Raw genomic sequence first — 72,089 nt, 5'->3', positions numbered from 1 at the left:
CCCTTTATATAGGCCCCCTAGGGGGTTGCGCCGGCCCTGGGAGATGGGATCTCCTAGGGGGGCGGCGGCCAAGGGGTGGAGTGCCCCCCAAGCCAGGTGGGGCGCCCCCCCACCCTAGGGTTCCCAACCCTAGGCGCATGGGGTGGGCCAAGGGGGGCGCACCAGCCCACTATGGGCTGGTTCCCCTCCCCACTTTGGACCATGGGGCCCTTCGGGATGGGTGGCCCCACCCGGTGGACCCCCGGGACCCTTCCGGTGGTCCCGGTACAATACCGGTGACCCCCGAAACTCTCCCGATGGCCGAAACTGCACTTCCTATATATAATTCCTCACCTCCGGACCATTCCGGAACTCCTCGTGACGTCCAGGATCTCATTCGGGACTCCGAACAACTTTTGGATTACTGCACATTCATATCTCTACAACCCTAGCGTCACCGAACCTTAAGTGTGTAGACCCTACGGGTTCGGGAGACATGTAGACATGACCGAGACGGCTCTCCGGTCAATAACCAACAGCGGGATCTGGATACCCATGTTGGCTCCCACAAGCTCCTCGATGATCTCATCGGATGAACCACGATGTCGAGGATTCAAGCAACCCGGTATACAATTCCCTTTGTCAATCGGTACGTTACTTGCCTGAGATTCGATCGTCGGTATCCCAATACCTCGTTCAATCTCGTTACCGGCAAGTCACTTTACTCGTACCGTAATGCATGATCCCGTGACCAGACACTTGGTCATTTTGAGCTCATTATGATGATGCATTACCGAGTGGGCCCAGAGATACCTCTCCGTCATACGGAGTGACAAATCCCACTCTTGATCCGTGTCAACCCAACAGACACTTTCGGAGATACCCGTAGTATACCTTTATAGTCACCCAGTTACGTTGTGACGTTTGGTATACCCAGAGCACTCCTACGGTATCCGGGAGTTACACGATCTCATGGTCTAAGGAAAAGATACTTGACATTGGAAAAACTCTAGCAAACGAACTATATGATCTTGTGCTATGTTTAGGATTGGGTCTTATCCATCACATCATTCTCCTAATGATGTGATCCCGTTATCAATGACATCCCCATGTCCATAGCCAGGAAACCATGACTATCTGTTGATCAACGAGCTAGTCAACTAGAGGCTCACTAGGGACACATTGTGGTCTATGTATTCACACATGTATTACGATTTCCGGATAATACAATTAAAGCATGAACAATAGACAATTATCATGAACAAGGAAATATAATAATCATTTTATTATTGCCTCTAGGGCATATTTCCAACAGTACCTTATCCTGGTTTACTGCAACCGTTGAGAGTGCCTTTTCAGCCGTGGGAAATGATGACAATGGACTTCATTGAAGGTTTACAGTTTCACGACACTACAGTTGCATATTGGTGGTCATTGATAAGCTAACTAAATATGGTCATTTCATTGCGCTCAAACATCCCTACACGATTGCCATAGTGGCTGAGTCCTTCCTAGATCGTGTGTATCATCTTCATGGCCTCCCTGTCTCATTGGTTTCAGATAGAGCTCCTATTTTCACCAGCATTTTCTGGAAGGAAGTGTGTAGCAGAATTGGTATTAAACTTTGCATGAGCTCTGGTCAACACCCGCACACTGACGGGCAAACCGAGCGTGTCAACCAGCAGGTGGAAGGGTATCTCCGCTGTTTCATCAGTGCTCATCCAAATAGTTGGTCCAGCTGGCTGCCTCTGTGTGAACTCTGGTATAATACAAACTAGCACTCATCGACGGGCCGAACTCCCTTTCAAGCTGGTATACGGGCATGCTCCTCGTTACTTTGGCATTTCGCCAATGGATGCCATTGGAAATTCTGATGTTCAACAATGGTTGAATGAGCGACCTGTTGTCATGGAATCAGTCAAGCAACATTCTCTATGGGCGCAACAATGAATGAAAGCTCAAGGTGACAAGCACAGTACAGAGAGATCCTTCGAATTGGGGGAGTCAGTTTTTTTGAAGATGCAGCCTTATATTCAGCCGTCGATTGCACCGCGAGCAAACCATAAACTGGCCTTCAAATATTTCGGTCCCTTCATGATCACGACCAAGGTTGGGGCAGTAGCATACAGACTGGAACTTCCGGAGAATTGTAGGGTACACCCAGTCTTTCATGTATCTCTACTCAAGCACCACGTCAACTCTGATCAGCAGGTATGTCAGTCACTTCCTTCTTCGGCAACTCAACTGCAGATTCTAGCTCGTTTCCTCGATCGTCGTCTGGTACCGCGAGGAGACAAGTTGATCGCTTAAGTTCTGGTCAAGTGGAGCCATTCTCCGGTGTCAATGGCGACCTGGGAGGACCAGGAGATGCTTAAGCAACAATTCCCTAGCGCTCCGGCTTGGGGGCAAGCCGTTTCTTCTCTAGGGGGGGATTGTTAGCAGTCCTACAGATGATCCAACGACAACACCTGATGCGCTACAGGGCGATACAGCAAAAGAGCAGCAGGCCAGGCCCAAGAGAAGCATTTGAGCTCCATCTCATCTACGCGGCCCAAAATGGGCCCGCTAACTAAACACTATTTAGCTGTACAAGTGGCATTGTAGCGTGTGGTGGTGGCGGCCTCGGCCGAGGATTGGATAGGGTAGATGGTGTGAGTGTTAGCTGGCTCCATTCCGTCCTCCTCTCATCCTCCAATTCGAATTCCCTGTAATATCTTGAGATATAAGCATATGAACTAAGATAGATCGATCGGAGTAATTCGTTGTTTACAAGCTTGGCCGACAGCCGACACACATGACATGGTGAGGAAGGCGACGACTCTGTGAACGCAAGAAGAACCTGCTTCTCGGTTGGGCGGCATAGACGGCCGGTGGAGGAGTGATACTGAATCTACCATGGAAGGAAAGTAGACATGGACAGGGAGGGAGGACCAGGGCACCGCCTTCTTGATGATGCCGGAATCATACTTGCAAGGGGAACGTAGGTCCAGTTAATCCCGGAGTGCCGCGGAGGCGAGCCTGATCAGCGGTCGGAGGAGCACATGGCGTGTAGATGGGATCCCAGTCGCTGCTCACTAAGGGAAAATAATTCTGAAGGAGGGATCAATTAGTTGCCGCTTGCTTAAGATGAGTAACGGCGGAGGGGAGAAAAGAAAGAAAATATGCGATCGGAAGGGGAGACGATTGCACTGGGCGTTAATATGATTGCATTCATAGCGGGTAGCGGTGCGCACGATTAGAGGGTGGGTGGATATTGTTAAGATTAATTAACTAAATGTTAATTAAGGTTAATCCCCACTGTTCCACTTTTGGAGACCGCACGACGGTTGCTCCTAGAGGGTTGTGTCTTCACCCAGAAGGCACCTTTTCACATGCTATATATGTAACCAATCTGATGGAATAAAGAGTTGGTTGAATCATTCGTTGTCTCTTTCGATTCTCTCTCGATTACTCTTCTAACACGTTATCAGCACGCTCCCCGCGGAGCGATTCTATCGGCGACAGCGTACAGCGAAAGAGAAGGGCCATGCCCGATACGGCAGTTACGCAAGCACAAAGGACGTGAACGAGAGAATGAAGAAGGGCATTGGCATCCGTCGATCCAAATTTCTCTTTATGGAACGTGAATCAACAAAAGGTACGATGCCTCACTTCATTACCATCTTCACTGGACTGGTGGTGGCGCTCATCGCCATCTTGCCATCAGAGCATCTCCAACAGCCGTGCAACGCGCCGCGCGCAAGAAAGGCATTTGCCGCGCGCCGTTCGCCTGGTTTGGCGCGGCCGGCAGCGGTGGCTCCAGCAGACGCGTCAAAATTGAGCGCGCGCGTAGCTCCAGCGGCTGCGTTAAAATGCAGCACGTGCTAAACAGTGTGTACATTTTTTTTAAATAAAATTCATAGATAGAAAAAATGATACATAGATATTTTACATAGTTCCATAGCATAGATAGATAAAAATTATTTAGATAGTGCAAGGACATAGATAAAAACTACTAGTGCAGCTACAGCCTACTCCAAGTCGTCGTCGTCATTGTCATCGTCGCCATCCTCGCTGGTCTGATCCGAGGTATCGAGCCACATGTCTGCCCAACGATTATCATCAGATGTAAAGATCGTCTCACCACCATTCTCAACTACATCACATTGGGATAGCGCCAGGGCCTTGCGCCGACGCCTGTCCAACCGCTCAGCGCGGCGCCTTTGCGTCTCCTCGTGGCGCCTTGCCCAGTAGGCTTGCTCGTAGGAGACGTCCTCCGGGTGTTGTTGGTGCCACTCCGCCATGACTCGCTCGTCCTCATGGGCGACGAGGAAGCGGTTCTGCCGCTCAGCGTGCTCCGCACGGTCTTGTGCCGTGCGAAGACAAGGCGGCGGGGCGATGTCCAGCGCCTGCTGCAGCGTGTGGACATCGTGGAAATTCATCTGCTGGCGCGGCCTGCCTAGGCGCCACGCCGCCGCGTCGTACGCACGGGCGGCATCGTGCGCCGTTTCGAAGGTGCCGAGGCCGAGCCGGAGTTGGCCGGACCGTATCTCCGAGTAGAACCCGCCGTTGGGGCGCTGGCGGACGCCGCGGTAGCCCGACACTCCTCGGCGGCGCGGCGGCATGGTGGCGGGGCACTAGATCGATGGCGCGGGTGGCAGCGGAAGCAACCGAGGAAGCGGTGGAGGGGCGTGTGGCAACGGAAGAGGAAGAGAAGCGTGTGCAATAGGCGTGTGGCGCGCGCCGCATTTTATAGGCACACCGGAAGCGATGCAGCCAAAAAAGCGCGCGACCTGCTGCCTTTTTCCCCGCGCGCGCAAACCGTTCCCCCCGCGCGATTTTCCCACCACCGCTGGAGCGCGCCGAAACGTCCCGCACGTCCAAAAGACTTGTTTACCCCACGCGCGCTTTTTAGCACGGCTATTGGAGATGCTCTCAGCGTCTGGCCTCGACCCCGCGCTGGACTAGGCGACCGGAACCACCGGCTTCGCCTCCCGCGACGGAAACGCACATCCGTGCTGATCAGCGGCGTCGGCTCTCTACAGGGTCGCCCTCCGGCATGCGCGTCATGAGCAGCTCCTCCGACGCCGCAGTCGTCGATGTTGATGCAGTCGCGCCAAGCGCCCCCGCCACCCGGCCGCGCCCGCGCCACACCCATGGCCGGGCCCCTGCGCCAAGTTGTGGCCAGCAGTGCCAGGCCGTGGCCTCGCGCGCGCCCACCCTGCGCCAGGCCTCACCCAGCCCGCACCGAGACGGCGCCCTCGCCGCACACAGGCACTCGCCGGCGCCTCCTGGCCTCTGCCTCCACAGCGTCGAGCAGCCGCAGCCCGCCGTCGACCAGCCACACTGCTCGCGAGAGAACTTGGGGCCCTGCGGCGCTGGGCCATGCCTGGCATCCGCCTCCCTGGCGACTCCTCTGACGAGGAATAGCGCGGTTGGAGTTCCTCCTGTAGCCCGTGATGCGGGCGACCTGCCGTAGGTGCCTCCGAGGAAGAGCGTGGCTGGAGTCCCTCCGGTCTTGGATTAAGGATCGAATCTACTCCTTTTGTGGATATCCCTGTCTGCTCTTCCTTATCCATTCTGTTGACCAGGCTGCACCTGGCTGGGCTGCCCTACGTGTCCTATTTGCATGCGGTTGAGCCACTAGGTGCTCATGCTAATTTGCAGTATTTTGCTTAATTTCTTGTATTTTTTGCTTTTTAACAGATTAGTTCTCCAACAACTATTGCTACTTATTAGCATTTGTCATGTTTAGGCCAGATCTGCATTTAAATCATCTTCTGTTGAACTTTAAAATTTCCAGAGATACATGGTTGTTAATGCCTGGCATGTTCTTTACCGATCCAACGACATTGTTTTACGACTGAGATTAAATTTTCGCGCACAACAATGTTGATCTGGGATTGATAAATTTTTCTCGCAAAACAATCTCATTGCGATTGAGATTAATTTTCTCTCGCAAAATATTAATTCACTTTGCTGAATTATCTTACTATTTGATACAAGAGCTTATTTTAATTTGACATCTACACAATTCAAGTTCTCACTTGAACATCAAGTTTAAAACATCATTACTATTCATTACATATTTCCGTTGAGTTCGATGTATTCCAAAATGTATGTATCTCCATGTTCGCTACATGTCGAGATTAATATGTCTATTTGCAATTGAGATTTTCAATTTCTTGCAAATACATATGCAAAATTCAAGGTGTCATCCTTAGCAATTTGAGATTCACACTAATGATTTCGAGCCATCTTCTTGAAATCTATTAATTTTGCAACATTAAGTGTATTTATATTACGCAGTCTGTAATATAAATAAATTACCGGTTTTTCACCGGGGATGATATGGTCTATGTGTTTACCACATTGACATTCTTCATGAACATGTCACAACGGTCGAGAATGATTTCTCCCGCACAACAAACTTGCAAATTTTTTACTATAACATCTCCCTCATTATATTAGGAAAACACAAGGTAATGAGTTGGATCTACTGCCCATCTGCAGACTATCTCTATTACTGTGAGATATGTATGATCTTCAATATGTTATGTTCCCACAATTGAGGTTGAGCATTTTCAAGTTATACACTTGAGTCAAAATTTTGCATTCTTATTACAAAACCATGATGGTTTTTAATTTACTTCTTGTAAATTAATTATCTCTGGCTTGCCCCTATAAGTAATCGATGGCTAACAATTTGAGGTTCTTACCCTCAATGGCCAGAACTTACTTAAGCGGGTCAAGGACATTAAGATCACTCTTGCATGCCATGGGATAGCGCATGCAACCCAAGCCACGCCACCGCGACGCAAAGGACCTTAAGGGTAATGGTTTGAAACTCACTTCAAATCCTCAACCTGACACCATCAAGCTGTCATGAGACCCTATGAGCATGGAGAGAATGATGGTTGAATATGCATCAACCGACATGTTTGGAGACTATACATTTAGTCCCTTAGTCTCCTTAGTGATCTATTTATTTATGCCCATTTATGATGTTCTAATAAGGACATGATTATTGTTGTCATCATATATTGTATATCACAATATATTGTATCAGCACTTTGATACAAATTCATTTGTATGTATTCTATATATCCGATAGTGATTTTCTTGAGAATCTTCATGTCTATATATAGATTTCTACGGGAGTCAATCCGATGAGAAATGATATGTGCCTTGTGGACATATGCACCATAAAATCTATACTCAGGGAAATCCAATGTTTCCAATCTCATTGAGAGAAAGGTGATATTTTAAAATCGCTAGATGCGATGAGGTATTTGTTGGCTCAACTCAAGTCATATTTACTATCCCTGTGGGTACTCGAGTAACATCGGGATGCTTCATTGCTTCCCAAGTTTAACTCGTACCCTACCAAGCTATAGAGATATTCGTCAAAATGGTTTCCATAGCGAAACTTATGCTGACAAGAAAGAGAAATGCATTCTCTTTACAATATGCAATGAATATGGCAAGCACATTCTCTATGTATCATCTGGATTGTACCACACATACTACAAAACCCGTAGCACATGTTGCGCCCAAGATAGTTTTCCAAACTTTCTTGTACATGAAAAACTTGGCATACTCGCCTTGGTCATCGAGACAGTTAAAACCGAAACTATCAACAATTCCAATAGTTTATGATTATTATGATGCTAAATTCTAACACCATTTGAATTTTATGTGCACTGCAAGTGACACAGGGGAGCTAATTTTAAGGCTCGCACACCTTAAAGACTACGCTGAACCACTCAGACTCCTTGAATGCATCAAGTTGAGGCAAGTGGCTCTTCCCATCCATTGACTAGACTATTCAGGTATTCCATGGTTCTAAAAGACATATCTACATGCTGGTGTTAAGTGTGTGCTTTACTCACACGAAACCATTGGCTCATTATCCTGACATCGATTTCAAGCAAATCAAATGGATAACATTGCAGAATTCTTCTTGAGTGCCTTCTCTATGGCCCTTGGATTGAAGTTTAGCAATTTTCCCTAATGTCTAGACTCAAAATGGTTTGGTAGAATCCTATCCAAAGAGTTAAGCTCATTACATTATCTTTACTTTGGAATTGCAACTTGCCAACTTTACGTTGGAGTCATGCGGTTTTACACGCTCATGATAGAACTGCATAATATTATTCCCCTCTATCTTTGATATGTGGATATCTACCAAGTATTTCCTATCTGCGGTAATTCGGTTGCATACCGATATCACCACCCGACATACATCATTGGCCCCTCAACATATAGTTGGGATCTATGTGAGGAATAACTGTATTTCCGTCAATACCTCAAGCCCCTCGCATGGGGAGTTATTTAAGGCCACTATGCTAATTCAATGAGGAACATTTCCAGGCATTAGGGGAGATTTCAAGTACCATAAAGAATGCCAGGAAATTAATGGAATGTTCAACACATTTCTGCCTCAAGTCCACGTACTCAAAGATCTAAACCATGCGTTCAGAAGATTTGCAACACATTGCAAATAACCTGCCAGATTCTTTTACTGACTATAAAGGTGTCATATAATCCTACTATCCTGAAAAATATGTCGGAAAGAGTGTAGGTACCAACTAAAACAACTCAACTCCCCGTTCAAATCAACAGGAGGAGAAGTACGACAATAGTACATCAGGATTCAGCTTCTCGCAAGCAAGGATATCAAGGCTTGTGAATCAGTAAATGCAAGTCAACTTCACGTTGACAGACACCTGATGGGTAGTATACACCCAGTGGATGGGAAACCTCCACCAACCCAGGTCATAGTGCACAAAATAACCAGGACATCGGAATACCCTACTCAATCGCATTGGGAAATCGCGAGCAGTCACTATGGGTAACGATATTTCCATCAACTATATATTGATATATAGATTCTGGTGAAATATATAACCGGAAGTCTACAATTGTCGACATACATTTCTCAACTAGATTGAAAAAACCTTTCAAGTGATTCAGATCCAAAGACCATGGCCATGGCAAAGTGTGAACAACATGTTGGGGAACGTAGCAGAAATTCAAAATTTTCCTACGTGTCACCAAGATCTATCCATGGAGAGACCAGCAACGAGGGGAAAGGAGAGTGCATCTACATACCCTTGTAGATCGCTAAGCGGAAGCGTTCAAGTGAACGGGGTTGATGGAGTCGTACTCGTCGTGATTCAAATCACCGATGACCAAAGTGCCGATCGGACGGCACCTCCGCGTTCAACACACGTACAGCCCGGTGACGTCTCCCAAGCCTTGATCCAGCAAGGAGAGAGGGAGAGGTTGAGGAAGACTCCATCCAGCAGAAGCACAACGGCGTGGTGGTGATGGAGGAGCGTGGCAATCCTGCAGGGCTTCACCAAGCACCACGGGATACGAGGAGAAAGAGAGGGAGGGGCTGCACCAAAGGCATAAGGGGTGTCTCAAGAGGCCCTCCTACCCTCACTATATATAGGGAGCCCAAGGGGGGGTGCGCCAGCCCTAGGAGATCCAATCTCCTAGGGGGCGGCGGCCAGGGGAGGTTTCCCTCCCCCCCAAGGCACCTAGGAGGTGCCTTCCCTCCTTGGGACTCTTCCTTAGGGTTCCCCCTTCACCCTAGGCGCATGGGCCATAAGGGAAGTGGCACCCCAGCCCACTTTGGGCTGGATCCCTTCCCACTTCAGCCCATGGGACCCTCCGGGATAGGTGGCCCCACCCGGTGGGCCCCCGGGACCCTTCCGGTGGTCCCGATACAATACCGATGACCACGAAACTTGTCCCGATGGCCGAAATAGGACTTCCTATATATAAATCTTTACCTCCGGACCATTCCGGAACTCCTCGTGATGTCCGGGATCTCATCCGGGACTCCGAACAACATTCGGTAACCACATACAAGCTTCCTTTATAACCCTAGCGTCATCGAACCTTAAGTGTGTAGACCCTACGGGTTCGGGAGACATGCAGACATGACCGAGACGTTCTCCGGTCAATAACTAACAGCGGGATCTGGATACCCATGTTGTCTCCCACATGTTCCACGATGATCTCATCGGATGAACCATGATGTCAAGGACTTAATTAATCCCGTATACATTTCCCTTTGTCTAGCGGTACGATACTTGCCCGAGATTCGATCGTCGGTATCCCGATACCTTGTTCAATCTCGTTACCGGAAAGTCTCTTTTACTCGTTCCGTAACACATCATCCCGTGATCAACTCCTTGATCACATTGTGCACATTATGATGATGTCCTACCGAGTGGGCCCAGAGACACCTCTCCGCTTACACGGAGTGACAAATCCCAGTCTCGATTCGTGCCAACCCAACAGACACTTTCGGAGATACCTGTAATGGACCTTTATAGCCACCCAGTTACGTTGTGACGTTTGGCACACCCAAAGCACTCCTACGGTATCCGGGAGTTGCACAATCTCATGGTCTAAGGAAATGATACTTGACATTAGAAAAGCTTTAGCATACGAACTATACGATCTTTGTGCTAGGCTTAGGATTGGGTCTTTTCCATCACATCATTCTCCTAATGATGTGATCCCGTTATCAATGACATCCAATGTCCATGGTCAGGAAACCGTAACCATCTATTGATCAACGAGCTAGTCAACTAGAGGCTTACTAGGGACATGGTGTTGTTTATGTATCCACACATGTATCTGAGTTTCCTATCAATACAATTCTAGCATGGATAATAAACGATTATCATGAACAAGGAAATATAATAATAACTAATTTATTATTGCCTCTAGGGCATATTTCCAACAGTCTCCCACTTGCACTAGAGTCAATAATCTAGTTCACATCGCCATGTGATTAACACTCATAGGTCACATCGCCATGTAACCAACATCCAAAGAGTTTACTAGAGTCAATAATCTAGTTCACATCACTATGTGATTAACACTCAATGAGTTCTGGGTTTGATCATGTTGCTTGTGAGAGAGGTTTTAGTCAACGGGTCTGAACCTTTCAGATCCGTGTGTTCTTTACAAATCTCTATGTCATCTCCTAGATGTAGCTACCACGCTCTATTTGGAGCTATTCCAAATATCTGTTCTACTATACGAATCCAGTTTACTACTCAGAATAATCTGGATTAGTGTCGAAGCTTGCATCGGCGTAACCCTTTACGACGAACTCTTTTACCACCTCCATAATCGAGAAAATTCCTTAGTCCACTAGTTACTAAGGATAACTTGGACCGCTGTCCTGTGATCCATTCTTGGATCACTTTTGTACCCCTTGACTGACTCATGGCAAGGCACACTTCAGGTGCGGTACACAGCATAGCATACTGTAGAGCCTATGTCTTAAGCATAGGGGACGACCTTCGTCCTTTCTCTCTATTCTGCCGTGGTCGAGCTTTAAGTCTTAACTTCGTACCTTACAACTCAGGCAAGAACTCCTTCTTTGACTGATCCATCTTGAACACCTTCAAGATCATGTTAAGGTATGTGCTCATTTGAAAGTACTATTAAGCGTTTTGATCTATCCTTATAGATCTTGATGCTCAATGTTCAAGTAGCTTAATCCAGGCTTTCCATTGAAAAAAAACTTACCAAATAACCCTATATGCTTTCCAGAAATTCTACATCATTTCTGATCAACAATATGTCAACATATATTTATCAGAAATTCTATAGTGCTCCCACTCACTTCTTTGGAAATACAAGTTTCTCATAAACTTTGTATACACCCAAAATCTTTTATCATCTCATCAAAGCATACATTCCAACTCCGAGATGCTTACTCCAGTCCTCAGAAGGATTGCTGGAGCTTTGCATACTTATTAGCATATTTCAGGATTGACAAAACCTTCCGGTTGTATCACATACAACCTTTCCTCAAAAATCATCGAGGAAACAATGTTTTGATATCCTATCTGCAAGATTTCATAAATGATGCAGTAATTGCTAATATAATTCCAACAGACTCTTAGCATCGCTACGAGTGAGAAAGTCTCACCGTAGTCAACTCCTTGAACTTGTCGGGAAACATCTTAACGACAAGTCGAGCTTTCTTAATGGTGACATTTACCATCATTGTCCATCTTCCTTTTAAATCCATCTGTACTCAACAGCCTCACAACCATCAAGTAGTTCTTCCAAAGTCTACACTTTGTTTTCATACATGGATCCTCTCTCGGATTTTATGGCCTCGAGCCATTTATCGGAATCCGGGCCCACCATCGCTTCTCCATAGCTCGTAGGTTCATTGTTGTCTAGCAACATGACTTCCAAGATAGGGTTACGTACCACTTTGAAGTAGTATGCATCCTTGTCCTCCCACGAGGTTTGGTAGTGACTTGATCTGAAGTTTCATGATCACTATCATAAGCTTCCAATTCAATTGGTGTAGGTGCCACAGGAACAACTCCCTGTGCCCTGTCACACACTAGTTGAAGAGACGGTTCAATAACCTCATCAAGTCTCCACCATCCTCCCACTCAATTCTTTCGAGAGAAACTTTTCCTCGTGAAAGGTCCCGATTCTAGAAACAATCCCTTATTGCTTTCAGATCTGAGACAGGAGGTATACCCAACTGTTTTGGGTGTCCTATGAAGATGCATTTATCCGCTTTGGGTTCGAGCTTATCAGCCTGAAACTTTTTCACATAAGCGTCGCAGCCCCAAACTTTTAAGAAATGACAGCTTAGGTTTCTCTAAACCATAGTTCATACGGTGTCATCTCATCGGAATTACGTGGTGCCCTATTTAAAGTGAATGTGGTTGTCTCTAATGCCTAACCCATAAACTATCGTGGTAATTCGATAAGAGACATCATGGTATGCATCATATCCAATAGGGTGCAGTTATGATGTTCGGACACACCATCACACTATGGTGTTCCAGGCTGTATTAGTTGTGAAACGATTTCCACAATATCTTAATTCTGTGCCAAACTCGTAATTCAGATATTCATCTCTATGATCATATCATAGATATTTTATCCTCTTGTCACGACGATCTTTCAACTTCACCCTGAAATTACTTGAACCTTTCAATAATTCAGACTCGTGATTTATCAAGTAAATATACTCAACATCTACTCAAATCATCTGTGAAGTAAGAACATAACGATATCCACTACACGCCTCAGCACTCATTGGACTGCACACATCAAAATGTATTACTTCCAACAAGTTGCTTTCTAGTTCCATTTTACTGAAACCGAGGCTTTCAGTCATCTTGCCCATGTGGTACGATTTGCATGTCTCAAGTGATTCAAAATCAAGTGAGTCTAAACGGTCCATTTGCATGGAGTTTCTTCATGCAAATACACCAATAGACATGGTTCGCATGTCTCAAACCTTTCAAAAACGAGTGAGCCCAAAGATCCATCAACATGGAGCTTCTTCATGCGTTTTATACCGATATGACTTACGTGGCAGTGCCACAAGTAGGTGGTACTATCATTACTATCTTTTGGCATGAACATGTGTATCACTACGATCGAGATTCAATAAACCATTCATTTTAGGTGCAAGACCATTGAAGGTATTATTCAAATAAACAGAGTAACCGTTATTCTCGTTAAATGAATAACCATATTGCGATAGACATAATCCAATCATGTCTATGCTCAACGCAAACACCAATCTCGATGGTAGAGGGAGCGTGCGATGCTTGATTATATCAACATTGGAAACACTTCCAACACATATCGTCAGCTCACCTTTAGCTAGTCTCCGTTTATTCCATAGCTTTTATTTCGAGTTACTAACACTTAGCAACCAAACCGGTATCTAATACCCTGGTGCTACTACGAGTACTAGTAAAGTACACATCAACACAATGTATATCCAATATACTTCTATCGACCTTGCCAGCCTTCTTATCTACCAAGTATCTAGGGTAATTCTGCTCCAGTGGTTGTTCCCCTTATTACAGAAGCACTTAGTCTCGGGTTTGGGTTCAACCTTGGGTTTCTTCACTAGAGCAGCAGCTGAATTGCCGTTTCATGAAGTATCCCTTCTTGTCCTTGCCTTTCTTGAAACTAGTGGTTTCACCAACCATCAACAATTGATGCTCCTTCTTGATTTCTACTTTTGTGGTGTCAAACATCACGAATATCTCAAGGATCATCATATATGTCCTTGATATATTATAGTTCATCACGAAGCTCTAGTAGCTTGATGGTAATGACTTCGGAGAAACATCACTATCTCATCTGGAAGATCAACTCCCACTCGATCAAATGATTGTTGTACTCAGACAATCTGAGCACAAGCTCAACAATTGAGCTTTTCTCCCTTAGTTTGCAGGCTAAGAAAATCGTCGGAGGTCTTATACCTCTTGACGTGGGCACGAGACTGAAATCCCAATTTCAGCCCTCGAAACATCTCATATGTTTCGCGACGTTTCAAAACCGTCTTCGGTGCCTCAATTCTAAACCGTTTAACTTAACTATCACGTAGTTATCAAAATGTGTATGTCAGATGTTCGCAACATCCACAGACGACGTTCGAGGTTCAGCACACTGAGCGGTGCATTAAGGACATAAGCCTTCTATGAAGCAATGAGGATAATCCTCAGTTTACGGACCTAGTCCGCATCATTGCTACTATCAACTTTCAACTAAATTTTTTCTCTAGGAACATATCTAAACAGTAGAACTGAAGCGCGAGCTACGACATAATTCGCGAACACCTTTTGACTATGTTCAGGATAATTAAGTTCATCTTATGAACTCCTACTCAGATAGACATCCCTCTAGTCATCTAAGTGATTACATGATCCGAGTCAACTAGGCCGTGTCCGATCATCACGTGAGACGGACTAGTCAACGTCGGTGAACATCTTCATGTTGATCGTATCTACCATACGACTCATGCTCGACCTTTCGGTATTCTGTGTTTTGAGGCCATGTCTATGCACATGCTAGGCTCGTCAAGTTAACCCTAAGTGTTTCGCGTGTGTAAATCTGTCTTACACCCGTTGTATGTGAACGTTAGAATCTAACACCCGATCATCACGTGGTGCTTCGAAACACGAACTGTCGCAACGGTGCACAGTTAGGGGAGAACACTTCTTGAAATTGTTGTAAGGGATCATCTTATTTACTACCGTCGTTCTAAGCAAATAAGATGTATAAACATGATAAACATCACATGCAATCAAATAGTAGTGACATGATATGGCCAATATCATATAGCTCCTTTGATCTCCATCTTGGGGCTCCATGATCATCTCGTCACCGGCATGACACCATGATCTCCATCATCATGATCTCCATCATCGTGTCTTCATGAAGTTGTCTCGTCATCTATTACTTCTACTACTACAGCTAACAGTTAGCAATAAAGTAAAGTAATTACATGACGTTTATGTTGACACGCAGGTCATAAATAAATAAAGACAACTCCTATGGCTCCTGCCGGTTGTCATACTCATCGACATGCAAGTCGTGATTCCTATTACAAGAACATGATCAATCTCATACATCACATATATCATTCATCACATCCTTTGGGCCATATCACATCACATAGCATACCCTGCAAAAACAAGTTAGACGTCCTCTAATTGTTGTCTGCATGTTTTATGTGGCTGCTATGGGTTTCTAGCAAGAACGTTTCTTACCTACGCAAAACCACAACGTGATATGCCAATTGCTATTTACCCTTCATAAGGACCCTTTTCATCGAATCCGATCCGACTAAAGTGGGAGAGACAGACACCCGCCAGCCACCTAATGCAACTAGTGCATGTCAGTCGGTGGAACCGGTCTCACGTAAGAGTACGTGTAAGGTTGGTCCGGGCCGCTTCATCCCACGATGACGCCGAATCAAGATAAGACTAGTAACGGCAAGCATATTGAACAAAATCAATGCCCATAACTACTTTGTGTTCTACTCGTGCATAGAAACTACGCATAGACCTAGCTCATGATGCCACTGTTGGGGAACGTAGCAGAAATTCAAAATTTTCCTACGTGTCACCAAGATCTATCTATGGAGAGACCAGCAACGAGGGGAAAGGAGATTGCATCTACATACCCTTGTAGATCGCTAAGCGGAAGCGTTCAAGTGAACGGGGTTGATGGAGTCGTACTCGTCGTGATTCAAATCACCGATGACCAAGTGCCGAACGGACGGCACCTCCGCGTTCAACACACGTACAGCCCGGTGACGTCTCCCAAGCCTTGATCCAGCAAGAAGAGAGGGAGAGGTTGAGGAAGACTCCATCCAGCAGCAGCACAACGGCGTGGTGGTGATGGAGGAGCGTGGCAATCCTGCAGGGCTTCACCAAGCACCACGGGATATGAGGAGAAAGAGAGGGAGGGGCTGCACCAAAGGCATAAGGGGTGTCTCAAGAGGCCCTCCTACCCTCACTATATATAGGGAGCCCAAGGGGGGGGGGTGCGCCAGCCCTAGGAGATCCAATCTCCTAGGGGGCGGCGGCCAGGGGAGGTTTCCCTCACCCCCAAGGCACCTAGGAGGTGCCTTCCCTCCTTGGGACTCTTCCTTAGGGTTCCCCCTTCACCCTAGGCGCATGGGCCATAAGGGAAGTGGAGCCCCAGCCCACTTTGGGCTGGATCCCTTCCCACTTCAGCCCATGGGACCCTACGGGATAGGTGGCCCCACCCGGTGGGCCCCCGGGACCCTTCCGGTGGTCCCGGTACAATACCGATGACCCCGAAACTTGTCCCGATGGCCGAAATAGGACTTCCTATATATAAATCTTTACCTCCGGACCATTTCGGAACTCCTCGTGACGTCCGGGATCTCATCCGGGACTCCGAACAACATTCGGTAACCACATACAAGCTTCCTTTATAACCCTAGCGTCATCGAACCTTAAGTGTGTAGACCCTACGGGTTCGGGAGACATGCAGACATGACCGAGACGTTCTCCGGTCAATAACCAACAGCGGTATCTGGATACCCATGTTGGCTCCCACATGTTCCACGATGATCTCATCAGATGAACCACGATGTCAAGGACTTAATCAATCCCGTATACAATTCCCTTTGTCTAGCGGTACGATACTTGCCCGAGATTCGATCGTCGGTATCCCGATACCTTGTTCAATCTCGTTACCGGCAAGTCTCTTTTACTCGTTCCGTAACACATCATCCCGTGATCAACTCCTTGATCACATTGTGCACATTATGATGATGTCCTACCGAGTGGGCCCAGAGACACCTCTCCGCTTACACGGAGTGACAAATCCCAGTCTCGATTCGTGCCAACCCAACAGACACTTTCGGAGATACCTGTAATGTACCTTTATAGCCACCCAGTTACGTTGTGACGTTTGTCACACCCAAAGCACTCCTACGGTATCCGGGAGTTGCACAATCTCATGGTCTAAGGAAATGATACTTGACATTAGAAAAGCTTTAGCATACGAACTATACGATCTTTGTGCTAGGCTTAGGATTGGGTCTTTTCCATCACATCATTCTCCTAATGATGTGATCCCGTTATCAATGACATCCAATGTCCATGGTCAGGAAACCGTAACCATCTATTGATCAACGAGCTAGTCAACTAGAGGCTTACTAGGGACATGGTGTTGTTTATGTATCCATACATGTATCTGAGTTTCCTATCAATACAATTCTAGCATGGATAATAAACGATTATCATGAACAAGGAAATATAATAATAACTAATTTATTATTGCCTCTAGGGCATATTTCCAACACAACAGTACTTGGACTGAACTCAAGCAAAGGGTATAATCTAGGTAGAAATGATCTTGCGCAATAATGGAAAGGTATTCATAAGCAATACCTAAACCAGTTTTCTTCTGGAAATACAATTGAGAACAAAGAGGTGGTGAAACAAAGAGCAAGTATTGTAGCACAAGGGTTCACGCAGATACCCAACTATTCTCCAGAGGTGGAATCTCTTTCCGATAATTTATATCATTGCCAGTTCAATATCATTTATCTCTGCAGTTCATAGATGTAGTGATTACATATTCATGTAGATCACTAGATTCAGACACTGATGGTTCCCGGCGGAACCTCAATTTTGAATCAAAGTACAAAATGCAACATACATCATGTAAAATCAATAAGTCACGATATGACTTATTATTATTGTTGGTACATTTGGTACAACCGACGTAGTGAGTTCCTTATTCACAAGGATTACTCCTACAATGATGATTATCCATGTTTGTGTGTCTGCAATGACGACACATGTAATCATCTAAATGATAGAGTTTAAAATGAAGGACTTGGGTGAACCAAAATACCGCTGGTTACTACAACTTGAGCACCTTCATACATTATGGTATACTATGTTGTCTATATCCAAAATATATTGGAGAAATTTATTATGGACAAATCTTATCCATCAATAACTCTCATGGTAGTTCATTCTCTAGACATAGAGAAAGGCCTATTTAGACCAAGCGATGATGGAAATGAGATATTGGGACTCAACGTTCCATAATGCCATTGGATCCACCAAACACAATTGGTTGGTACTCAAGAATATCTTTTGATATCTCCAAGGCATAAAACATCTTGTACTGGTTTTTCAATTTCACAAAAATGTGACCACATATATCATTCGATACATTGATCAGATCCCCACTATGGCAGATCATAGAGAAGCTTAGTGTTCCTACTAGGTGTGGTAGCCCCCTCATGAAGAGTCTTCGAAACAGACCTCATGGCTACATCCACCAACCATTATCTCAACGATAATGTTTCTTGTGTTGCCCGGATGCAAACATGTTACATAATAAGCAATATCGCTATATTGCATATCTTGCAAGTCAAATCATGCGACTGGTTTGTTCACCAAGTCTCTACCAACTTATACATTCCAGAAATATGTTCATGGAGTTGGTATTTGACGGCTTCAGAATATGCAAGAATCAGGGGGAGTATCTTCCAGAATTGTTCCTGTTAAAAGCATCATATTATACTCTTTTTCCCTTCATGAGTTTACTTTATAGGTTCTCATAAAGGTTTTTAATGAGATAATATCAACACAAGACCATATGTCATATTTTCTCTTTTCCCCACCGGGTTTTTTAAGAAAGTATATGTGACATATTTATTGTCCTTTAAACTCTATGAGTTTTCTCGTATTGAGTTAAAAGAGACAATAACCATTATATGTTGCATCATTTTCTCCTTATTTTCCCACTGGGTTTGAAGGAGTTTTAGCAACATATCAAACACCTATCTCCTCATATTTATCCCATGTGGTTGGGCGGCATAGACGTCCGGTGGAGGAGTGATGCTGAATCTACCATGGAAGGAACGTAGACATGGGCAGGGTGGGAGGACCAGGGCACCGCCGTCTTGATGATGCAGGAATTATACTTGCAAGGGGAATGTAGCTCCAGATAATCCTGGAGTGCCGCGGAGGCGAGCCTGATCAGCGGTCGCAGGAGCACATGGCGTGTAGATGGGATCCCAGTCGCTGCTCACTAAGGGAAAAGAATTTTGAAGGAGGGATCGATTGGTTGCCGCTTGCTTAAGATGAATAACGAAAGAGGGGAGAAAAGAAAGAAAATATGCGATGGGAAGGGGAGACGATTGCACTGGGCGTTCATACGATTGCATTCATAGCGGGTAGCGGTGCGCACGTTAGAGGGTGGGTGGAGATTATCGCGGCTGTAGGGTGGGCGTCGCGCTACAGCTGATCCAATGGATAACGCAGGGGTGCCATGGGAAAGCAAAACGTTATTTCCATGATGACGTGGGAACAATTTTCATTGAGGTAGTATGATTGATGACGTGGATAGCTTGCATGTTTAGATAAATATATTGGTGGGGATAAATATATAGGATTTGGGATACAATTTTATTTCAGCTTTCCTTAAAGATTAATATATTGTTATTGTTAAGCATCAATCACGATCAGTAGTTTAGGGTGTCTCATGTTTTTTCCTTTTTGGAAATGATCCAGATCTATTATCAAAGTTCATCCGAAGTACAAAGCAACTCAAACGCAATAGGACGAGAAACTCTAACCTCGCGGCTCAAGGATACGACTGGAATCTACGCTAGAGCTTCGTGAAGTAGCCGGACAAACTCAGGAGAATCGTAGCCCGAAAGGCAAACTCAAAAAGTAGCACCGCCATCTGCACGAGCACCGCACCTGTGAGGACTAAAGAATCTCAAAATAAACTACTAATCAGAGTGGAGCCATCGGGATTCCCCTCCTAGCCATCTGCCGCTGAAGTGACAAGCAGAGAGTCAACAAATCCACGGGCTCGCCGATGAAGTTTGGAGGAAAGAGTTTGCCCTAGCCATGTAGGGTGTATCATGTTATGTTAGGTGTGGCGACTCCTGCTAACTTGTTTGGTGTTGGATTAATGCCAAGTGACATTCTCTCGGATCGCATTTTTCTTATCACGTGCTTGTAGAAGGATTTTTTTTTCCATTTGTGAATTTAGTATTTATATAAAGGGAGCGAAGAAAGCCAGTTTCGAGCAAGCACGCCAACCTATCATTTTTGTACAACTAATTTCTTGTGACTGAGATTCGGCGCCCGCGAATGCTGACCAAAGCGACTCGCGGTCTTTTTTTTGTTGGGACCACACTGAAATGTCCTTGCAGCCCATGCATCTCCGTTCGAGCGTTCCTCGTTGTTAGGAATAAATTAGTATTAGTTTAGGCTAATCGGGCAGCCAATTATTCCTTAGAATATTCCGTATGGCAGTTAAGATACTGTGTTGGCCAGACGCTATTCCTAGCGAACCGTCGCCGCGTCTTTCTGAAACGACGCGAACCTTGTAACGGGCATGTTATCACGACTCCTCAGGACATATAAGTACCTGCAGTAACTATCAATGAAATTAATCTATTCACTTCAATCTTTCTGTTTCTCTTCACGTCATCAGCACTGCTCGAACCAGAGAATAGGCTACAGGAGAGAAAGAAAGAATTTTAACGGGAACAATCCGATGGAAGAAGAGTTATGTTTAGTGGATAGTGCTACCACTAACACAATTCTAAGGGAAGCAAAAAATTTCCAAACTGTTACTAAGAGAAAGGAAAATGTTATGACCATAACAGGAAGTAACAAAGCAATTATTGGTTCAGGAAGAGCCACATTCACACTCCTTATGGGTACTACTATCGTAATTCAGAATGCACTCTTGTATCCTGAATCTACACGTACTCTTATAAGTTTCAAAGATATCCGGATAACAAAGAATATTTGCTTTTAACAAAAAGCAACGGATATGAGGAACAAACTCTTGAAAAATTCCCTTCATTTTCATCCGGATTATACTTTACATACATAAAACCCGTACCTTATGTTGCGTACAAAATAATTTTTCAAAATCTTGATAAATTCAAGACTTGGCATGATCGCCTTGGTCATCCTGGAATAGGTATGATGAGAAAAATTATAAGTAATTCTGTTGGTCATAATTTACCAATTAAAAGATTTCCCAAATCATCATATTTTGTATGCACTGCCTGTGCTACTGGGAAATTAATTATTAAGCCATCTTATCTTAAAGTTAAAAATGAGTCGCTTAATTTTCTTGAAAGAATTCAAGGAGATATATGTCGTCCAATTCAACCTCTATCCGGACCATTTAGGTACTTCATGGTGCTCATCGATGCATTTACTTGATGGTCACATGTGTGTCTATTATCCACACGTAACCATGCCTTTGCCAAATTAATTGCTCAAATTATCAAATTGAGAGCAAATCATCCTGAACACAGGATAAAAACAATAAGAATGGACAATGCTGCTGAATTTAGTTCACGCGCATTTAATGATTATTGTATGGCTTTAGGAATCCATCTTGAACATTCAGTACCCTATGTGCATACTCAAAATGGAATGGCTGAATCTTTAATAAAAAGAGTAAAATTAATTGCTAGACCACTATTACAGAATTGCAATTTACCAACCTCTTGTTGGGGACATGCGGTTTTACACGCCGCAGATCTAATACAAGTCAGACCAACTGCATATCATGAAACCTCCCCATTTCAAATAGTACGTGGCAATCAGCCAAGTATTTCCCATCTGCGAAAATTCGGTTGCGCTGTATACGTACCGATATCACCACCGCAGCGTACCTCAATGGGACCCCACAGAAAATTAGGAATCTATGTGGGATATAATTCTCCGTCAATTATAAAATATTTAGAACCCCTAACAGGGGACCTGTTCACAACCCGGTACGCTGACTCAATTTTTGATGAGGACCATTTCCCGACATTAGGGGGAGAAACAAACCACAAAGAATGCCAGGAAATAGATTGGAATGCAACAGGCATTCAGTCCTTAGATCTACGTACTAAAGAATCTGAATCTGAAGTTCAGAAAATTATAGATTTGCAACACTTTGCAAATAACCTGCCAGACGCATTTACTGATCACAAAGGTGTCACTAAATCTTATATCCCCGCAGTTAATGCACCAGAACGAGTAGAGGTACCAAATAAAACTACTCAACTCCCAATTACAAATAAAAGGGGGAGAAATCTGGTCACAGCGGAAAAGGTTTCTCTAAAGCCTCCACGGAAACAAAGAAAATCAAAAACTATGACAGTAAATGCAAATCAACCTCAAGTTGATGGACACCAAGTTGATGTTCAACATCAAGAACCCAACATAAATGTGCACACAAATTATAATGTTGGGGTATCGAAACAATCAGACTCCGTTGTTATGGGAAATCATACGGAGCCTGAAGAAGTTAATGAAATATCCATAAATTATATTGATTCAGGAGAAACATACAATAGAAGCACTACAGTTGTCGACACAGATTTCTCCTCGAAAATTGCTGAAACCCTTCAACTGGATCCAGAGCCAAAATCTATGAAAGAGTGCCTCAAGCGCTCGGATTGGCCTAAATGGAAGGAAGCAATTGAGGCAGAATTACACTCGCTTAACAAAAGAGAGGTATTTTCTAAAATAATGCCTACTCCTCATAAAGTCTTCCCTGTGGGAGCTAAATGGGATTTTGTTCGAAAAAGGAATGAAAACAATGAGGTGGTGAGATATAAAGCGAGACTAGTAGCTCAAGGGTTTACGCAGAGACCCGGTATCGACTACGACGATACATATTCTCCTGTAATGAATGGAATTACATTTCGATACTTAATATCTTTGGCAGTACAAATGAATCTACCAATGCAGTTAATGGATGTAGTGACTGCTTATCTATATGGGTCACTCGATGCAGAAATTTATATGAAAGTTCCTAATGGACTTAAAATTCCGAATCCAAATATAAATCACAACATGTATTGTGTAAAACTACAAAAGTCACTCTATGGCTTGAAGCAGTCGGGTAAAATGTGGTATAACCGACTCAGTGAGTTCCTTCTCAGTAAAGGGTACTCAAATAACAATGATTGCCCATGCGTATTTATAAAGAAATCCTCAAGGGGATTTTGCATCATCTCAGTATATGTTGATGATCTCAACATCATTGGCGACGCACCAGATATAACTGTAGCACGCAATCATTTAATGACGGAGTTTGAGATGAAAGATTTGGGAAGAACCAAATTCTGCTTAGGTATACAGCTTGAGCATTTTCCCTCAGGAATACTCGTTTATCAACCCGCTTATATTCAGAAAATTTTGGAAAAATTCAACATGGATAAATCATATCCATCCAAAACACCTATGGTCGTCAGAACCCTTGATATGAACAAGGATCCTTTTAGACCAAGGGATGATAACGAGGAGGTACTGGGACCTGAGTTTCCATACCTGAGTGCCATAGGAGCACTAATGTACCTTGCAAATTGTACTAGACCAGATATTGCCTTTGCAGTAAATTTACTCGCCCGACATAGTGCAGCTCCAACAAAACGCCATTGGACAGGAGTAAAGAATATCTTCAGATATTTACAAGGTACTAAAGATCTTGGTTTATTCTATCAGAAAAATCAAGGTATGACCCTGATTGGTTATTGTGATGCTGGATATCTTTCTAATCCCCATAATGCGAGGTCACAAACAGGGTTTGTATTTTTATATGGTGGAACCGCTATTTCATGGAATTCAACAAAACAGACTTTAGTAGCTACCTCCACCAATCACTCTGAAATAATTGCATTATTCGAAGCCTCACGAGAATGTGTATGGCTACGCAGAGTAATAAATCATATTCAGACATCATGCGGTATTGGTTCATTACAATCACCAACCATTATGTATGAAGATAATGCTGCATGTGTTGCTCAAATGCATATGGGATATATTAAAAGTAATATCATAAAACATATCTCTCCAAAACTATTTTTTCCTCATGAATTACAGAAAGATGGTGAGATTGATATTTTGCAAATAAAATCTTGTGACAATCTTGCAGATTTGTTCACTAATTCTTTACCAGGAGCAGCATTTCAAAAATGCATTCATGGCATTGGTATGAGACGACTACGAAATTTGCAAAGTTCAGGGGGAGAAAACTCCTAGAATTAAAAGTTATTTATTATTATCCTCTGATAATAAATAAATTGTACTCTTTCCTTATGAGTTTTCCAACGGATTTCTCATAAAGATTTGAATGAGATAATTGGTTACACTAACAATATATATATATCAAATTCCAATTATTTATATATTTTCACAGGCTTCTTGCAAGACATAGACAATACAAGATCAAAGATTCTTGAAGCTCCAAGACCAAGACAATCCAGAAAATGCAAGATATTTCAGCACTCAAGACAATCAAGATTACAAACAGGGTTGTCCAAGGGGGAGTGTTAGGAATAAATTAGTATTAGTTTAGGCTAATCAGGCAGCCAATTATTCCTTAGAATATTCCGTATGGCAGTTAAGATACTGTGTTGGCCAGACGCTGTTCCTAGCGAACCGTCGCCGCATCTTTCTGAAACGACGCGAATCTTGTAACGAGCATGTAATCACGACTGCTCAGGACATATAAGTACCCGCAGTAACTATCAATGAAATTAATCTATTCACTTCAATCTTTCTGTTTCTCTTCACTCGTGAGAGATGGCGTGCGATGCATGGCACGCCTCTATTCATCGCCACCGTATACATAAAACTGAGTACAGCTGGAAATTTGTCTCGGGTGTATGCAACGGAGGAAACGTACCCGACGCCACACGAGAGGCCGGAGGGTGAGCAGCGACAGTGAACCCCACACTGCCGAAACGCGCTATTAAATCGCCCCCGCCCCCTTCCCCTCGTCACACACAGACAAAAACTACTTGCTCTGTCTTGCAGATCCACTGATCTCCGAGGCTCCAAGGGACAGAGGCCATGGATAACAAGGCGGCGGCGGAGGTTCTGAACAACTGGTCCTGTGGCCCGAGCGAAGACCAGTTGGGCAAGTTCGGTGCGGAGACCAGACACCCAGCGGCGGGGAGGAACACGACCCCCGAGGTACTCCAGCTTTTTTTATTGTACTTTGCTTACTACACATACACTTTCCCCGACGTAATTCCATCTTATTGGATTAATATTCAGATCTGAATGTTCTAGTGATACATGAACTCGAGCCACGTCAAACACTATGTTGGAAAAGTACAGATATAAGGTATTATATGTCAAGTAGTATATGTAAAATGGGGCATCCATTTGATAATTTGTACAGTTTCGATAATACATTGTATGTGCAGTTTGGATAACGTTTACACCATAGAGATGCTAAGATACATCAATTTATGTCTTCTCTTACCTGCAAAAAAAACCCTATGTTTCTTTTGAACCACTGTTAAACATGCATTAAAAAATAATTGCAGGGAGTTAAATGTTCATTAACATATGACCTATTTTAAGCCGTTAATTAATACTCCCTCTGTCCCGAATTACTTGTTGCTCAAATAGATGTATCTAGCACTAAAATCCATTTAAGCGACAAGTAATTTGGGATGGGTGGAGTATGACTCAAATTGTGGCTTCTTTCAGACCTCTAGTGAATCAGTATTATTTTGGGCTTCTGTTGACTCACTCTTTACTATAAATTAAATTTCATCTTCCTTTGACTGAATGTTCATGGTTTGAGTTCTTTGAAATAGTATTATGAATACCTGCAGAAAATAAAAGGACATATTATTTTTCAATTTAATGACAGAAATTTCTTGAATGATGAGGCCCGTGGGTACGAAAATGTGTTGATACATTCAAGTTTAATGCCCTGTTAACGTACACCATGGTAACTAGTTGTATCAATAGATACCTTAAAAAGTACATTTTTTGCCTATAGATTTGCATCGGCTATTAGCGCCAAAACTACTTGTATCAATAGAAACCTTAAAAAGTCATAATTCTGCTCATTGGTACAATGCTTGGCACACATGGAAAGTGTTACTGCACAAAACAGTTTGTACAAAACACATATACTAAATAACTCGTTGGTGCATGGAAAACTTCACAAATGTGAAATGTGTTACTAGATGTAATGTGTTCATTCACGAGTATTTTCTTGATCTGTGTTTTGTCTTTTGTTATTTATATTGGTATGAACGATGCATTCACTAATTCATGAAATATATTATTCTTTAATGCTTAAATATTTTACATAATCACATATAGATATGCACTGATTGTTAAATAAATTACATGACTTTGCAGGTATCAAAGTTTTTTTAAGTTAAGAAGAGACTACTTTGAATATTAATACCTAGTTTAATGTTGTAATCTCCAGAACTTCGTTGAAATTTCACTGAAAATGAGAACCCTGATAATCTCATTTTCAACGAAATAGGTACCTCCCTTGGATTGTTTGCAGACTTCATCAAACAACCTTGAAATTCTATGGGACTGCGACAGCTCCCACAGGGAAAAAGATTATGGTGAGGGATGGTCCACCGACGAGGAGATGATTGATCGGCTATGGGAGTCTCCGACAAAGATAACTCCATTATCCAAGAAGAAGAAACTAGAGTGGCAATATATGGAGAACTTCACCAATGAGTTCCGAGGACCAGACTGTAAAGTGTCTGGGATACCGAAGCAAGCATGCCGGCATGCCAAAATATCAGGACAAGAATCATCTTCTGCAGCACTATCAATCAAGCATGTACTTCCAACTCCTTTGCAACAATATAAAGCAGCAAGAGCAACCAATAACGATCACAAGGAGTCCATCATGGATCTGTACCGCGGTGTGGACATGCTATACCACTTTATGAGAGATTGTGATGAGAAGCTCGAGAATCTCCATAAAAAAGTCATGGTGCTTTGCCAAGCCGTCAAGAAGAAACTAGAGTGGCAATATGTGGTGAACTTCACTGATGAGTTGCCTGGACTAGACTGCAAAGTGTCTGGGCTACCAAAGCAACCATGCAGGCAAGACAAAATATCAGGAGAACGGCCCTCGTCTACAACACAATCTATCAAGCATGTACTTCCAACTCCTTCCCAAGAATACAAAGTAGCAAGAGCAACAAATCAAGATCAGACGGGGTCCATCATAGATCTTTACCACAATGTGGACATGCTATACCACTTTATAAGAGATTGTGATGAGAAGCTCGAGTATCTCCAAAAAACAGTTGTGGTGCTTGGTCAAGCCGTCGCCAACTCTGCACTACCACCACCATCCAAGGATCAAGCGTAATTTATGGCATTCGGCACCTCCCAAGCTTGGTTGAGGTTTGCCTCAGTAATTGTGCATGCCTATTTACTTTATCTTGCAAAAATGATGTCTCTCTTTAGTACCTGCATCTTTATTTTCTGATTTTTTTTATTTTGCAAGTCTGCTATCGTCTGTCTAGAAAAATTATATGGTTGTATCCATTGAGTGAAACATAATAATGATATATTTGTGTGTTGGACATCAGCTTAAGCCTTGTCATGTAATATCTTAGACTGGCAACTCTCTTTAGCTCATCTTCGATTAGCAGGTCATGGACTTTCCAACATCAGGAGCTTGAAGGATGACGCTATTAGAGCATCTCTAACCAATCCTTATTACTCCCCAAAGTTGCTCCTCTAAAAAAATTGTGGTTTCTAACCGAACCCCTAACACTTAACTCCTTAAAAAATTGAACACTAATTCATGCAAATTTTGATGGAAACTAGTCCATCAAACTTGATTCGAACTCGATTCAAACAGTAGCATAAATTATATTTACAGAATTACAAACAAAATATAAACTAAGATTGCATATAAACTAAAAAAACTAGTCGATGTCAGACTCCGCAAAGATTCTCTCTCATTCCTCATCGCTGCCGCGGTCGTCATCGCCCTCGCCCACTCCGTTGCCTGACCCGAAGCCATCGTCATCGCTGGAGCAAAGATCAATGACCGACGCACTAGACGGCCCGGTTCGTCGATCATCCGCGACTCCTAGAGCTCAAACTACCAATGCTTTTCCTCGACGTGATCCGGATACCGGCGGCGGAGCTCCGCCATATACTACTCGTTGGCGTGCTCCACCTCGAGGCGTTCGCATGACTCCTAGTACCCCCGCAGCTCGCATGTGGAGGCCACTCGGGGGTCGACAGGGGCCAAATCTGGCACTTCCGGGGTGCCGACAGGGATGTTCAGCCGCGCATTAGCGTCGTGGAGGCGTGCCTATAGAGAATGATTTGGTGCATCGATGATTATTGATCGTGCACTAGGCACATATATATAGGTACAAGGGGTGCGATCGGTGTCTTGTCTCCCAAGATACAAGTACATACAGGGGGAGAGAGACACTACAGGTGCGGCATACAAAACCCAGACCTACATACATGTACACATGTTCAACACCCCCCCCCCCCGAGTCGAAGCGTCGCCGGTGACGCAGAGACTGGACCGAAAGCCCTCAAACGTCGGGGTGGGTTGTCCCTTCGTCATGACATCGGCGAACTGCTGATCGGTGGGCACATGGAGAACTCGAACACGACCAAGTGCGACATGCTCCCTGACGAAGTGAATGTCATGCTCAATATGCTTCGTCCGTCGGTGATGGGCAGGGTTGGCAGCGAGATACACCGTGGAGACGGTGTCACAGTAAACAAGCGTAGCCTTGGTAACCTCGCATAGCAACTCCTAAAGTAGTTGTCGTAGCCAAGAGCACTCCGCAACGGCGTTGGCCATAGCCCTGTACTCAGCCTCGGCGCTCGATCGTGAGACCGTGCGTTGTCGTTTAGACGACCACGAAATCAGAGAGGGCCCAAGGTAGACACAGTAGCTGAAAGTGGAGCGGCGAGTGTCAGGACACCCAGCCCAGTCGGCGTCGGAGTAGGCGACAAGGCTGGTGTCAGGTGATGCCGTCAGGGTGAGACCCATAGCTGTGGTGCCACGTATGTACTGAAGAATACGTTTCACCAGAGCCCAATGAGTGTCACGAGGAGGATGCATATGAAGGCACACCTGTTGGACAGCGTACTGAATGTCCGGACGCGTCCGTGTGAGACACTGAAGCGCACCGACGATGGGGCGGTAGAAGGGAGCGTCGGACGCCGTAGAACCCTCGACGGCGGACACCTTAGCTTTCGTGTCGACGGGCGTAGGAGCAGGCTTGCAGTTAAGCATGCACGCTCTCTCCAGAAGCTCGTAGGCATACTTCTGCTGGTGCAGGAAGAAGCCAGTGGCCCGGCGCACAACCTCGATGCCGAGGAACTAGTGGAGAGCCCCCAAGTCCTTGAGGGCGAACTCGGTGCCGAGGCGAGCTGTGATCTGCTGAAGGAGCGCTGGCGAAGAGGCAGTCAGGATGATGTCATCGACGTACAGGAGGAGGTACGCGGTGGCGGGACCCTGGTGATAAACAAACAGGGAGGCATCGGACCGTGTGGACCGGAACCCCTGCTGCTGAAGGAAGGCCGTGATCCGCTGGTACCAGGCCCGAGGCGCCTGCTTCAGCCCTTAAAGAGAACGGGAGAGCAAGCACACGTGGTTCGGATAGTCAGTGTCGACGAAACCAGTAGGCTGCTGACAGAACACCTGCTCATCGAGATGGCCATTCAAGAAAGCATTAGACACATCGAGCTGGTGGACCGGCCAGGCGCGAGAAACAGCGAGCTGGAGAACAACGCGAATCGTACCCGGTTTGACAACCGGGGCGAAGGTGTCGGTGAAGTCCACGCCGGCACGCTGGCGAAAGCCGCGCACCACCCAACGCGCCTTGTAGAGCTCAAGGGAACCGTCGGGGCAAGTCTTGTGGCGGAAGACCCAGTTGCCAGTGATGACGTTGGCACGGGGAGGCCGCGGAATAAGCTGCCACGCACGGTTGCACTGCAGGGCGCCAAACTCCTCACGCATCGCAGCTAGCCAGTTTGGATCCCGAAGGGCTGTGCGAGCGGAGGTGGGTAGCGGAGACGATGCCGAGGTGGATGCAGCCCACGCGTACTCATCCGACGGATAGTGCGTGCTGGGACAAAGTGTCCTGGTCGGGGGCCACGGCGGGAACGGGGGCCGCCGGGGGGAGCCACGGCAACAGGGCCCGTGGGGGCCGCGGCGGGGGCGACCGAGGGGGCAGCGGCAGTGGCCGCGGCGACAGGGGCCACGGCAGGGGCCGTAGCGGGGGCCGTAGCTCCAGGGGGAGCCGGCGCAGGGAGCGCGGGCAGGGCCGACTCCGGGGCGTGGCTGGGCGGTCCACCAAAGGTGGGGGCAGGGGCGAACCGAGCTGCTGGAGACGCTGAAGGTGACGGTACCTGCTGAAACGGGAACACCAGCTCCTCAAAGTACACATGCTGCGAAGTGAAAACGCGGTGGGACACTGGAGCATAGCACCGGTAACCTATGGTGTTGGGAGGATAACCAAGAAAAATGCAAGGAAGTGACCAGGGTGCGAGTTTGTGAGGAGCAGTGGACGCGGTGCTAGGGTAACAGAGACACCCAAAGATGCGAAGACCATCATAAGATGAAACCGCACCGAAGTGGAGCTGTTGAGGAGTGTAGTTCCAGCGGAAACGACAGGGGCGAATGTTAATGAGGAGCTTGGCGGTCGCAAGCGCGTCCGGCCAGAACCGAGGAGGCACGTAGGAGTGGAAGAACAACATGCGGACACAGTCATTAAGAGTGCGAAGGACGTGCTCGGCGCGACCGTTCTGCTGGGACGTGTGATAACCCACAAGTATATATAGGGAATCGCAACAGTTTTCGAGGGTAGAGTATTCAACCCAAATTTATTGATTCGACACAAGGGGAGCCATAGAATATTCTCAAGTATTAGCAGCTGAGTTGTCAATTCAACCACACCTGGAAACTTAATATCTGCAGCAAAGTATTTAGTAGCAAAGTAATATGATAGTAGTGGTAACAGTAGGAAAAGTAATGTTTTTTGGTATTTTCTAGTGATGATAGCAATAGAAATGGAAAAGTAAATAAGTGAAGAACAATATATGGAAAGCTCGTAGGCAATGGATCAGTGATGGAGAATTATGCCGGATGCGATTCATCATGTAACAGTCATAACCCAGGGTGACACAGAACTAGCTCCAGTTCATTGATATAATGTAGGCATGTATTCCGAATATAGTCATACGGTGCTTATGGAAAAAAACTTGCATGGCATCTTTTGTCCTACCCTCCGTGGCAGCGGGGTCCTTACGAAAACTAAGGGATATTAAGGCCTCATTTTAATAGAGTACCGGAACAAAGCATTAACACATAGTGAATACATGAACTCCTCAAACTACGGTCATCACCGGTAAGTATCCCGATTATTGTCACTTCGGGGTTAACGGATCATAACACATAATAAGTGACTATAGACTTGCAAGATAGGATCTAGAACTCTCATATATTGATGAAAACATAATAGGTTCAGATCTGAAATCATGGCACTCGGGCCCTAGTGACAAGCATTAAGCATAGCAAAGTCATAGCAACATCAATCTCAGAACATAGTGGATACTAGGGATCAAACCCTAACAAAACTAACTCGATTACATGATAGATCTCATCCAACCCATCACCGTCCAGCAAGCCTATGATGGAATTACTCACGCACGGCAGTGAGCATCATGAAATTGGTGATGGAGGATGGTTGATGATGACGATGGCGACAGATTCCCCTCTCCGGAGCCCCGAACGGACTCCAGATCAGCCCTCCCGAGAGGTTTTAGGGCTTGGCGGCGGCTCCGTATCGTAAAATACGATGAATTCTTCTCTCTGATTTTTTTCTCCCCGAAACAAAATATATAGAGTTGGAGTTGAGGTCGGAGGAGCTCCAGGGGGGCCACGACGTAGGGGGCGCGCCCCCCACCCTCGTGGACAGGTGGTGGCCCCCCTGGTCTTCATCTTTTGCAAGGATTTTTTATTATTTCCGAATAGATGTTCCGTGAAGTTTCAGGTCATTCCGAGAAGTTTTGTTTCTGCACATAAATAACACCATAGCAATTCTGCTGAAAACAACGTTAGTCCGGGTTAGTTCCATTCAAATCATGCAAGTTAGATTCCAAAACAAGGGCAAAAGTGTTTGGAAAAGTAGATACGTCAGGGACGTATCAACTCCCCCAAGCTTAAACCTTTGCTTGTCCTCAAGCAATTCAGTTGACAAACTGAAAGTGATAAAGAAAAACTTTTACAAACTATGTTCACTCTTGTTGTTGTAAATATATAAAGCCAGCATTCAAGTGTTCAGCAAAGATTATGACTAACGACATTCACAATAACGCTTAGGTCTCAGGTTTACTCATATCAATGGCATAATCAACTAGCAAGCAATAATAATAAATCTCGGATGACAACACTTTCTCAAAACATTCATAATATGATATAACAAGATGGTATCTCGCTAGCCCTTTCTGAGACCGCAAAACATAAATGCAGAGCACCTTTAAAGATCAAGGACTGACTAGACATTGTAATTCATGGTAAAAGAGATCCATTCAAGTCATACTCAATGTAAACTAACAATAATGAATGCAAATGACAGTGGTGCTCTCCAACTGGTGCTTTTTAATAAGAAGATGATGACTCAACATGAAAGTAGATAGATAGGCCCTTCGTAGAGGGAAGCAGGGATTTGTAGAGGTGCCAGAGCTCGGTTTTGATATAGAGATGAATAATATTTTGAGCGGTATACTTTCATTGTAAACATAACAACCAAGATATGGCAATATCTTCCATGCTACACACATTATAGGCGGTTCCCAAACAGAATGGTAAAGTTTATACTCCCCCTCCACCAACAAACATCAATCCATGGCTTGCTCGAAACAACGAGTGACTCCAACTAACAAGAGTCCCAGGGAGAGTTTTGTTTGCAATTATTTTGATTTGATTTGCATAAAGCATGGGACTAGGCATTCCAGTTACCAGCCACTTTCTCGTGAGTGAGGAGCGGAGTCCACTCCTCTTGAGAATAACCCGCCTAACATGGAAGATACGGACATCCCTAATTGATACATGAGCTATTCGAGCATACAAAACGGGATATTTATTTGAAGGTTTAGAGTTTGGCACGTACAAATTTACTTGAAACGGCAGGTAGATACCGTAAATAGGTAGGTATGGTGGACTCATATGGCATAACTTTGGGGTTTATGGATTTGGATGCACAAGAAGTATTCCCGCTTAGTACAGGTGAAAAAGGCTAGAAAAAGACTGGGAAGCGACCAGCTAGAGAGCGACAACAGTCATGAACATGCATTAAAATTAATCAACACCGAATGCAAGCATGAGTAGGATATAATCCACCATGAACATAAATATCGTGAAGGCTATGTTGATTTTGTTTCAACTACATATGTGAACATGCGCCAAGTCAAGTCACTTAAATCATTCAGACGAGGATACCACCCTATCATACCACATCACAACCATTTTAATAGCATGTTGGCATGCAAGGTAAACCATTATAAGCTCCTAGCTAATCAAGCATGGCAAAAGAAACTATGATCTCTAGTTGTCATTGCAAACATGTTTATTCATAATGGTCTGAATCAGGAGCGATGAACTAATCATATTTACAAAAACAAGAGAGGTCGAGTTCATACCATCTTTTTTCATCTCATTCAGTCCATCATATATTGTCATAATTTCCTTTCACTTGCATGATCGAATAGTGTGAATAATAATAATAGTGCACGTGCATTGGATTAAGCTGGAATATGCAAGCCTTCAATAAACAGGAGAAGACAAGGCAATATGGGCTCTTTTGTCAGATCAACAATAATGCATATAAGAGCTACTTCAACAATTTAATTATGGTCTTCTCCTATTGACCCCCAAAGAAAAGAAAAGAAATAAAACTATTTACACGGGAAAGCTCCCAACAAGCAAAAGAAAAACAGGAAATCTTGTTGGGTTTTGTTTTTAATTACTACTACAAGCATGGAAAGTAAACTAATTAAAAGCTACAACTATTTTTTTGGTTTTTCTTAAGGTTTATCAAACACACAAGAAGAAAGTATAAAAGGGAAATAAACTAGCATGGATATTACAGTGAAAAAGTATGAGCACCGACATCCACCAATAAGTGTGTGAACATGAATATAATGTCGGTGAGGAATGCGTACTTCCCCAAGCTTAGGCTTTTGGCCTAAGTTGTTCTATGGCCACGGTTGGCCTGGCGGATATCCATAATAATAGTTGGGGTCGTACTGCGATGAAGAAGACTCTGATTGCCACTGGTTGGCAATCATCTCCGGATCCCAATGGTGATTAGACTGTCGTGGAGGATCAACTTGTGGTTCCGACTCTGGCTCTGTGGCTGATGTAGGGTTCCGGTAGGCGTGAATAGCCTCTAACGGAACAAGGTACTGGCCTGAAGATAAATCAAACAAGGAAGGAGCAGGCAGGGTAATAGTCTCAGGATGATGTTTATGAAAGAAAAATTTGTATTTAAGCTCCCCTTCCCTATTCTTCACACTAAAATCGTGTGCCACCATACTCTTATAATCTAAATAAACACGAGGCAGCAATTTTTCTTCCTTCTCATAATGCCTAATAGGTATGTTAAATGTGCAGTTAGGCGTGAAGCATAGATGCCTCCAAAGATGGGGCCCTTTGTACGGTTCAGACTTAACCGTTTAGCAATAATACCGCCCATACTAACAGAGTTATCACTGAATAAACCGTGGAACAAAATAGTAATATCAGGAACACTAAGGTTTCCACAGTTTCCACGACCAATTAAGCAACGACTAGCAAATATTGCAAAATAGCGTAAAACAGGAAAATGTATGCTAATGATTCGTGCATCGGAAACCTTCCTCGTTTCCCCTACAGTGATGGTATCAATAAACCCATCCACATCCCCGCGATGTGGTTCCTCTGTCATGCCGTCGAAAGGGATCAAGCAAACCCGACAAAAATCATAAAGTGACATCTTCTTAACCACATCATATAAATGAAACTCTACTGAAGGAGGTGATTCCCTAGGATAATAGTAGATGTTTTGCACAAAAGTATTGGTGAGTAAGAGATACTGTTCGCGTTGGTCGTGGAGGAAGTCGGTGAGGCCTACATTCTTAGCCAATTCATAAAAATCCTCATAAATCCCGGTTGCTCTCAAGAATTTATCAGAGGGCCATTCACACGGCCTAACCTCTGCGGTGCGAGGCAAATTATATTTGGGCTTCTGTGCCTCTTCATTTTGCTTTTCCCTTGAGCTTCGGCTCGATGAGCCCCTCAAAAATGTCTTTATCATTTTCTGAAAAATTCTGAAATTTTTAGTAACTTCAAAATAAAAGTAAACCAAACTCAATAATATTGATAGCAACTACTCCTACAAGTGCCTAGGGCCTATATCATGCATCAAAACTACTTTTGTCGATATAAATTTGACATGCAAGCTCAAGAACAGGGTCACCTAAGCAGCAAAAATTTGCAATGAATAAAGCACTAGAACAAAAACTAATTGGACCAATGGAAGAGTCACATACCAAGGAACAATCTCCCCAAGCAGTTTTGTTAGAGGTGCTTTGAGCAAGGAGATCGAAAATGGCAGCAAAATGAGCTTGGACTCGGGTATGAACTTGATATTCATGTTTGGGGGAGGAAGGAGTGTGTGGGTGAAAGGATAAGTGGAGGAGGGCCACCGTGGGCCCATGAGGCAGGGGGCGCGCCCTCCACCCTCGTGGGCAGGTGGGTGACCCCCCTGTTGTGTTCTTAGTGCCAAATATTCTCAAATATTCTAGAAAAAATCATATTTAAATTTCAGGGCATTTGGAAAACTTTTATTTTCGGGGTATTTTTATATTGCACGGATAATCAGATAACAGACAGAAAAATACTATTTTTATTTTATTTAAAATAAATAACAGAAAGTAAAAGTGGGGTACAGAAGGTTGTGCCTTCTACTTTCATTCATCTCATGATCATCAAAAGGAATCCACTAACAAGGTTGATCAAGTCTTGTTAACGAACTCATTCCGAATAACATGGAACCGGAGAAATTTCGAATAACACTATGTTACCTCAACGGGGATATGAACATCCCCAATAATAAGAATATCATATTTCTTCTTGACAGTAGGAAGAGGAAATTCAAAACTTTCAAATATAATCGTTGGACATTTTCCAATAGAGTTGATACTATGAACTTGAGGCTGTTTCCTCGGAAAGTGTACCGTATGCTCATTACCATTAACATGAAAAGTGACATTGCCTTTAGTGCAATCAATAACAACCCCTGCAGTGTTCAAGAAAGGTCTTCCAAGAATAATAGACATACTATCGTCCTCGGGAATATCAAGAATAACAAAGTCCATTAAAATAGTAACTTTTGCAACTACAACACGCACATCCTCACAAATACCGACAGGTATAGCAGTTGATTTATCAGCCATTTTCAAAGATATTTCAGTAGGTGTCAACTTATTCAAATCAAGTCTACGATATAAAGAGAGAGGCATAACACTAACACCGGCTCCAAGATCACATAAAGCAGTTTTAACATAGTTTCTTTTAATAGAGCATGGTATAGTGGGTACTCCTGGATCTCCAAGTTTCTTTGGTATTCCACCCTCAAAAGTATAATTAGCAAGCATGGTGGAAATTTTAGCTTCCGGTATCTTTCTTTTATTAGTAACAATATCTTTCATATACTTAGCATAAGGATTCATTTTGAGAATATCTGTTAATCGCATACACAAAAAGATAGGTCTAATCATTTCAGCAAAGCGCTCAAAATCCTCATCATCCTTTTTCTTGGATGGTTTGGGAGGAAAAGGCATGGGTTTCTGAACCCATGGTTCTCTTTCTTTACCATGTTTCCTAGCAACAAAGTCTTTCTTATCATAACATTGATTCTTTGATTGTGGGTTAATCAAGATCAACAGCGGGTTCAATTTCTAATCATTATCATTACTAGGTTGAGCATCATCATGAACATTATTATTAGCATTATCGCTAGTTTCAAGTTCATTAACAGATTGTGTTTCAGCATCAGAAATAGAAATATCATTTGGATTCTCAGGTGTTTCTGTGATAGGTTTACTAGAAGCATGCAAAGTCCTATCATTTTTATTTTTCTTCCTATTAGAAGGACTAGGTGCATCTACATTATTTATCTGATAATCTTGCTCAATTCTCTTAGGATGGCCTTCAGGATACAAGGGTTCTTGAGTCATTCTACCACCTCTAGTCATAACTCTAACAGCATTATCATTATTCTTACTATTCAATTCATTGAGCAAATCATTTTGCGATTTAAGTACTTGTTCTACTTGAGTGGTAACCATAGAAGCATGTTTACTAATAAGTTTAAGTTCACCTTTGACATTAGCCATATAATCACCCAAGTGCTCAAGGATATTTGAATTGTATTCCAATTGTCTACCAAAATAATCATTGAAGTCTTCTTGCTTAACCATAAATTTATCAAACTCATCTAAGCATTGTCTAGCAGACTTATAACGAGGGATATTACCTTCATCAAATCTATAGAGAGAATTTACCTTTACTACCCGTGTCGGGTTATCAAGACCACGAGTTTCTTCAATAGGTGATGGATCAAGATCATATGTTTCTTCAACAGGCGGTAAATTAAGACCGTGTATTTCTTCAATAGGAGGCAAATTCTTAACATCTTCAGCTTTAATACCCTTTTCTTTCATAGATTTGTTTGCCTCTTGCATATCTTCAGGACTGAGAAATAGATTACCTCTCTTCTTCGGAGTTGGTTTAGGAATAGGCTCAGGAACTGGCTCAGGAGCTGGTTCAGGAAGTGTCCAATTATTTTCATTTGCCAACATATTATTCAATAGAATTTCAGCTTCGTCCGGCGTTCTTTCCCTGAAAACAGAACCAGCACAACTATCCAGGTAATCTCTGGAAGCATCGGTTAGTCCATTATAAAAGATATCAAGTATTTCATTTTTCTTAAGAGGATGATCAGGCAAAGCATTAAGTAACTTGAGAAGCCACCCCCAAGCTTGTGGGAGACTCTCTTCTCGAATTTTCACAAAATTATATGTATCCCTTAAAGGAGCTTGTTTCTTATGAGCAGGGAAATATTTAGCAGAGAAGTAAATAAATCATATCCTGGGGACTACGCACACAACCAGGATCAAGAGAATTAAACCATATCTTAGCATCACCCTTTAATGAGAACGGAAATATGTTAAGGATATAAAAATAGTGAGTTCTCTCATCTTTAGTGAACAGGGTAGCTATATCATTTAATTTAGTAAGATGTGCCACAACAGTTTCAGATTCATAGCCATGAAAAGGATCAGATTCAACCAAAGTAATTATACCAGGATCAACAGAGAATTCATAATCCTTATCGGTAACACAGATAGGTGAAGTAGCAAAAGCAGGGTCAGGTTTCATCCTAGCATTTAGAGATTGCTTATTCCATTTAGCTAATAACCTCTTAAGTTTGTATCTATCTTTGCAAGCTAAAATAGCTAAAGAAGCTTCTTTATCAAAAACATAACCCGTAGGAATAACAGGTGAATCTTCATCATCACTTTCATCAGTATTATCATGCATAGCAGAAGTGGCATCATCAATAACATGCGACATATCAGAACGAATAGCAGAAGCAGGTTTAGGTGTCACAAGCTTACTCAAACAGAAGGTGAATCAAGGGCAGAGCTAGATGGCAGTTCCTTACCTCCCCTCGTAGTTGAGGGATAAATCTTAGTTTTTGGATCTCCCAAGTTCTTCATAATGATAAGCAGATATAAATCCCAAGTGACTCAAAGAATAGAGCTATGCTCCCCGGAAACGGCGCCAGAAATTGGTCTTGATAACCCACAAGTATAGGGGATCGCAATAGTTTTCGAGGGTAGAGTATTCAACCCAAATTTATTGATTCTACACAAGGGGAGCCAAAGAATATTCTCAAGTATTAGCACCTGAGTTGTCAATTCAACCACACCTGGAAACTTAATATCTGCAGCAAAGTATTTAGTAGCAAAGTAATATGATAGTAGTGGTAACGGTAGCAAAAGGTAACAGTAGCAAAAGTAATGTTTTTGGTGTTTTGTAGTGATGATAGCAATAGCAACAGAAAAGTAAATAAGAGAAGAACAATATATGGAAAGCTCGTAGGCAATGGATCAGTGATGGAGAATTATGCCGGATGCGGTTCATCATGTAACAGTCATAACCTAGGGTGACACAGAACTAGCTCCAGTTCATTGATATAATGTAGGCATGTATTCCGAATATAGTCATACGTGCTTATGGAAAAGAACTTGCATGACATCTTTTGTCCTACCCTCCCGTGGCAGCGGGGTCCTTACGGAACCTAAGGGATATTAAGGCCTCCTTTTAATAGAGTGTTGGAACAAAGCGTTAACACATAGTGAATACATGAACTCCTCAAACTACGGTCATCACCGGTAAGTATCCCGATTATTGTCACTTCGAGGTTAACAGATCATAACACATAATAGGTGACTATAGGCTTGCAAGATAGGATCTAGAACTCTCATATATTGATGAAAACATAATAGGTTGAGATCTGAAATCATGGCACTCGGGCCCTAGTGACAAGCATTAAGCATAGCAAAGTCATAGCAACATCAATCTCAGAACATAGTGGATACTAGGGATCAAACCCTAACAAAACTAACTCGATTACATGATAGATCTCATCCAACCCATCACCGTCCAGCAAGCCTACGATGGAATTACTCACGCAGGGCGGTGAGCATCATGAAATTGGTGATGGAGGATGGTTGATGATGACAATGGCGACGGATTCCCCTCTCCGGAGCCCCGAACGGTCTCCAGATCAGCCCTCCCGATAGGTTTTAGGGTTTGGCGGCGGCTCCGTATAGTAAAACGCGATGAATTCTTCTCTCTGATTTTTTTCTCCCCGAAACAAAATATATAGAGTTGGAGTTGAGGTCAGAGGAGCTCCAGAGGGTCCACAAGGTAGGGGGCGCGCCCCCCACCCTCGTGGAATGGTGGTGGGCCCCCTGGTCTTCATTTTTTGCAAGGATTTTTTATTATTTCCGAATAGATGTTCCGTGAAGTTTCAGTTCATTCCGAGAACTTTTGTTTCTGCACATAAATAACACCATAGGAATTCTGCTGAAAATAGCGTCAGTCTGGGTTAGTTCCATTCAAATCATGCAAGTTAGAGTCCAAAACAAGGGCAAAAGTGTTTGGAAAAGTAGATACATCAGAGACGTATCAATATGTAGGGGCATGTGAGGAGAAAGATGGTGTCGTGGGACGCAAGTAAATTGCGGACGGCGACATTGTCAAACTCCTTGCCATTGTCAGTTTGCAAGGCGAGGATGGGACGACCGAACTGTGTGGTGACATATGAATAAAAGGTTGTGAGTGTGGCAAGAGCGTCGGACTTGCGATGGAGAGGGAATGTCCACACATAATGAGAAAAAATCATCCAATATCACCAGATAGTATAAATAGCTCGTGTTGCTAGCAACCGGGGACGTCCAAACATCACTATGAAATAGCTGAAACGGAAAGGTGGAAATGTTTGTAGACTCGCTAAAGGGAAGACGAACGTGCTTGCCAAGACGGCAAGCCTCACAAGTATAATCGTCGACTTTATTACATGAGAAAGAAAAACTCTGAAGAATCTGATGCAAGACGGGCATGCCAAAGATCGACACTGGCGGCAAAGGCGACGGGACGACGGGTGGTGGTGGCGTCGGAGGGGTGCACTGGGTAAAGCTCGTCCGGGCTGTCACATCGGTGGAGTACCATCCGTGTATGGGCATCCTTCACAGAAAAACCGATGTCGTCAAATTCAATGGTGATTGGGTTCTCACGAGCAAGGCGACGAACAGAAACAAGATTAGTAACTAAGTCAGGAGACACAGCAACATTAGACCCTTCGTAGGAGTGCGGAGTGCAGGGAGGCGAGCAGTAACCAGTCACCACCGCCACCATAAGAGCTCGGTGAAGGGGCGGAGTGCAGGGAGGCGAGCAGGGCCGGGTCCCACGGCGACGGTACCTGAGGAGGGTAAAACCCTTCGTAGGCCGGCGCGGGAGCTGCATCGAAAGCCGACGCGGTGGTGGCGCCGTAGGCGGGCGCGGACCTGTAGGCGGGCGCAGGCGGGGGGGGCACCGTAGCCGCTGTAGGGAGCGGCGTTCTGCGCGGCGAAGAGAGCCTGGTGGCCCGCCGGGCAAGGCCCAAGGATGCCCGGAGCAGGAGCTCGAGGAACCGGCATCGAGTACGCGTTGACGACGCCGGTCCACGGGTTGGTGCCGTACGTCCATGGGGGAGTCACCTGCTGCTGCTGCTGACGAGCCCCCCCCCCCCCCGTCACCTGTTGCTACTTGCGGCTGCCCCCGCCGCGGTTGCTGCGACGTCCGCCGCCCGGCTGCTGTGGGGCAGTGGGAGGGGAAAATACCCCGGAGGCGCGGGGGGCGGTGGCTGCTGGCGCGGCGCGGGTGGGGCGGCCGGTGGAGGGGCACCACGGGAGGTGCCGGCGGCGAGGGCGTGATGCTGCACACGCTTCTTGACCCTCTTCATCCGGCGCTCTTCCAACCGCAAGTACGCCACACACTTGGGGAAGGAGGGCTCCGGCATCAAGGTGAGGTTGGAGGCGGCGTTGCCGAAGTCCTCGTTGAGGCCGACGGTGAGCGTGCTGAGGAGGAGGTCGTCATCCACCTTGGCTCCAATGTCATGGAGCTCATCCGCCAACGTCTTCAGACGGCGGCAGTAGTCATCAATGGACTGTTCATCCTGGTGACAGTCAAAAAATTCCTGCTGCAAAAAAACGCGGCGCTGAAGCTTGTTGTCGGTGAAGAGGCCGTTCAGCTTGACCCACATGGCACGGGCGTCGTCGCCGGCGCTCACGGCCATGTGGAACAAGTCCTTGGAGATGATGGTGAAGAACCACTAGATGATCGTGGCGTCGATCGCGGTCCACTCGGCGTCGTCCACCATGGCGCGGGAGTCCACGGTGCCATCCACATGATCCACGAGGTTGTTCTTGCGGAGGAGCAGCAAGAAGTACGTTTTCCACGCGAAGTACGTGGAGTTGGAGGCGTCGAGGACCACGGGGATGCTTGCATGAACGTTGATGTCGCGGATCTCAGCAGGGTCGATAGTGAAGGGGTTGGAGTAGGTGGAGGTGTTGGACGACATGACTGCGAGGTCGTGGGGAGGGAGGCAGCGCGGCTGGGGAGAAGCGGCGCGGCGGTGGAGGGCGGGTGGCGCAGCTTCGGGAGAAGCGGCGCGGCTGTGGAGGGTGGGCGGCGCGGCGGGGAGGGCGCGCGGGGTGGAGGGGAGGGCGCGCGGGGAGGAGAAGGCGCGCGGGGAGGAGGTACGCCGCCGCCACCAAATCTACAGGATTTCGTACGCCCGCGCTGCCTGCACTGCCGACTGGTACGAACCGATCCAGATGTGGCAGTGGGTTTCGTGGTCCGTAACCTCGGCCACCCACGTCCCCCACACCTGGCGCTGCACACCGAGGTACCTCCTCTATGGCGACGGCAGTGACGATAGGTCCGGGAACCGGCAGTAGGACCGGCCGCCATAACCTCAGGCTTGGGATGTCTGTATGTGGTAGCATGAATTAGTGCATCTAGTCAGCGGCGGGGACCTACGGCGGCAAGATCCGACTATTTGGGTGGCGGGGTGGCGCCGGAGTGGATGTGGGGTGCTTCGGCGGCTGCGGAAAGGATGAAATTGAGCGGTGGGAGGGAAAAAAATTAGCCCAGCGGTGGACGACCGGAGGAGCAAAACCGGAATTTCACTCCTCTAACCCCTTTTAGTGGATCGGTTTGATATACTCTTAAATTGTTAAACTAAAACTACGTCTGGTAACTTTGGTACATCCGTGAATATTGGAATGTTGCATAGAAGAGAAGGGCGCATGAAAAAAAATATTTCTAGAATCTAAATCCATTACAATAATTTGGAACCTACCATGTTCTTACTTCAAATATGGACGGACTATTTGGGCTAAGTATGAAAGACAACTAAATAGTTGCATCTAGATGTGTATTAATAATTTATTTCATGGATCATCTATTATGCAAGCTCATTTTCAATTTTTTCTTGCAAATTCACTACACGAAGGTTGGTTTGTTTGCTTGTACATCTAGCTCCTTTAGCCATGTTAATACTTCCATATTCGTGCCCTCCATTCCTATATATATGGAAGAAATGACATGCAAGTAAATTGTCAAGGGTACTGCAAGTCAAAGCCAATTATTGTTTTCCATGGTCCATATAAATAAGTTGTTGCGTGGGTTCTAACACGATCTATTAGTATATGGTAGCAGTAGAAGTTGAACGGGAAAATCTGTGTAATCAACCCCACCGAAAGAAAGTGTGGGAGGTTATCCTTGATTTAGGGCATTTCTAACCAATCCCTAAAGTAGCAGAGGATCCGGTTGAGTAAACCCTTGGTGGAGTATTTTTTTTATTCCACTAAATTTCCGCCGGACCTAACCGATTTCTTATCTATATAAAAGTAAAAAAAAAATATCATTTGCTTTTCATTTTCCACCACCTGAACACATTTCTTTGCTTCTTTATTTCATTCAATGACATTTGATACATTGGAGTACATAATTCATCAATTCTTTGCTACGAGAGCAAAACCAAAGAAAACAAGAACCACAATTAGACACTTTAAAATATATCCAACTTCTATAACTTCTCCGACTAATTGGATTAATATCTTCTCCATGTCTTCATTGTTTATTCTCTCTATTGGCTTCTCGAGCTTGCACCTTCTTTCTTTTTCGATTCCGACAAATTCGACGTTGATTTGCATCTAGTCACATCTCTAGTCTCTATTACAGCAACAAGTGCACGAACATCTCTCATATTTCATGCTATAAATAGATCGGTGTAATCTTATTCCCAATTCCAAAAACTTGCATCCATCCTATACACAATATTGAGCAAACAATGAGCTACCGAAATTGCGCCGAAGCCAGTGAACAACTTAATCAAAGAGACACATACCCCATCTTTTTTGCACTTGAGGAAGACCCATCCAGGATGTTCTGGCATGGCAGAAACTCGGTGCATCACCTGCCACGGGTAGACGTCGCACTTCATGACAGGCAACGGGGAGCTGACGAGCTGTTGGGCCAACGCCAAGCCCGGGTGACAGCCTGGCGTGTCTTTGCCTACGAACTGCCGACAGCAGAGATCCAAGCGGCTAAAGGTGAAGTCAATACCTGCATGTGGTGCGGAGGCGTTGCCGGGGCTGTGCAGTCCGGTACCCAGCCAATCCATGGCAAGGCACAATCGCCGGTGGCCGGATGCGCCAAATCCAATGAGGGCGGTGGCAGCCGCCGCAGATCTGCCGGTTGTGCGCCGGCGACGGGGCAAGAGTGGCACAAATCACTAGTAGAAAAAGGGTCAAATGTGATACACATTAGTCCCGGTTTGTGCTGGTTCCAACGGCTAGGCAGGAGGAGATCTTTAGTACCGGTTCGTGGCGAACCTTTAGCACCGGTTCGTGCCACGAACCGGTACTAATGAGAGTGGTGGCAGGATGTTGTTAGAGTGGGGCCCCTCCAGCACCTTTAGTACTAGTTCGTGCCACGAACCGGTACTAAAGGTCGTCCTATATAAACCCTTCGTCCACCAGCACTCTGTTCTTCCCCCTTTCTCCTCTCCCTCTCCTCTGTTCTTCCCTTCTTCCTTTCAGAGTTCATCACAAAATTTGCACCATATTTGTCAAGATTTGCAGGCCCCCATCCATTCAAATGATCACAAAGGTTAGCAACTTTGTCCTTTCATCTCTCATTGCTAGATTAGCTCTTGCATTGGTTTATATAGTGATTAATTGTGGGTTTTTAGTAATTTGGGAGGAATTATATGTGGTAGTATTTGATTTATATGCAAATTGAGGTCAAAATAACACTTAGTTTGCATATGTAGGTGTGGTTTACTTAGTGCCTTCTAAATCTCCATCGTAACCACCGTCGATCGCCCGCACCGTCCCGTCGCCGGCACCACCTTGTGGTGAGCCTCTTGTTCATGAAATTTTATATAAAAATTGATGTTTGTGTGATTTGGATATATAGTTACTCGTATAATTATCTTACCCGTACGTTGTTTGTTATACATAGTGCCATGGTTTTGACATCCGTCCCCGTCGGCCCTCGTCCTTGTTATGATTCGGGTGTGGTATATTCTCTTTTAAAACTATTTGTTGCATTTCGTGTTTATGACAAATTATGCCCATCAAGCTGACATAGATATTTGTATGTAGGAGGTAGTTGAACCGGAACAACATAACGGACACGATCTTCATCCTCCTTGAGCTCGGTTGCGTCACCTGCACGGTATCGTCGGCACCTGCAAACTGGTTTTGGAAGTATCTGTGAGTCACGGGGACTCAGCAATCTCGCACCCTCGCGATCAAGACTATTTAAGCTTATAGGAAGGGTAAAAGGTATGAGGTGGAGGTGCAGCAAGCGACTAGCATATAAGGTGGCTAACATACGCAAAAAGAGCGAGAAGAGAAGGCAAAAGCACGGTCGAACAACTATGATCAAGAAGTGATCCTAGAACAGCCTACGTCAAACATTACTCCAACACCGTGTTCACTTCCCGGACTCCGCCGAGAAGAGACCATCACGGTTACACACGCGGTTGGTGCATTTTAATTAAGATCAACTTCAGGTTTTCTACAACCGGACATTAACAAATTCCCATCTGCCCATAACCACGGTCACGGCTTTCGAAAGTTCAAAACCTGCAGGGGTGTCCCAACTTAGCCCATCACAAGCTCTCACGGTCAACGAAGGATATTCCTTCTCCCAGGACAATCCGATCAGACTCGGCATCCCGGTTACAAGACATTTCGACAATGGTAAAACAAGACCAGCAAAGCCACCCAGATGTGCCGACAAATCCCGATAGGAGCTGCACATATCTCGTTCTCAGGGCACACCGGATGAGCAAGACGTCGGGTAGGCCAGCCCAGAGTTGCCCCTGGTAGCCCCGGACATCGCTTAGTTGGACCAACACTTAGAGAAGCACTGGCCCGGGGGGGTTAAATAAAGATGAACCTTGAGCTGGCCGACCCAAGGGAAAGAAAAGGCTAGGTGGCAAATGGTAAAACCAATGTTGGGGCTTGCTGGAGGAGTTTTATTCAAGGCGAACTGTCAAGGGGTTCCCATTATAACCCAACCGTGTAAGGAACGCAAAATCCGGGAACATAACACCGATATGACGGAAACTAGGGCGGCAAGAGTGGAACAAAACACCAGGCATAAGGCCGAGCCTTCCACCCTTTACCAAGTATATAGATGCATTAACTAAATAAGAGATATTGTGATATCCCCTCAAATATCCATGTTCCAAACATGGAACAAGCTCCAATCTTCACCTGCAACTAACAACGCAGCAAAGCGTTAACATAGCCAAACAGTGGAGTGCTAGGACAAGGTGGGTTAGAGGTGGACAATATGGGAGGCATGATAAAGCAAGTGGTAGGTATCGCAGCATAGGCATAGCAAAAGACCGAGCATCTACCAAGCAAAGATAGAAGTGATTTCGAGGGCATGGTCATCTTGCCTGAGATCCCATAAGGAAGGAGAACGAGTCCATGAAGAAGACAAATGGACGTAGCTGAACGGATCCTCACGAACGCGGCGTTATCGGAACTAACCCGAAGAAGCAACACCGGAAAGAAGCAAACAACATAGTAAACGACCATGACATAGCATGGCACGATGCGCAAACAAGTATGATGCATGTCCGGTTTAATGAGGCATGGCATGGCAAAGTGCACAAACAACCCTACAAATTAAGTGGAGCTCTGCATATTGACGGAACACCACATCAATTATTTAGTTCTCTCTCCGTTAGGTACTCAACAATATTAAATGTTGTTAAACATGGCAAGAGGAGAAGCATAAGAAATTATCTATGTAGGCAAGTTTAAAAGAGGCCGGAACGCCAAACAACAATTCCGGTAAATCCCCATATGTATTTATCAATTTGGTGCAACAACAATTTTAAACATTCAAATGTTATTATCATGATGCAGATGACATGGACAAGTTTATGCAATTTTTATTAAAAGTTGACAAGAGCATTATGAAGCATTTGTCACCGTGGTGGAAAGGAAAGGGGTGCCACGGCAACAATAACGAAAACGGTGCCATGGCAGCGTTCCGGTTCCGGTACTCGATTGAGATACCGATGCAAAGGGGAAGTGTGCGGAACGTGACATGCAAGGATGGTGGGGTGATCTCAGATACCGAGTTCCCATATGTGGGTGGCAAGGCAAAAAGAGGGGCGACGTGCATCGACAATTCGAGCACGGAGCAAGCACGAGCTTCTCATACAACACACAACATTCGTTCACGGGCGTAGTCTCGAGGGTTATACCTTTGAAGCGTGCATTATCGGAACGGATCGAGTTCGGCGGTAGGGGTACACGTGTCGAAGGGGAAGTAGTTGTTCACGGGGTCGTCGTGGGAAGTAGCGGTTCACGCGACGGTAGTTGAACTTCACGTTTGCGTTACACGGGTCTTCGGCGACGGTCGTCGTACATGGTTCGCAGTGGTACTTGACGATTTTGGAGACGGGGGAAGACAAACTTGGCGGTTCTCGTTGACCTAGTACTTGGCGTTATCTCCGGTTCGGTGATCGTTTTAGGCGTCGAACGTCGAGGTCTCCGGCCGTAGTGGTACTTGGTGAATCCCGAAACGGTCTTGGCGTCTTCGCGCGTAGGGGTACTTGTTCGTTTACTCCACGGTCATGGCGGATCCACGCGATGGTAGTGGTACTCGCGAAGAGGTACTCGGCCGTCGTCGTGTAGACGTTCTGTGAAGAGGAACTTGCCGGTCGAATCCAAATCGAAGCCAAACCATGGAGGCCTCGGGTGGGCAGCAGCAAGGCAGGCTACAGCACATGTCCGTGGCCCACGGAGAGGTCGAGCGGGACGCCGAGGAGGGCAGCAGAGGCGACGGACGGAGCAGAGGGGCCAAGACCATGGCGCAAGGAGGAGAAGCAGGGCCAAGTACGTGTCGGGGCGAGGAGCTCCTGCTCGCAGCGGCGCGGCGCCGGAGCATGGGCTTACCGGCCGGAGCGGCACGCGGCCACGGAGGATAGGGAGGACGCGGCGGGACGGCAGACAAGCGACGAGGAGGAGGCCAAGGGGCCTCGTTGGAGGTAGAGGTCACCGGCGGGGTTGCGCGGTGGTGCTCGACGTCCCTGGCGATGTGGCGCTGGAGACGAACCCGAGAAGGAGAAGGGATGGATGGAGCTCGACGGGGCGACGTGTGGGCGCCGGACCACGGGCTTCGGGCGCGAGTAGGCGCCATGGAGGAAGGAGGCCAGGGCCTCGAGGCGGAGCAGCTCCGGGGCAGAGCTTTGAGCTCGGCCGGAAGCGGCCATGGAGAAGGGCGGCGCTGAGGCAGAGTGCGCGGGGCTCTCGGCCTTGAGCGGTGGCGGAGGTTGGTGGTGCTTGCGGGGCAGCGGAGGTCGCGGGCTGGCAGCGAGGAAGAGATCGAGAGGAGGGAGAGACCATGGGGATCGAGGAGCTGAGCGAGGCTGCGGAAGGGAAGCGAGGACGAGATGGGATCCGGAGAGGAGTCAGGCAGCGGTCTCCCTGGCGGCGCTGGGAGAGATCGAGAGGGAGAGGTTCGCTGGGCCTAGGGTTAGGTGGGGTGTGGGCTGCGGCTGGAAGTAGATGGGCCAGTGGATGGCATTAGAGGCCGGCCCCGTGGAGAGGGAAAAGGCCTGGCTGGGCTCCTCTCTCCTTACTAAAAGAAAAGAGAAAAAAACAGAGATTAAGAAAGAAAAGAAAGAGGGGGTTAGGGGAAGAAGTTGGACACGCAGATAATTTTCCCGGACCCACAAAAATGTGCTTGTTCCAGGAAAGTAGAAAAGGCCATGATTGAGAGATCTAAATTCAAATCCATTTGAATTTGATTCAAATGGTCTGAATAAGTTCAAGGTAATGAAGAGTCCAAAAGTACTCAGATTTTTAGTGGAGCTCCGAAGAAAGATAAAAGAATTTATGGGCGAAGTTTGAGGAGCAAACTCGAAGAATAAAAGACATGTGATTATTTGCAAGTGTGTTCATGGGTGATTCCGAAAATGGAATATTTAATAGAGCTCCCTAATATCGGGAGGATAAGTTATAAAGAGAATCACCATGTGAATTCCCTCGATTTAAAAGGACCGAAGATCCATGCAATTTATTTAGTGAGTTTTAAAACGGGTTGCATGATGACATGATGTAATGCACATGATGCAAAGATGAAATGCAACAGACCAAACAAATCCCACGACGAAACCCGAAAACCCCGGAAGGCATCTGAAGCTCCAGTTTTGGGGCGTTACAATGGTTGACGGGAACGATGACCAGATTGGGCTTCTTGAACACTAGGCGGCAAGACGAGGAAGTCTCGTGCAGTATGTTTGGATGTTGATATTCAGGCCAAGATATTGATATTGACATTGGATGGGCCGAATTTTGCTGTTTAGATACACTTGGAATTGAGTCCACGGAATTGGCCTGAGATATTCGATGGCCCGCTCGAAAGCCCACCTTTCTATTCCCGAATTCGGAGGGGTCGAGCTAGATTTTCGTTGTGATATTCATTAACGCGCCAGCACTTACCCCATCGACCGCGCTCACGAAAAGAAGAGGCAGAGCGGCAAGCGGGAGAAGAGGCGAACAGGGCCGCGACGTAGAGCATCCGGCAGCGCGGGTCAGCCCCTCTCCGCCCTTCTCCTTCTTCTCCGTTCTCTCGGGCCGACAGATCCACTCCTCCCCCGCATACCGCCTAGTCCTCCTGCCTCGCATCACCCCACCGCCCCACCTCCTCGCTTGTCCCGCCGTCCGCCGCCCATGGCTGCCCGCTTTTCCCATCAGCGCGGCGCCCCTCCATTGCCGGATGTCACTGGAGCCTCCCCCTGGCCGCTTCTTCTTCTACCCCCTACCCCCATAGCCATCTTCCCTGTCCCAGTCCCTAACCCCATTAAGAAACCCTAAATCCCCAATCCCTTCTACTCACCACGTATGTGTCAGTATGCTCATTTATTTTTTTCCTTTTGATGAACAACAGGTTAGTGGATTGGTCAGCAGATCTGAAGGTCAATGGATCGGAGCATGGATTCCGAGAAGCCAGATCAAAGGTAACTGAAGAAAACACCATTGCTCTGCTATGCTTGTGATGGTCTGATGGTGTAGAGATGTTCTTTTTATTTTCGTTATGGTCAGATCTATTATGCTTGTTATGCTTGCTTGAATGTGTGATTTGCTGATTCATATTTAGAAATGATTGATGCCTAATTATGTAATTATTGTGTAGCTCCATAACATCAGATCAACTAGACCTGATTTCTTACATAATTGAAGAGAACAAAAGCAGAAAGAGGAAAATGATAATCTTGACAAAACTTTACTTTGAATTGGTTCTTCTCGGAATGGCATACCTTATTTCACACAGAGCACCTCGTGGAATATGTAGTTTTAGTGATGATGAGCACAAATACACACTTAGGAAGTACTTGTTGAAAGATATGTATGATGGCTCAGAAGTGGCATGCTATGATCAGCTACGTTTAACCAAAAGAAACTTTCATGATTTATGCACCATGTTGCGTGAGAGGTGTGGTCTAAGTGGTAGTGTGTATGTGTCTGTAGAAGAAAAGGTTGCCATGTTCTTGCTAGTAGTGGGTCACGGTCTGAAAATGAGGTTGCTTCGAGGCACATACAAGCGGTCTTTGGGAACTAAAAGTACTCACTTTTCCGGAGTCTTAAGAGCCATTCTATCTATGCATGGGGAGTTCATTAAGCTTCCAGATGCTAATGTTCAACCTCCCGATGATTAGTAATGGAAGTGGTTTGGTGATGCACTTGGAGCACTAGATGGTTGTCATGTAGATGTTTCAGTTCCTGTGGCTGCCCAAGGGAGGTACGGGAATAGAAAGCAAGCTGTCACTACTAACATGCTCGGTGTGGTGGACTGGAACATGAAATTTCTATATGTCTTACCTGACAGGGAAGGTTCCGCTTCCGACTCGAGAGTCCTTCATGACTCCATGAGAACTGATCGCTGAGATGCATTTGTTCTACCTCATGGTATGGCTTTTTTTCTTGGCATTTTGTTCTCTTTAATTGCGTATGTCACAACCAACCTAATTGGCTTGTTTACCAATAGGAAAATATTACTTGGTTGTTGCTGGTTCCACAAATGGGCCTGGATTTCTAGCTCCATTCAGATCCACTCGGTATCACTTGATGGAGTGGGTATCAAGTCAGCAACAACCCCAAACTGCCAAAGAGCTATATAACGTGTGCCACTCTCATGCTAGAAATGTAGTAGAGAGAACTTTTGGGTTGTGGAAGAAGAAGTGGGGTATTCTTCGCACTCAAAGTTTCTTTGATATAAAGGATCAGGTACATGTGTCCATTGGGTTTTCAATAACATGCCTACCGGAATGAGAAATCATTAATGCTTAATTAAAAAACATTCTTGTAGATTCGAATCATTAATGCTTGTTGTGTGTAACACAACTTTGCGAGGGATAGGTAGCATATGATGGACAACTTATTGCTACAAGAAGTGGATAATGAACTAGCTTCTCAGCCAACTAAGGCTGATGATGTTAACTCAATTACAAGTGTCCAAGTCACTACTGCATGGACCAACTTCAGGAACCAACTATCTACTGACATGTTTGCTGAATATGTTGTGGCGCATGCAAATTTATAGCAATAGTACGACATGTGGATTAGGAAGATGGTGTTCTTTGCTTTTGTGCTAGCTAGATGTTGGATTAGCAAGATGGTGTTCTTTGCTTTTGTGCTAGCTAGATGATGGATTAGCTGGATGTTCTCTTTTGTGCATAGCTATTGGATGGTGTGTTTTGGATATTTTGTACATCATCATTATGAGAAAGCAATTAATATAAGTTTCCTTTTTTGTCAATTGTTATTCAATTTTTTCTTTTAGCATCATGGTTGAAGAAACAAAGAAGAAGTATAGTAGAGATTACTTGACATGGACAGATGAGATGGACGAGGTATTGTTGGATGTCTTTGTTGAACATCACAACAGAGGTGATCAGGCCCAAAATGGATGGAAACCACATGTGTACACTGCTGCTATAAAGGCAATGCGTGACAAGTGTGGACTGCACATCACAAAGGACAAAAATATGTTCAAGGATGAAGAGTTTTGACAAGCCCTATGGTACGATTAGCAAGATTCTTTCTCAGAGTGGATTTGGCTGGGACTGGGTCAATAACAAGCTACTCATGGATATTGATGATGTGTGACATAAATATGTTGAGATAAAAAAGGATGCTTAATTAATTTATTCTATGTCATAAATACATGCAAGTGATTTACTTTGTATGTGTGTGCAGGCTAATCCGAAGGCGGCTTGTTAAAAGAACAAAGAAGTGAAGAATTGGGAGGCAATCTGCACAATATACTCCAAAGATCATGCAACCGGTGATGGTGCAATGACGAGTGCTGAAAGTAAGCGCAACCAATAGAACTAGACGAAGTAATCATCGAAGCCTCTCCAGAATTGCCACCAAAAAGGAAGCGAACAAGTGATGCTATCTTGTGCATGCTTGGAGACATGAAGGGTTCTTTCCATGATGCTTTGAAATCACTTGAGCCACTAGAACTGCCCAAAGTCACTCCTCGTCTTGAAATCCTTGCTGCCCCTGAAAAGATCCAAGACTTGACTCGTTCAGCCATGTTGCGAGCATATGGTAAACTCATCCTTAGTGAACGCCTATTCCAAGCGCTTATGGAGTTACCTATGAAGTTTAGGAAGGAATGGTTGTCGATGCTCAACGAGAAGAACACCATTTGATTAGTTTCAAGTGCTTATGTGTCGTTTCTTTTTTCCAAGTAATAGATATGAACTTGCTGGACTAATTACTATGTTATTGTAAAGATGGAAAACACTTGTACCATGTGCTTCATCTCCAAAAACACATGTACTTGAATTTCCTATGTTATGTGATGTTGTTGGCTAAGTGCTACTAATTTATATGTGCTGCTGATTTGTAAGTGCTGCTGATGTATATGTTGCTGTTGTTGTATAAGTGTTGATGTACAAGTGCTACTGTAGAAGTGTTGTTGCTGCTGTATAAGAGCTGCTGATATAGAATAAGTGCTTCTGTATAAGTTATGTTGTTGTATATTGGATAAGTGCATCTACTTTATAATTTCTTCCATTGTATTCTTCATATATTATCATTCAAAAAAATATTTTGCATATAATTTAGTTTCAAACATTACATCAAAGTTCATTTTTCATCATTTGACAAAATGGACAATTCCAATGTAGAGAATGACCATCCAAACAAGCTTTAGAATTGAGCCTCTCAGTCGAATTCCAAGTGACAATTCTGTGCACATCCAAACAACATAATTCATGATCAATGTCAATATCAAAGTAAATGAGATTTGATATTGGGGCCAATTCAATGCCTTGGGGTTTCCTTGAGGAGCTTAAGGTGCTTTTGGCCTATGCCACAATCTTCATTCATTGGATCGACAGCTATGTCTATGGAGCAGGCATGTGCATGTGCGTCGGCTGCAGGCTGAGCCATGCTCGTGCCGCATGCGACATGTGCAGGAACGGGTATGCAGGCACCGGCGGGGTTACCGGCAGGCGCTTCAAAGGGGAAGGGAAAGAAAATCACGAGCTTGGGCGGCGGTGGAGGCAGCGATATGGGGTCCAGTCGTAGCGTAATGACCTGAAAAAGCGATACATCGTGACCGTGGCTGCGGTGCCTCGGTTGAGTAATCACTGTTAGAAAAATAAGACACGTCGACGATGAAGACCAGTGTGTGTGCGCGCATTGGGCATGCCGAATCGTGACAAGACTGCGTGTGTGCGCCGCGTAGCTGTTGCCTAAAAAGCCAGCTGATGAGTTTGGCTAGTCCAGCCTCCAACGCTAGTGGTTAGTTCAGCTTGTTAGTTGGTTAGCTAGCTAGATGGACGGCCGGGTTGTTTGGGCGCTGTGGTGAAGCTGGACGTGAGCATGAGAATAGGGGGGTAGTTAGTGGCGTGAGTGGTGCATGGTGGTTGTGGCCGCATGCATCGTGGAGTGTCAAGTCTCTGTATAAATGGTTTTCTTTGAGTGAATGGAAAAATGATTGAAAGGCCAAAAGCACAATGTAGCTACGTGGTCACCAAGGGAGTTCTCTAGGCAAAGGCCATGTGTTCTTCTTCCTTGGTATATGGGTGTGTTTGTCAGTGTCCAGGTCTAGTGTGTTCTTGAGAATAGCCATGAGAGAAGCAAGTAGAAGAGGAGCGGCTCCGTGGAGAGGTGGCGCCAACAATCACCTCTTTAACCAATCTGGCCGGCGGAGGGTAGGGGAAAGTTGAGCTTTGCCCTTGCTCCCTCCAGTTCCCTCGTCGCAAGGTTTAGGCGCACGCCGTGTTGGATTTGCCCAGGAGGAGGAAAAAGACTCACACACACAAGCTCAAGGAAGAAGAAGATACACACACTTTGTCACACACACATAGTGCCTTTTCTCGTTATCTTCTTGTCGACCCAAACAGAACTGATTACAAGTGTATTTAAAGGAAACATGCAACACATCAACAGCAGGGGAAGCGGAGAGCTTCGCATCATCGAGCGCGTGGTCCAGTCGACCTCGGGGGACGAGCATGCCTTGGGGACGAGTATGTCCCCAGCCACAGCAGCATCTTCGTCACCGGGTGCTTGATCGCCGCGCCGAACGAGCCCTCCACCTTCTTCCTTGCCCATTTAACCTCGTATTCTCGACCGGAGGTGGATGCGCTCCGAGGTGGATGCTTGATGTATGCAAGACGATGGGGGTTTAATTGCAGTTTCTCACGCTGGCACGCTGCCCACCCTGGCGGCATCATGGCGTGCATCGCGTACGTACGTTTCAGCTTCACTGGAACCACCCCTCACAAGAAACGGAGCGACGATTAATACGATCACCACTCAATGCAAAGTGGTTATTAACCAGACAAAAAATATACACGATGGTGTGCACGGAATGGCAAATCAAGCTGAGGCCGGACGGAAATGCTCCCTTTCGCTTTTGTTTGGTTGTATTTCCCCTAGGTCGTCATGCTGTGGTACATGTCTTGTTGGTTTCACTACTCTCATCTCCCTGCCGTTTCCATTGTCACGCTACTGCATGCGCGTCCTCGGTCCGAGCGTGCGCTCTCATGATACCCAAAAAGTGCCGGATACACGCAAGTCTAGCTTGTCATCCGACGCCCCAGATGAAATGACACCTGCTTTACCTGCGCTTACCTGATGTGAACCACACGTTTCTGCTGCTTATACATGTGTTGAGGTCTTAATTTTGTGAAGTTCGTATTTTTTAAGACAATCTTGTCTTTTCTTCCCATGTATTTTTTGTTGTTAAGAATTATTGTTAATTTAGAAACAATTTTTTTAAGTTTTTCTTAAAGGTAAATAGATTGTTATTGTTAAGCATCGATCATGTTCAGTAGTCTAGGGTGTCTTATGTTTTTTGTTTTTGTAAAAATGATTCTGATCTATTATCAAAATTCATCGGAAGTACAAAGCATGCCAAACGTAATAAAACTTACATCGGGATTCCAAGACCACTATACAACCTCCAGAACGAGTCGTCGTCGTGTAGCCATCGCCGCTCCCCTATAAGAGTGGGCTTGAACTTGTCGATGACAGCCGGGAAGTCTTTGTGCATGTGCCCCTAAGGACCAACGCTCTGGAGCGGCAGTTGTCGCCGTTGAACCCTTGTATAGATCTGAAGCATCTAACATCAAATCTAGCCACATGACGAGAAACTCTAACCTTGTCCCCCAAGGAGATGGTAGGAATCTATGTCAGAGCTCCGTCGACTACGTCCAAACAGACGAACTCGAGGCGTTGGAGCTTGAAAGACAAACGCGAAGAAGTAGCAACGCCATCCGCCTGAACGCCGCACCTACAAGGACTAAATTAAAAAACCTCAATCTAAATTACAAACTGGAGCGGAGGCACCGGTATTTCCCTCACTGCCACCGGCCGCTGAAGTGGTAGGCGGAGAGGAAGCGAATCCACGGGCTCGCCGGTGAAGTGTGGAGGGAAGAGCTTGCCTTAGCCATGTTGAAACATGCTTTAGCCCCACGTTATATATAAAGCAACAACCAAACAATACACGTCTGAATGATACAAGATGGTGAGGCAACCTACATACAATGCCGATCCCAGGATACTGCCTCACGCAGAACGCAAATGAGTACACCACCAAAAGATAATAAAGCAAGATCGACTACAACGCCACGCTACGCCCTATAACACCTAAGCTCACGACAACATACTCATGAGGGAGAGTAGCGCTGAACGTCGCCGCTGCCAAGTCCACACACAAAAGGGTCTTCACTCGGAACCCTTCAACCGAGAGAGAAGCACCACGGCGGCGTCTTCAAGAAGATAGGTGTGCCCGCGAGTGTCGCTGTCGTCGGCGACAAAGCGTGGAGCATTCACCCGGAAGCTTCCCCATGCCACCACGAGGTCTTCAGGACAGGCGCAACGAGATAAGATCCCCAGGTCTGGATCAGGGCGCCACCATTGTCAAAGACAAAGCATGCCCGAGCCACCCGCTGCTACACCCCCTGCCGCCCGCACGACTAAGTGGAAAAGCCACCACCGGCGCCATTGCGCCAACTGGACAGCCCACAATACGAAGCCGCCACCCCAGCATCCATGTGTGATACACCACGGACCGTCTACATCACAGTGCCTCAACCATGGAAGGAAGAGTAAAGGTGTCTCCTTTCACTCTTTTCCCGGCATCTATCACGTAACCCGAATCGGACGCCTCCACGGTAGGTGGCATCTGCTCCTGCACACCCAGCTAGTCCCGATGGATCGGGGGAGACATAATCCCGCCACTACCGACGACCGCCGCCAAGAAAGCTCATATGATGCCATGCCTGTGATAGACAACGCCGATGTGACTGATAGAAGAGTGGTATCCCAACCACCACCAACAACTCCCGAACCTGAGCCGACCCCAATCTCACCTACCCGAAGCAACCGCACCGACCTGCCTCGGGCCTAATCTGGCCCACCCGAGCTCGAGCCCTAGGGAAAAGTCACCATCGTCGCACGTGCGGCAAGCTTGACACCACGGCTAACACCCGCCCAACCCCGCGCGTCGGCGGCTTTCTCCTAGGAGAAGGAAGACCACCGCTGCTACCCTGCGTCGTCTGCAGGAGTACAAATACTTGTGCTGCTATACCCCTCTAGAATGGCATCCCCAACCTCCCGCCACCCACCGGCCACCATCCGGCCGACATTGCCTATAGCCACAGCAAACGCCGGATGCAACCGCCGGCCCGTGTCTCCCACAACCCGGAGCTTGCGCCAGTGGACTTAGCCCCAGATCTGGAAGCCCACCGGGCCACCATGTGGGCGCCCCAAGCCAAGCCAGACCGCACGATCCCCGGTCTCGCCACGCGAGGAGGATGTGGTTCCCACCGCCGACGACGCTAGCCGGGCTTCGCCTGGCAGCGCCCCCGGCGGCGGCGAGGAGTAGGGGCCGAGGAAAGGGGGTGCGCAAGGGTGGCGGCTAGGTTTCGCCCGGCCTCCCGCGGGAGGGGAGCGGGTTGAATGGGTGTTTTATCTTTTCCCCCTGTACCGGAGTTCCCTTTACCTTAGCTGTCCAGGGTGTCTTATATTATGCTAGGTGTGGCGTCTCCTGTTTTAATGCTCGGTGTTGGATAAATAGCCAAGTGACATTCTTCCGGATGGCATTTTTCTTGACATGCCTGTATATGCCTATATGGATTTTCCCATTTGTGACTTTACTATATTTATATGAAGGGGGCGAAGAAAGCCTGTTTCAAGCAAGCACGACAACCTATCATTTGTCCGACTAATTTCTTGTGATTAAGATTCGGCGCCCGCGAAATCAAAGCGACACGCAGTCTATCTTTATTGGGACCACACTGAGATATAACCTTTTGAGTTGAGATGTCCTTGCAGCCCATGCCCATGCATCTCCGTTCGAGCGTTCCACGTGAGAGATGGCCTGCGATGTATGCCACGCCTCCATTCATTGCCAGCGAATACAAAAAACTGACTACAGCTGGTACTTTGTCTCGGGCGCATGCGATGCGTCTGTACGCAACGGAGGAGGAAACGTACGCGACGTGGCCGGAGGGTGAGCGGCGACGGTCAACCCCGCGCTGCCGAAACGGCTGTTAAATCGTCCCCGCCCCCTTCCCCTCTTCACACACAGACACAAACAGACTACTTGCTCTCTTTTGCAAATCCAAAAACCTCCGAGGCGACCATGGATAACAAGACCACGGCGACGGCGACGGCGGCGGGGGTTCTGGACAACAGGTTCGGTGTGGAGACCAAGCATCCAGCAACGGGGACGAACATAGCCCCCGAGGTACTCCATCTTTAGGCTGGCCTACTCAAGGGGAACTAGTACATTCATAGATCATCAGAGATCGTAAACTAGGAGGCACTTCAGCGATCAGCAATTGGTCTCCAGTGCTTCTGTTTAGCGCCGCAAGTCCATGTGCCAAAGTATTTTTCCCTCGCTTCACATGTCAGACCTCACATGCAGAGAAAATCAGTCATGGCCTGTTTAATATCCATGATTAGGCCATAACATGCAGACCGTGAGGGCATCTGAGCACACACTATCCTGTTCTTTGCTTGCTGCACGTACGCTTTCCCCGAGGTAATTCCATCTTGTTGGATTAATATTCAGATCTGAATGTTCTAATGATACAAGAACTCAAGCCACATCAAACACTAGGTTCGAAAAGTACCGATCTAAATTATTATATGTCAAGCAGTATATGTAAAATGGGGCACATCCATTTGATAAGTTGTATTTTCAATAATCCAGTATATGTGCAGTTTGGATAACCTTTACACCATAGAGAAGATGCTAAGATGCATCAATCTATGTCTTCCCTTACCCGCAAAAAATAAAAACTATGCCTTCTTTTCAACCACTATTAATCATACATTAATGTGTGACCTTTTTTAAGCCATTAATTAATACAAATCAAATCGTGGCTTCTTCGAGACCTCTAGTGAACGAGTACACTATGTTGGGCTTATTCACTCGCTCTTTACTATAAATTAAATTTCAGCTTCCCTTTCCTGAATGTGCGTGGGTTGAGTTGTTTGAAATAGTATTAATTAAGTACTATGAGTACCTGCAGAAAAAAGAAGAAGAAATATTATTTCTAAGTTTAATGACAGAATTTTTTGAATGATGAGGTCCTTGGGTATGAAAAAGTGTTGATATGTTCGATTTAAATGACAAGTATACCATGGTAACTACTGACTAGGCAAAGAGCTTTGCTATCCTCAAATGCATATATTTTTCTGGCCTATCGATTTGCTTCGGTTATTAGCTCCAAAACTAGTTGGATCAGTAGAAACCTTAAAAAGGTAATAATTTTGCCACTAGTAGAATGCTTCGCACACATGGAAAGTGTTACCGCACAAAACAGTTTAGGAAACACATATACTACTGAATAAATCGTTGGTACATGGAAAGCTTCACACATGTCAATTTTTTTACTAATTGCTAGATGTAATTCGTTTATTCATGAGCATTTTCTTGATATGTGTTTTGTCTTTTGTTGTTTATATTGGTATGAATGATGCATTCACTAATTCTTTTTAATGCTTAAATCTTTTACAGAATTACATATAGATATGCACTGATTGTTAAATAAATGACATGATTTTTCTAGCATCAATTTTTTTCAAAGTTAGAAGAGTCTACTTTGAATATTAATACCTGATTTAATGATATAATCTCCAAAACTTTGTTGAAATTTCACTGAAAATGAGAACCCTGATAATCTAACTTTCAATGAAATAGGTACCTCCCTTGGATTCTTTGCAGACTTCATCACACAACCTTGAAGTTCTATGGGACTGCGACAGCTCTCACAAGGAAAAAGATTACGGTGAGGGATGGTCCACCGATGAGGAGATCATGGATCGTCTGTGGGAGGCTCCGACAAAGATAACTCCATTGTCCAAGAAGAAGAAAGTAGAGTTGCAATATATGGATAACTTCACCGATGAGTTGTGTGGGCAAGATTGTAAAGTATCTAGGCTACCAAAGCAAGCATGCCGGCATGACAAAATATCAGGACAAGGATTGTCGTCTGCAAAAATATATATCAAGCATGTACTTCCAACTCCTTCGCCGGAATATAAAGCAGCAAGAGTAACCAATGGCGATCACAAGGAGTCCATCATGGATCTCTACCAAAGTGTGGACACGCTATACCGCTTTATGAGAGGTTGTGATGAGAAGCTCGAGAATCTCCACAAGAAAGTCATGGTGCTTTGTCAAGCGGTCAAGAAGGAAGTAGAGTGGCAATATGTGGAGAACTTCACCGAGGAGATGCGTGGCCCAGACTGTAAAGTGTCTGGGCTACTGAAGCAACCATGCAGGCAAGACAAGATATTAGGAGAAGGACCCTCGTCCGCAACACAATCTATCAAGCATGTGCTTCCAACTCCTTCCCAAGAATATAAAGTAACCAGAGCAACCAATGAAGATCAGTCGGGGTCCATCATGGATCTCTACCGCAGTGTGGACATGCTATACCACTTTATGAGAGATTGTGATGAGAAGCTCGAGTATCTCCAGAAAACAGTCGTGGTACTTGGTCACGCCGTCACCAACTCTTCCCTACCACCACCATCCAGGGATCAAGCATAATTTATGGCAGACGACAGCTCTCATGCTTGGTGGAGGTTTGCCTCGGTATCGTGGATGCCTATTTACTTTATCTTGCAAAAAAATGACGTCTCTCTTTAGTAGCATCTTTATTTTATGAACTTTTTATTTTGCAAGTGTGCTATCCTCTTCTTAGAAAAATTATATGGTTGTATCCATTGAGTGAAACATAATAATGATATGTTTGTGTGTTGGATATCTATATCTATATCTATATCTATCTATATCTATATCTATATCTATCTACTTCTATCTATCTATCTATCTATCTATATCTATATCTATATCTATATCTATATCTATCTATACTTCTACTAATTTGTGACTTCCAAAAAATTACCATGTTAATCAGAAAATAGGAGGCATTAATCTAGTGGGACCGAGTTATTACGGTTTAGATCTGCCGATGTAATACCCCTATTTAGTACTTCTACTAATTTGTGACTTTCAAAAAATTACCATGTTAATCAAAAAATAGGAGCCGTTAATCTAGTCGGACCGAGTTATTACGGTTAAGATCTGCCGGTGTAATACCCATATTTAGTAAAAAAAAATGAGCCATTTATCTTGTGGGACCGTGTTGTTAGCGTAGATCAAACCATAAACGCTCTGTTTGTTCAGTTCTGTCAAAAAAATTAATCCTTTGTTTGTTACGTTCCGTCAAAAGACATTTTTTAAAGGCGATGTGACTTCCTCAAATTTGTGACAAAAAAGATCGTATCTTAACTGCCATCTACTATTCCATCGATACCTCCTCCCTATTCATTCTTTCTCTCTCCACCCAAGGAAAATATTCCACCGTAACTTCATCTCTCCATTCTCTCTCCTGTATGGACTCTATTGTTTTTCTTGCCACATGGAAACTATTTCACCGAACCTTCCTCATAAATAAAAACGCTAATATGTGGACAGTTCTGATTAAACAACTTATAATGAGTATACATATAGTCTTTCTTCTCAAGAAACGACAGTGTTACATATAGTTGATCGACGATAGGAAAAACCTGCAGATCATATGTGAAGGAAGATCGGACTGTGTTGGCTGAGTTGATGCATCAATGAAGACGCCTTGGCCCGATGAGACGATGTGAGTACTGGCCGGCGGCAGCTCCATGAGCTTCTCTGATGATCTAACCTGTGTGTGCTGGCCGTATCCCGTCCTGTGTTGGGCAAAGGTAATTTGATTCAAACATGTTTGACCCACGTCGTACGTGCTAAACACGTCTATTGGAAAAGAAGTGCCTGTGTTTTGACTAGTTTGCATGTGTTTTTGATTTGCGTAGTGCAATTTTGTCACTAATTAATTAACTATTTTTGCATGAGTCGCACATATGGACTAGTCACAGTGGGGAGTAACTTAGAGTAGTAACATGCATATGTTACTAGTCTATGTTACCACCTCCACGGTGGGTAAACATATGTGTTGTGTCATGCATCACTTTATTTATTAGGTTGTAGACTCATCTTTTCTTAATATGTGTGATGTTACAGTAACTAGCTATGTTATCACATGTCTCTCTTTCTTCATTAACCCTAGTAGAAAACGGGCCTATTGTCCCGGTTCGTAAGGGTCTTTTGTCCCGGTTCCTGAACCGGGACTAAAGGGTTGTTACTAATGCCCTGTCCCTTTAGTCCCGGTTCAGTCCAGAACCGGGACAGATGGGCCTTCACGTGGCCTGTCCGCGCAGCTCAGGCAGGAGGGCCTTTGGTTCCGGTTGGTGGCACCAACCGGGACCAATAGGCATCCACGCGTCAGCATTTCTGTGGCTGGAGTTTTTATTTTTTTAAAAGAAGGGGTGTTTGGGGTTTTAGGAGGTTAATTTAGGTGTTTCATATATTGTGTTAGCTAGCTATAATTAATAGAGAGAAGTGTCCTCTCTTATGTCCGTGCTTGATCGACGCTGCGTACTATACATACGTATAGAGAGGACTAGACACGCTAGCTAGCTAGTAAGCAAACGAAGGAAACAGAAGATCATCATGAACATATATGCATACAGAGAGAAGTGATATCGACCACCTCTCCTTCCCCGAGAGATTGGTCGAACAACAAGTTCTCGTATATCTATCCGACACTACCGGCTACATATATACAATAATTATCTCTTACAAATATAATCTCCTAACATACGGACGCATGGTCCACATAGTATTCTCCGTCTTCAGCGATCATGTGGTCAAGAAAGAATGCCGCCAATTCCTCTTGAATTGCTTGCATGCGAGCTGGTGCTAGGAGTTCATCCCGCTTCCGAAACATCTAATTTAAAGAAGGGGGTCAATACATATATATATATATATATATATATATATATATATATATATATATATATGAAACTCAACACAAATGATGGTAATAAAATAAAATTGTGAATATTGTTATTTACGCACTTCATATTATTCGTCAGAGTAGCCCCGCTCACAGGTCGTGTGGCGGATGGACTCGCAAACGTAGTATCCATAGAAATCATTCCCTTGTTCCTGCCACAACCAGTTTACAAGAAATAGAGGTCAATCAAACTGATAAGCAAGAATGCCAAATGGTATTGATGAAACTAGCGCTTGAATCACTAGGAGATGCGCGGAACATGCTACTATAGTACTTACTTTCAGGTGTCTAAATTCCAGCTTCTTCGGCAGTCCCGGAGCTTTTTTGGTGAATTTTCTCCAAACCCTGCCAGACAAAGAAAACAATTACTTGATATCAGAAATGAACAAACTTGCTGGTATGATGGATAATGATCGATTTAACTTACTTCTCGAGCATTTGAGTCATGTGCGCATACTCCTGGGGATCTTTTCGTTTAGACTCCAAGACAGTTACTACTCCCTGCTCAAGCTTAATCTCTAGGAGAATATAGTGGAACCTGCGCACGCATGCATAACTCATCAATTACATTACTATAAGCTTGACTAATATATAAGGGAAACCGAATATGCACAAGACAGTAACACTCACTTGAAGTTGTAAGGAAAGAGTATTATATCTTTGTTTTCATTTATTACCAACGATCGTAGCAAGTTGGCCTCGGTATCTGCGGCATGAGATTTAACCTCAGTTGCATCTATGAGATTTGTGTTAATGAACCCAATATCACCGATTTGTCTTTTCTTCAATTCGACGATCTTCAATCTGCATAATATAGTGAGGATAATTATAAATACATGCAATGAAAGAGCTGAGCTATATAGAGAGACTTAATGACAGAAGTAGTACTACTTACAGACAGTAGCAGGTGACCGTTGCTTTATCGAGGGCCAACTGATTGAAAAACTGAAAGAACTCCTCAAATGGAACAGGCAACAGTTCAATTCCAACGAGGTCATGCTCCTTTTTAACTCTCACATACAAAGTATTCCTCCCCCCAGACTCTCTGCAGATTTTCAAGTACCAATCATGCAATCTTCGCATCATCGTTGATAGAGATTTTTCATCTTTGACGAGAGGCTTCCCGTACTCGTATCTTTGTATCTGCACCTCCAAGAAATCATAATGTACATCGTCGGGCAGGTAATCTCCAAGATTGCTATAACCGGACACCATCCTCGGATCATTAGCGACGATGTCACTAGGAACCTTGAGCGGGGGGCACGATTGCTTCGCTTGTTCGCCGAGCTGGGAAATTTGTTTCCCAGCTCATCGTTCTTTCATCCTTTGATCACTGACAGTACTTCCCGACCGCTCCGCTTCGGCAAATGCCTTTCCAATAATGCACTCATAGTTGCCTTTCGGCGAAGACTTGGGTGGTTTTGTCAGGGCAGTCAGAGTGCGCTTCGCTTTCACCGGATCTACCTTCTCCTCCAGAGGTGGATGTTTATTTGCTTTCACCCCTTCAAAGAAGTTCCTCACTTCTTCTCGCGCGATCTCGGCGTTCTCCTCCGGGGTCCTCTCGTATGGTAACTTCTCTGGAGTCTTCAGAGAAGGACCGAATCTGTATGTCCTCCCACCTCTGGTTGTACTGCTAGACGCCAGCAGAGCAGATGGAGCGGCTGTCTTCTTTACTTGCTTACGAGGTGGGGGAGAAGGACTACGACGTGCCGGAGCAGCCGGAGCAGCGGCGGGTCTCTTCCGCCCTTGCTGACGAGGCGGAGAAGGAGGAGGCTGGCTGCTCGGGCGCGTCGGCGCAGGCGGAGTGCCGCCACGCGCCGGAGAAGGAGCCGGTCGAGTGCCCTGATCGTCACTCGCCGGAGGAGGAGGCGGTGGAGGAGGCGGAGTGCCCTGACTCGCCGGAGGGGGAGGAGGAGGCGGAGGCGTCCAGTTCGGAAGTAGTGTGGCTCGGGCATTCCATCGAACACCTTGTGTGCATAGGAGGTGAGCTAGAGCACCACCAAGCCCTCTCCCCCTCGGCCAGAAAAAACAAAGCAGTGTGCTCTGCTCTTACGCGAGGGGGTATATATAGGCACCTCATTGGTCCCGGTTGGTGGCATGAGCCGGGACTAAAGGGGAGCCTTTGGTCCCGGTTCAAGCCACCAACCGGGACCAATGGTGGTGGGCAGGAGCGAAGCCCATTGGTCCCGGTTCGTCCCACCAACCAGGACAAAAAGGTTCAGACGAACCGGGACCAATGGCCCACATGGCCCGGCCGGCCCCCTGGGCTCACGAACCGGATCCAATGCCCCCATTGGTCTCGGTTCTGGACTGAACCGGGACTAATGGGCTGACCCGGCCTGGACCTTTGTCCCCTTTTCTACTAGTGTAATTACATGCCACATCATCTATTTTGCCTAGATAAGTGTGATGTTACCACCTATGTTACTCCCACTGTGGGTTGTCTGACTGGTGATGGCAAGGTTCATATGATTTGGCTCGTACTTTGATGCAAGGTGTGATAGCTATAAACATCACCTTACTTTTCCCAATTAAAAAATTATTATATGGTGAAATTAACATAGTAATGTACTCCTACAAGGGTAATAAAATTGCGCATGCTTTCTATGTATCACCCCTGAGTAAGATATCAGGCAAACACAAGCATCTATGTCATATACGTACCGACGCACATATATGAGCGTCATGATGGAAAATAGCTAGAACGCACACTTTCCTTCAACGATTTCCTTTTCGAGATTTGAGCATTACTAGAGTAAACTAAAATCTGCATCACCTAATGATGTAGTTTAGAGGAAATATATAAAGGAAGTAATCTCTTTTGATGTATATGTAAGCTTCAATATGACATATTTCCACCCACCCGGCCCCTCCCCCCAAAGAAATGTGACATTTTTCCAATGAAAACATGGTGCATCGATTCACTCTTCATCGCCAAGAAAAAATGAATACCCTTTTGTACTCCTCATAAAACACTTTTGCATGAATATTGTATGTAATATTAGTGCATGATTGAATTATAATCTAGATATGGTCTAAAAAGCAAGAAAAGGTGTTGTCGACGGAAAAAATTGAATGTACGTAAGAACGTAAGACCAAACTCCATTGTATTCTATGGAAAAAAGGGACAACATAACGAATTTCTCATTTGCAACACTACAGCCCACAAATACACATGCAACCTTCCTAATTTTTTTCATAGTTACATCTTCTATAAATCCGAAATTAGGCATGACTCAACAATAATATCACATACAAATGTTTGACACAACTGAATGTTGGAAAAGTCTATGTGTACAAAAGATATAATAATAAATGCACGGAAGTTACTCTAAAAAATTAATGGAGTTCTTTAACTCAATACTTTTCTGCATAACAATTAAAATTTTATTTTTATATGTTTGACAGCAATTGATCAAACTATTATCCTAAGTTTACTCATGTTTAAAATACAAAAATTCACTGCTCACGCTCCTCCACCCCATATAAATTTCAGGAAGAGAGAAGTTCAAAGACTTCGCTTCTGTAGGCCAACGAGATACTGGCGTGAGCGGCCTGGCGGCCCACCATCTTGGAGTCCTCATAAGCACGGTTTATGTCAGTCCGAAGGTGTCCACACAGTGGGCAGACATGACATCCGCCCTAGGAGTTATATTTGTTATTATTTTAAATGTTTCAAGTTAATTGCAGATCCAATTTTTCGTATTTCTTTTGTACCCCCGGGGACCTCTCTCATTTTTGGTAAACAATAATCCTCAGAAATGTATTGAGAGGGACACGTAAGGATATAGAGATACAAAATAGTTGATCCATTTCTATGGATAGCACGGTTGCTGTTTAGTACTGCCAGCGACATAGTGTCTCGCGCCTCCATGCCGGAATGGGCGCCGCCTCGCGCTGCCCTACCATCGCCGATGCCACCTGGAGAGCCGCCTTAGTGGCGTATACAAGATCATATGCTGTTGAGAAATCTTAGCATTCACAAACCATATTCCAAAAAAAAAAAGTTCGGAAATAGAGATCCGAACATGTAGTGACCTATTGGTATATCAAAAAGTATGTGCTAGATACACAGAACATGTGCATAATTGCACAGGTGTAGGGCAAGCAAAATAGTTCGTAGTACATTGCGACTCAGGTATTTCTGATTGACTCTGATGGATAAGTTATGTATATTCCTGAAAGTGACTTAACTTTTGCAGCGATAAACATTAGTTGGATTCAAGAGTAGAGAAAAATCTTCGCCCATCTGTTGTATATGGGATCCTACTCCAAGGGCAGAGAAGTTGTTGATCATCAGTGTTATTGTGTGAGGTCATACTGATATGAGAATAATGTAAAACTATGTCCAGACTGCAATGTATATATACCTGCAGGTGTAAAGGAATAAATAATGTCATTGTTAGAGCATCCTGGTCGTGGTATATAGAGATAACGATGCTCTAGTTGATTCTCTATTTGGTTCCTCCTTACTGTGTGTTGTAATGTGATTAATCACTTATCACGTATATTTAATTTCCAATTGCACTTAGTTGCAGCTTATCACAGTTTAAAAAATACTTAAGTGCTGTATCGATGCCATATGAGTTTTCAACACGTACTTGTGATCTCAAAAGAAAAAAATTGGCATGTACCGTTAATATGTCAGAAACAAACTATATATGATCAATAGTTATGCCATTCAGATTTAAGCCACCCAGTTATGTCTTCTCTCAGCGCTGATGGATCTGTGCCTATATATGGCTACATCATATGACAATATAACCAAAGGGATGGGAAATGGACTATATATTTGGAAATTAGAACAACGTACATGCATGAGAAGTTGAAGCATCAAACCTGAAACTGAAGGATGTTTTGCACCATAAAGATCAGTCGGATTCAACAGTAGAGAAGATTATCATCAGTCATTTGTATATGAGATATTGTTTCTCAGAAGGTTGTCGGTCATTAGTGAGATCATATTACTTTGGTTCAACATAAGGGAATGCATCGAATGCACTCTATAGCTGCAAGAATAAAACAAACAAACCATTTTATTGGAAAAACATCCAGATTGTAGTATATAGATAATCACAAAGTGACAACATTAACCATACGAAATCTTGAGTAGATGATGTCGTTATATAGTACATAATGTTAATCGCTGTAGACGAATTAAAATGCAGCAAGAGGCTAGCATGACTCCCTACCTCTAATTCTCTATGGGGTAGGATTGCTAGCAGTCAGAAGGTTGAGCAGAAATCAAAGAGGCAGGTATTTGGGACCATCCTAATGAACAACAGTATGTGAAGGCCAATGAATTAGAATGCAGAAATAAGGGCTTGAATGATCAGACGCGGGAAGAAACATCAGTGCGTACCTCCGTGTAGTAGTAGAAGCAGGAATTAATGGATTTCTGACAACGTGTGGCCTGCTGCAAAATCAAGAGCACGGAGCCATCCCAACAAATAACTAAAAAGAAAGATGATAGATCTAGACGCTATGGCGAAGAGGAATAGAGAGATTATAGGAATCAAAAGAGAAATTGCGACATTAATAAACCAATCTTCATTACTCGGGAAGAACTCTTCATGCGCACCACTTGATTATCTGGAAATAGTCAAAAGGGGAAAATACACAACTTAGCTGGAGTGCGTAGTAGACACGTCTCTGCACGGTGTCCGAATGCGTGCGTTGGCCAGGTGTTGCGGCGACGGAGGCAGCCGCAGACCACAGTAGCGTCCATTGGAGGAGCGACGCTTCCGATGTGGATCGTAGTGAGGAAGGCAGACACAGTGTCGTTCATAGGAGGAGCCACCCTTCCGATGTGGGTCGATGGTGGTTGTATGGCCAGCTTTGTCAGCGGTAGTACAGATGATCCAACGACAACACATGATGCGCTACAGGGCGATCCGGCAAGAGAGTAGCAGGCCAAGCCCAAGAGAAGCATTCGAGCTCCATCTCGTCTATGCGGCCAAGAATGGGCCCGTTAACTAAACACTATTTAGCTGTACAAGTGGCATTGTAGCGTGTGGTGGTGGCGGCCTCGGCCGAGGATTGGATAGGGTAGATGGTGTGAGTGTTGGCTGGCTCCATTCCGTCCTCCTCTCATCCTCCAATTCGAATTCCCCTGTAATATCTTGAGATCTAAGCATATGAACTAAGATAGATCGATCGGAGTAATTCGTTGCTTATAATTGGCATCAGAGCATCGATCCTGCCGCAACAAGTTCCGCTCCATCATCCCCACGCGACGAAGTTCGCGGCGTGCCGCCGCCGTGAAGCCATGGAGAGCATGTTGCCGGCGACGAAGGCAGTGTACGAGTTCCTCAAGGCCGACCTGGCGGAGTCCCTCGACGTACGCTTCAAGCACCAAGAGGAGGAAACGGCTAAGTCGATGCGGTCCATCATGAGCGATCTGACGACGTGCATCAACGACCTCAAGCTGTCGATTGGCGTCGGCATGGACGAGCTTCGCGCCAGGCTAGAACGCCCGTCTTCCGCATCCACTTCGCCCACACGGGGTCGACCGCCAGCAAGCCAATTCGTGACCGCCAACGGTGACGCCGCCCCTGAGGGCAGCCGGTCTGATCCACCGACCAAGGGAAAGGATCATGCTTCGTACGTTCCACCACCGGCCAGAGGTACGAGATCCGACCACAATCCAGTATTCAGTTCATGGTTGGCTGAGTTACACCGAGAGAATACTGACACCTGTGGATTTGCACCGCGCATCGACCTGCCCCATTTTGATGGCACCAATCCGAGGCTCTGGCAATCGAGATGTGAAGATTATTTTGGCATGTGTGGCATGCCGAATCATCTCTGTGTTGGCACCGCCTCTCGCAGCGCTGCTCTTCTTCTACCTCTTGCTGCCTCTCACAGCTCAACCTTCTCTCTTTGTCTCACAAGAATACACGCATACATGGTTGGAAACTCACACGCTCACACACTAGCCAAAGAAAAGAGCAAAAGCTTCGCTGAGACTCTCTCCTTTGGCAGCCACAAGTGCTACATTTTCTCTCTTCTCATTGATTCAACCAAATGGGATTACACTGCTTAAATAAACACACACGTACTGCCCAGCAGCCACTCTCGGCCACTAACATCACGTACCAACTAATCTCTAACAAACTGACCCACTCACGCCACTTCACATGCACCCATCTAATCTTATCTTGACCACTTCTTCCTCCTAGAATCACTCTAGGCACACGACCCTCACGCAGCTAACAAACTAACTGACTCTCTCAGCTCGGCTAGACAAGATTAATCCTAACATTCACCTCCCTAATCTTGTTATGTCAACTCCTCTAATCTTGATGCAGATCACTGCAACCTCTTGCCATGAACTTTGCCTTCGCAGCACCGAGACCACACAGGGCATCTTGCTGTGGATGACGCCGTCACAGCGCCTGTCAAAGCGCCTGTCAGTGCGCCATGGATCTCCACTTGCACCGGCAACGCACCTGGTCACGTTACGTCTTGCCGCGGCCGTCGCAGTGACTCATCTCGGGGATGGCATCACACCACCGAGGATAACTTCATGACGACGATGGCATCACACCACCGTCGACTAGCTTTGCGCTGATCCTCATGACGACCTCGCGCCGCCGTACATCTTCTCAGCAACATCTCACTGCCGTCTTCTTGGAACGACATCTCACCGTCGTCTTCTCGTGGCAGCATCACACTGCCATTGCTAGCGCACGACAGCATCGCGCCGCCAACGCACCGAGCAGCATCGCACCGTCTCCTTCTTGTGGTGGCATCACACCGCTGCCTCCTCCTCGCGGCATCGCACAGCAGTCTCCTTGGCGCCGCAGCATCACGCCGTGGCCTCCTCTTGACGTGGACGACGCCTTCGCGACACCGATCACCACGCCGTCTTGCCGCACGCAGCGACCACCTCTTGACATGCACGACACCTTCTCGACATTGATCATCACGCCGGCTGAATCTAGCGGCATCACACCGCAACCGGCCAGCAGCGGCACCACGCCGCTGATGACCTCCACCTCGCGCCGTCGACCTCCGCATCACATGGAGTCCACCGCGCCGCCACGCAGGAGCTCCGCGGCCTCCATGCCACCGTGCAGCGCCTCCACGCTCGCCGCGGTGCCGCGCACCTCCATAGGCCGACACACGGTCCGGAACTTCATCGCGCGCCGCCGACGGACGCCACCATTGTCGGCACGCCTCCGGCCGGCAAGTGCAACGACGGCCCAAGACAACCAAGCTCTGATACCAATTGTTGGCGCCGCCTCTCGCAGCGCTGCTCTTCTTCTACCTCTTGCCGCCTCTCACAGCTCAACCTTCTCTCTTTGTCTCACAAGAACACACGCATACATGGTTGGAAACTCACACGCTCACACACTAGCCAAAGAAAAGAACAAAAGCTTCGCTGAGACTCTCTCCTTTGGCAGCCACAAGTGCTACATTTTCTCTCTTCTCATTGATTCAACCAAACGGGATTACACTGCTTAAATAAACACACACGTACTGCCCAGCAGCCACTCTCGGCCACTAACATCACGTACCGACTAATCTCTAACAAACTGACCCACTCACGCCACTTCACATGCACCCATCTAATCTTATCTTGACCACTTCTTCCTCCTAGAATCACTCTAGGCACACGACCCTCACGCAGCTAACAAACTAACTGACTCTCTCAGCTCGGCTAGACAAGATTAATCCTAACATTCACCTCCCTAATCTTGTTATGTCAACTCCTCTAATCCTGATGCAGATCACTACAACCTCTTGCCATGAACTTTGCCTTCGCAGCACCGAGACCACACAGGGCATCTTGCTGTGGATGACGCCGTCACAGCGCCTGTCACTGCGCCATGGATCTCCACTTGCACCGGCAACGCACCTGGTCACGTTACGT

General features: G+C 45.4%; 1 protein-coding gene and 3 pseudogenes across 1 annotated transcript; 3 read left to right on the top strand and 1 right to left on the bottom strand.

Annotated features, from left to right (window-relative positions):
- Positions 1–4,021: 4,021 nt before the first annotated feature.
- On the bottom strand, positions 4,022–4,646 carry LOC147961544 (ethylene-responsive transcription factor 3-like; annotated as a pseudogene).
- Positions 4,647–48,545: 43,899 nt separating this feature from the next.
- Positions 48,546–51,879, top strand: LOC147961543 (uncharacterized; annotated as a pseudogene).
- Positions 51,880–52,123: 244 nt separating this feature from the next.
- On the top strand, positions 52,124–52,996 carry LOC147961542 (uncharacterized; annotated as a pseudogene).
- A 5,372-nt stretch (positions 52,997–58,368) lies between these two features.
- On the top strand, positions 58,369–61,066 carry LOC147961541 (uncharacterized). The gene is made up of 2 exons (XM_087536380.1): positions 58,369–58,551; positions 60,013–61,066. Exons 1-2 carry the CDS (start codon positions 58,447–58,449, stop codon positions 60,865–60,867), a joined length of 960 nt encoding a protein of 319 aa, XP_087392506.1. The 5' UTR covers positions 58,369–58,446; the 3' UTR covers positions 60,868–61,066.
- The last annotated feature ends 11,023 nt before the right edge of the window (positions 61,067–72,089 follow it).

Source organism: Triticum urartu, chromosome 7A (genome assembly GCF_056163025.1).
Source record: "Triticum urartu cultivar PI428250 chromosome 7A, HENAU_Tu73, whole genome shotgun sequence".
Taxonomy (NCBI): Eukaryota; Viridiplantae; Streptophyta; class Magnoliopsida; order Poales; family Poaceae; genus Triticum; species Triticum urartu.
This window is presented reverse-complemented; position numbering and strand designations above follow the sequence as displayed.

Bases quoted from the DNA above. Each gene is read 5' to 3' on its own strand.
- LOC147961541 (XM_087536380.1), top strand. From the start codon at position 58,447: ATGGATAACAAGACCACGGCGACGGCGACGGCGGCGGGGGTTCTGGAC. The intron at 58,552-60,012 runs GTACTCCATCTT...TCAATGAAATAG, and splicing joins GGACGAACATAGCCCCCGAG to GTACCTCCCTTGGATTCTTT.